General features: G+C 43.2%; 2 long non-coding RNA genes across 12 annotated transcripts; one reads left to right on the top strand and one right to left on the bottom strand.

Annotated features, from left to right (window-relative positions):
- Nucleotides 1-210: 210 nt before the first annotated feature.
- LOC111097082 lies at nt 211-29363 on the bottom strand. 2 transcript variants are annotated; one of them, XR_005354340.1, is made up of 4 exons: nt 29216-29363; nt 28256-28329; nt 2480-2608; nt 211-591 (listed from the first exon to the last, which is right to left on the bottom strand). It is a non-coding gene; the product is annotated as an uncharacterized LOC111097082 (long non-coding RNA). The 2 variants fall into 2 exon arrangements; XR_005354341.1 differs by lacking the exon at nt 2480-2608.
- Nucleotides 29364-29428: 65 nt separating this feature from the next.
- LOC111097080 lies at nt 29429-33686 on the top strand. 10 transcript variants are annotated; one of them, XR_005353209.1, is made up of 6 exons: nt 29429-29621; nt 30606-30748; nt 31406-31630; nt 31933-32072; nt 32217-32315; nt 32436-33686. It is a non-coding gene; the product is annotated as an uncharacterized LOC111097080 (long non-coding RNA). The 10 variants fall into 10 exon arrangements; XR_005353208.1 differs by having other exon boundaries at nt 29437-29597; nt 32436-33684; XR_005353211.1 differs by having other exon boundaries at nt 29444-29597; nt 31464-31630; nt 31928-32064; nt 32436-33624.
- Nucleotides 33687-60948: the final 27262 nt, after the last annotated feature.

The raw sequence follows: 60948 nt of genomic DNA, 5'->3' as shown, positions 1-60948 counted from the left end.
GGGGTGTAAGCAAACTGGTAGCACACGGATCCCTGAGTCCTGTTAGGGAAACCCATTTCAAAAGATGAGTGAGTTAAAATAATGAAAAATTCTTCTTTTCTTCATCTCTTTACAATATATTTTTAAAAGATTTTATATATTTATTTGAGAGAGAGAGAGAGATAGCAAGAGAGAGTATGAGCAGGGGGAGAGGGAGAAGCAGATACCCCGCTGAGCAGGGAGCCCGATGCAGGACTCGACCCCAGGACCCTGAGGTCATGACCTGAGCTGAAGGCAGACGCTTCACGAGTGAGCCACCCAGGTGTCCCTCTTTCAGTATTTTAGGCACTACAACTATTGGTTTTGTGCTCAACCTGTAATTATATTTCTGTGCACGGTAAGCGAGCATGCGTGTTATGCAAAGGGTGTTTATGTTGCTGGAGCAGGTTTCAAAAGCCAGGCATATACATTGTACCAGAGTGTTTACATAGATTCCTTTAAGTGGGGTTATAACAGAACAAAGCCTCTTTTCGAAGCCAGGAGCAGATCAGTGTATAATGTGATCCAGATAGTTCTCAGATAAGGCTTCCAAGGACCATGGGCCTCATACTCCTGCAACGAGAGAAAATAAATTATACACTTTTTATTGGAGGATTTGAATGTCAGTTAATAGAATCAAAGAAGGACCAGCAGATGTAACCAGAGTGGATGATTTTAAGAACTGGTTCTAAAGATTATGGCCTAGTTTCTTTTGATTCCACGGCTCTTCAAAATAGATATTTTGGAAGGAAGTTTCTTATGACAGTATTTTCTTACTTAATTTGGCTTTTTTTGTTGTTGGGAAAAAAATGTTTAAATAATTTTTTCTCTAGGTTTTTATTAGAATGTATTGACTGCTTTTCTTACTAAAGTCACTGGAACCAATTTTTAACCTCCCCAAAGACATATTTGGAAAGCTTCTGTATCAACTTTCCATCAACAAAGCAAATGAGGGGAACTTTAATAATATCATCTCATATAATTGCTGCGTTTAAAAATGATGTTTAGTAATTCATCAACAAATATGACAAATGCCATCATGTCATATCTAATCTTTTTAAAAAAGATTTTATTTATTTATTCATGAGAGACACAGGGAGGCAGAGACACAGGCAGAGGGAGAAGCAGGCTCCAAGCAGGGAGCCCAATGTGAGACTCAATCCCAGGACCCCAGGATCATGCCCTGGGCTGAAGGCAGACGCTCAACTGCTGAGCCACATGGTGTCCCATGTATCTAATCTTAACATAAATGCTATTTTTATTAAAATCAATGAGTTAGAAAGCTCCTGGTCACAGGTGACAGAAGTCTCAATCCAGAGCAGGGGTCTGTCCAGGGGGAGGTGGCGTCCCCCAGCCGGGCCCTGGCTCTCACTGCCAGACTGCAACTCTTCTGGGGTCCCAGGGAGGCGAGGACATCTTGTCAGGGCTCCTGCTGGACGGGGCAGGGGAGCCCCCTGGTCCTGGGGGTCTGCACTTGTCCCCGAGAGCTCCCATTGGGGATCAGCCTGGCCACGACCTGCACCAGGGGATTTAGTGGGGCCTGGGGCCAGACCCCGGGTTTCTACCATCCTGGGGGCCCCCTCAGCAATTCCTCCTGTCCCCTGGGGCCGCTTTGTCATGCCTGAGCTCTTGCTTATATTTTCTTTTTCTTCTTCTTCTTTTTAAAAAATTATTTACAGAATCAATTTTATTATTATTATTATTTTATTTGATTGTGGTGAAACGCTTAACACGAGGTTGGCCCTCCTGGTAGATTTCAAGGGCAGACACAGCATCGTTGGCATCGGAAACAGGGTGGATGTCAGGTCTCCGGACTTGTTCATCCTGCACTGGAACCTTCTCCCTTGAACGGAGCCCCCCGCCCCCACCCGGGTCCTCCTGCCGTGGATCCCACTCTCCCGCCCTGCTTCCCTGCCGAGGACTCCACGGCCATCCTGGCAGGGGAACCACGTGGCCTTCGTCCTGTGTCTGCCTCGCTGTACTGAGCCCGGCATCCGCTGGGTCATCCAGCTGCGGCAGACGGCAGCATCTTCTATTTTCAAGGCCCTGCACGTAGACATCACATCTTCTCTGTCCATTCCCCTGTCGCTCATCGGGCAAGACATGGTGTTCCCCGCCCCCACCCCTCTTTCTGGGGATGAATCTGCGTGCAGGCCAGTGTCACTGCTTCTCTGTGTCATCGTAGTGACAGGTGGGCGAGTGTGTGCAGCTTCAGTCTCAGGGTTCCTGACCCCTCCCAATCCTTCCAGGCCTTTCAGACGCATCCCAGATGCGCCCCAGATGACACGGCACCCGGACCTCTGCCCCATGTGGGCTGCCTCTCCTGGGGTCTCTAGAGGGCTCCTGAATGTGCACATCCACACTTTCCAGTTGGAAATCTGATGGTTTTGCTGCTTCCAGAAAAAGGGAATGAACATATTTCCTCTTGCCTCCTGGGAGCATAAGAAAATAGAGTCTTTACCATCATCGGAAAGAAAGGGACAGGATTCCACAGGTCACAGAAGAGGCTTGTACGATGATGGAGAATCAGAATTCAGATGGTGGGGTAGAGGAAGCTCCTGAGGGAACCAGGAGGCAAAGAAGCTTTTTCCTGAAACAGAGGCAGAGGGCAAGGCTTTGCTCAGGCATGACAACCTTGTGTGGTTTCCCATTTGCAAATGTCCCAGGACACCCACAAACCCAGGGAAAGAGAGGTGAGGATCTGGAGAGGCAGTGAGGGGATGACATGGAACCTCATGCTTCCCATCCCATCTAGAATAAAGCAGAGCCTCCCTTGAAGGGGCCTTGCTACCCCCGGACTCCTTCATCCAAGCCTCACTCACTCACAGTCATGGGCCTCTGCCTCAGGACCCTCGTACATGCTGTTCCCTCCGATCTGTCCCCACAGTCTCTCCATTTACTGATATCAACCAGACCCAAAATGTCTACACTGGCTTCAGAAATAAACTAACAGGGGGCACCTGGGTTGCTCAGTTAATTAAATTGCCAACTCTTGGTTTTGGCTCAGGTCATGATTTCAGGTCACGGGATCAAGCCCTGCATCAGGCTCTGTTCAACATGGACTCTGCTTGTTCTTCTCCCTCTGCTATTCCTCCCTTGCACACATTCTCTCTCAAATAAATAAATAAATACAATCTTAAAAAAAAACAACCCATGAACAAAGAAGGGCCCTTCGTGACTAGCTGAGCCCCTCCATCTCTCTCACTTTATTCTGCTCAATTTATCTTTGACATAGTTCCCAGTGTTATTTATTATATATTATTAAATGATAAATAGGGTAAAAATACTTTTCTGTTTAACTTTGCTATTTCTGCAGTGTCTTAAAAGGTGCCAGATGAAGAGTAGAGCTTGCTTTATGGCTAGAAGAGCTCCCCCCGCCCCGCCAGCCCTCCAGCACCCAGCCAGGGACCAAGCAAGTTAGGAAAGAACACAGTGCTTGGAGGCAGAAGCAGAGGGCGCTGTAAAGACAGGTTGTGCAAACCCAAAACTGCTCTAAAAATAATGATAAAGTTCATTAGTTAAAACAAAACCAAAAGCCAACTGGAAAGGACATTTGGACTACATTTTAGACATAAGTGAAAGTCTGTAGGAACTGCTAGTTCTGTAAAAGGCAAAGTGCCGCTTGCTGTGAAGCTGGCTACCACTGGCTGTCTGCCTCTGTGAGGACCTGCAGGGAGTCCTGGTGACCAGGGAGGCCCAGGGGCCCGATCCAGACCTGCGGAGGTGGGGGTGGCTGCCGCATCACTGCCTTCTGGCCTGTCTGCTCTCGGGAGAGATTCAGCAGGTCCAGCAGCCCTATGGGGGGGTGTCTCTCAGAGGTCTCCTCCCAGGCTGCAAAGCCCCTGGGACTCTGGGCGCTGACTCTGGGCACAAGCAGGGGGCACAAACAGGGGACAGTGTGAGGTGCAGGCACTCAGCTCGGTGCCTGAGAGTTCTCTCTCTCTCTCTCTCTCTTTTTTTAAGATTTTATTTATTTATTCATGAGAGACACAGAAAGAGAGGCAGAGACACAGGCAGAGGGAGAAGCAGTCTCCACGCAGGGGGCCCGACGTGGGCTGAAGACGGCACTAAACCACTGAGCCCCCCGGGCTTCCCTGGATATTTGTTCTTAACAAATAATTTGAGACAGGGGAGGCATATATATTTAACCTGATTCCTTCACCAATTAAGTGGTACTGGAAAAAAGTCAGTTTTCTTTATCATCAGCACAGAGGGTGTTTTAATGGTTATAATTATAATGCTTGTAATTTTATAATCATAAACCATCTGATTTTGGTTCATTTATTGATCAAAGTTAAACAAACATTTGTAATATCTGTGCCGTAGTTTTTAATCTGCATAATTGCATGACATTTCCCATATACTAACCTGTCTCAATTTATCTAATTTAGGTACATTTTGGAACTTTCCATATAAGGGGTCATCATTTCATTTATGATTGTGAATATAATGTTTAACTACATAATCTAGAGGGTAAAGACTGGGCAATAAGTCTATGCTCGTAAAAGTACAGCTATTCAGGGTCATTTTTAGAAAATATCCTGCATGGAAAACAAAACAGTAAAAGCCCAAACAAAATATACGTGTGCAAACACACAGGTCTGCTGCCTCTCATCTCTATACTCAGGAGTTAGCGGAGGCAGGACAGGCGATGCACCCTCAGATGCCTCTGGCATCCAGACAGACAACCAACTAGATCAAGCATCAGCAGGCAATGGCGAGGAGACTGCGGTGAGCTGCAGGACATGCGCTCACCCAAAAATCCTTGCCTTCTGCAGTGGGAAGAGGCCCCAGCAGGAACAGAACAGGGACACACAACATGTCTAAAATGGGATGACTCTGAGAGTTGGGAGGGGATTATGCAAAGTGTAAAGGATTTTAAAGACAAGCACTATCACGATTACACCAAACCACTTCACGTTAAGAGGCATCTGGTAGTCTCAGAAGATGTAGACATTCCATAGTCTAATCAACAATGAGTAGCAGATGAGTTAAAAACATGTCTGCATTAAGTCCTTCGCTATGAGGGAAAGCGAGGGTGTATCTATTATCTCCAGCGACGCTGGGAGAGGCCAAGCTTGGCAAATCCGCGTCTCTGGCTTTTTGCTCTAATCAAAGGTCAGCCTCTTTTTCCACCCCCCTCACCCTTTTCCCCAGAGCACCTGCCAGCAGATTTAGTATCTGTCATTCTGGCTTCCATTTCATTTATTTCCAGAAAAGTCCAGATGCGAGTGTATCTGCAAAATGGGGAGGAAAGGAGAAAGCATCGTATGTCTTACATTATTCACAGAAACTAGACAGGTTTTATTTTGGGCCATAAGTCATCTGACAACACAGAGACAACTCTGACCTTAATCCATTTGGTCTGGTTTTAAGAGGAGGAGAATCTCATGCTTACTTTGAAGGTGTTTTTAACTTCAGGCTTGGTCAAATGTGACATTTTGATCCAGAGAAAAATTCATTTTGGAAGGCAGAATATTTATTTTATTTGAAGTAGAGAATAAGACATCCCTGGCTTGAATCTCCATTTGGCCACTTACTACCTCTATCATCTTGAGCTACTGACTCCTCCCCAGGCTTCTGTGTCTCCGCCTATAAAATAAGTGTCTGGACACCCTGTTTTGGTTTCCTGAGCCTGCCTACATTTCCACAAGTAGTCTTTTCATTATTACACTAATTTTCAATCTTCACTGGCCATTGGAATCGCCTGTAAAGCCTGATCCCATCCCCAAGCACGGGAATATGAAAGCTCCCAGATGACTCTAATGGACAGCCATGGTCTAGAGCCACTGTGTTCAAGTCTCTGGATTTGAACCCTCTGATGTAAATTCTATTTTCTGCTAGGATGTTGGATATACAGTTACTAATTCTTTTAATTCCTTACATTCATTCCCACTAGACACTCATTGAGTGCTTACCATTAACAGACTGCATGATAGGCTGTAGGGTTATATAAATTCAAGGAAATTCCCAGCTTTTAAGAATTTTTTTTTTTTGGAAATTTTGTTTCTTTATTTTACCATAATTTTTTTTGTATATTTTCTTTATTGGAGTTTGATTTACCAACATATAGTAAAACACCCAGTGCTCATCCCATCAAGTGCTCTCCTCAGTGCCTGCCACCCAGTCACCCCAACTCCCCACCCACCTCCCTTCCACTACCCCTTGTTTGTTTCCCAGAGTTAGGAGTCTCTCATGCACTGTCACCCTCTCTGATTTTTCCCACTCATTTCCTCTCCTTTACCCTTTAATCCTTTTCACTATTTTTTATATTCTCCGTATGAGTGAAACCATACACTGTTTGTCCTTCTCCAACCGACTTACTTCACTCAGCATAATACCCTCCAGTTCCATCCACGTCAAAGCAAATGGTGGGTATATGTCATTTCTAATGGCTGAGTAATATTCCATTGTATACATAAACCACATCTTCTTTATCCATTCATCTTTCGATGGACACTGAGGCTCCTCCTACAGTTTGACCATTGTGGACGTTGCTGCTATAGATATTGGGGTGCAGGTGTCCTGCCATTTCACTGCATCTGTATCTTTGGGGTAAATCCCCAGTACTGCAATTGCTGGGTCATAGGGTAGCTCTATTTTTAACTCTTTGAGGCACCTCCACACAAGTTTTCCAGAGTGGTTATATAGTTCACATTCCCACCAACCGCGCAAGAGGGTTTCCTTTTCTTCACATCCTCTCCAAAATTTGTTGTTTCCCGTCCTGTTAATTTTCACCATTCTCACTGGTGTAAGGTGGTATCTCATTGTAGTTTTGATTTGTATTTCCCTGATGCCAAGGGATGCAGAGCATTTTCTCATGTGCTTGTTGGCCATGTGTATGTCTTCTTTGGTGAAATTTCTGTTCATGTCTTTTGCCCATTTCATGATTGGATTGTTTGTTTCTTTGCTGTTGAGTTTAATAAGTTCTTTATAGATCTTGGATACTAGCCCTTTATCTGATATGTCATCTGCAAATATCTTCTCCCATTCTGTAGATTATCTTGTAGTTTTCTTGACTGTGTCTTTTGCTGTGCAGAAACTTTTTATCTTGATTAAGTCCCATTTTTGCTTTTGTTTCCCTTGCCTTCATAGATGTAGCTTGCAAGAAGTTGCTGTGACCAAGTTCAAAAAGGGTATTGCCTGTATTCTCCTCTAGGATTTTGATGGATTCTTGTCTCACATTTAGATCTTTCATCCATTTTGAGTTTATCTTTGTGTATGGTATAAGAGAATGGTCCAGTTTCATTCTTCTGGACGTGGCTGTCCAATTTTCCTAGCACCATTTATTGAAGAGACTGTCCTTTTTCTAGTGGATAGTCTTTCCTACTTTGTCGAATATTAGTTGACCATAGAGTTGAGGGCCCATTTCTGGGTTCTCTATTCTGTCCCATTGATGTATGTGTCTGTTTTTTGTGCCACACTGTCTTGATGATCACAGCTTTGTAGTACAACTTGAAATCCAGCATTGTGATGCCCCCGGCTCTGGTTTTCTTTTTCAATATTCCCTTGGCTATTTGGGGTCTTTTCTGATTCCACACAAATCTTAAGATTATTTGTTCCAACTCTCTGAAGAAAGTCCATGGTATGTTGATAGGGATTGCATTGACCATGTAAATTGCCCTGGGTAGTATAGACATTTTCACAATATTAATTCATATCTTTCAATAGTTACTCTGAATGTGAATGGGCTAAATGATCCCATCAAAAGACGCAGGGTTTCAGACTGGATAAAAAAGCAAGGCCCATCTATTTGCTATTTATAAGAGACTCATTTTAGTCCTAAGGACACCTCCAGCCTGAAAACGAAATGTTGGAGAACCATTTACTACCATTCAAATGGTCCTCAAAAGAAAGCTGGGGTAGCAATCCTCATAACAGATAAAGTTTATCCCAAAGACTGTAGTAAGAGATGAAGAGGGACACTATATTATACTTCAAGAGTCTACCCAACAAGAAGACCTAACAATCATGAATATTTATGCCCCTAATGTGGGAGCTGCCAAGTATATCAATTAATAACCAAAGTAAAAAAAATTAAATAAAAAAATAGCCAAAGTAAAGACATACTTAGATAATAATACACTTATACTGGGAGGCTTTAACATGGCACTTTCTACAAATGACAGATATTCTAAGCACAACATCACCAAAGAAACAAGTCACTGGACCGATGGATTTCATAGATATATATAGAACTTTCCATCTGTACGCAAGCGAATACACATTCTTCTCAAGAGCACATGGAACTTTCTCCAGAATAAACCACATACTGGGTCACAAATCAGGTCTCAACCAATACCAAAAGATTGGGATTGTGCCCTACATATTTTCAAACCACAATGCTTTGAAACTAGAACTCAATTATAAGAAGAAATTTGGAAGATACTCAAACACATGGAGATTAAAGAGCATCTTATTAAAAGATGAATGGGTCAACTAGGAAATTAAAGAATAATTTAAAAAATTCATGGAAACTAATGAAAATGAAGATACAACTGTTCAAAATCTTTGGGATACAGCAAAAGCAGTCCTAAGAGGAAAATGCATTGCAATACAAGCATCCCTCAAAAAATGAGAAAAAACTCAAATACACAAGCTAACTTGGCACCTAAAGGAACTGGAGAAAGAACAGCAAATAAAACCTACAACAACAAGAAGAAGAGCAATAATAAAGATTCGAGCAGAACTCATTGAAATAGAGACCAGAGGAACTGTAGAACAGATCAACAAGACCAGGAGTTTGTTCTTTGAAAGAATTAATAAGATAGATAAACCATTAGCTAGCCTTATTAAAAAGAAAAAAGACTCAAATTAATAAAATCATGAGTGAAAGAGGAGAGATCACAAGCAATACCAAGGAAATACAAATGATTTTAAAAACATATTATGAGGGATCCCTGGGTGGCGCAGCGGTTTGGTGCCTGCCTTTGGCCCAGGGCGCGATCCTGGAGACCCAGGATCGAATCCCACGTCGGGCTCCCGGTGCATGGAGCCTGCTTCTCCCTCTGCCTGTGTCTCTGCCTCTCTCTCTCTCTCTCTCTCTCTCTGTGACTATCATAAATAAATTAAAAAAAATTAAAAAAAACATATTATGAGCAGCTATACACCAATAAATTAGGCAATCTAGAAGAAATGGATGCATTTCTGGAAAACCACAAATTACCAAAACTGGAACAGGAAGAAATAGAAAACCTGAACAGGCCAATAACCAGGAAGGAAATTGAAGCAGTCATCAAAAACCTCCCAAAACACAAAAGTCCAGGGCCAGATGGCTTCCCAGAGGAATTCTAGCAAATGTTTAAAGAGGAAACAATACCTATTCTACTGAAGCTGTTCTGAAGGATAGAAGGGGATGGAATACTTCCAAACTCATTTTATGAGGCCAGCATCACCTTAATTCCAAAACCAGACAAAGACCCCACCAAAAAGGAGAATTATAGATCAATATCCCTGATGAACACAGATGCAAAAATTCTCACCAAGATACTAGCCAATAGGATCCAAAAGTACATTAAGAAGATTATTCACCATGACCAAGTGGGATTTATCCCCAGGATGCAAAGTTGGTTCAATACTTGTAAAACAATTAACGTGATAGATCACATCAACAAGAGAAAAAACAAGAACCGTATGATCCTCTCAATAGATGCAGAAAAACCATTTGACAAAATACGGTATCCATTCCTGATCAAAACTCTTCAGAGTGTAGGGATAGAGGGAACATTCCTCAGCATCTTAAAAGCCATCTACAAAAAGCCCACAGCAAATATCATTCTCAACAGGGAAAAACTGTTGAGCCTTTCCCCTAAGATCAGGAAAAACGACAGGGATGTCTACTCTCACCACTGCTATTCAACACAGTACTACAAGTCCTAGCCTCAGCAATCAGACAAAAAAGGAAATAAAAGGCATTCAAATTGGCAAAGAAGAAGTCAAACTCTCCCCTTTTTGCAGATGACATGATACTGTACATAGAGAACCCAGGGATCCCTGCATGGCTCAGTGGTTTGGTGCCTGCCTTCGGAGGCACCCGAGATCAAGTCCCACATCAGGCTCCCTGCATGGAGCCTGCTTCTCCCTCTGCCTGCATCTCTGCCTCTCTCTCTCTCTCTCTCTGTGTGTCTCTCATGAATAAATAAATAAAAACTTAAAAAAAAAACCCAAAAGACTCCACCCCAAGACTGCTAGAACTCATACAGCAATTCAGCAATGTGGCAGGATACAAAATCAATGCCCAGAAATCAGTGGCATTTCTATACAATAACAATGAGACTGAAGAAAGAGAAATTAAGGAGTCAATCCCATTTATGATTGTACCCAAAAGCGTAAGATACTTAGAACTAAACCTAACCAAAGAAGTAAAGGATCTATACCCTAAAAACTACAGAACACTTCTAAAAGAAATTGACGAAGACACGAAAAGATGGAAAGATATTCCATGCTCATGGATTGGAAGCTTTTAAGAATTTTAACTCATGTGTAGAAGACACATGTAGAACTTATATTCAAACAGCACAGACTTTGCCATGAAGGATTCATATTGTTAGCTATAATCATATCTGTTGTTATATGCTGCTCTGGAAATATATTGTTGACAATAAGATAAGAAAAAAGGCACACATATTGGGAAGGAAGAAATAAAATTGTCTCTGTTCACAGATGACATGATTATATAGAAAATTCCAGAGAATTGACAAAAATGAAAACTTCTGGAACTAATGGATGATTAAACAAAGCTGCAAGGTTTCAGGATACAAGGATGATATATAAGAGTCAATAAAAAAAAAAAAGAGTCAATAGGTTTCCTATATACCAACAGGAAACAATTGGGATTTGAAATTAAGAACACAAAACCATTTTTAAAAAAGAAAAGGAAATGGTAATTATGTGAATTAGGATGCGTGATTTAGCTTGATCATGGTGATTATTTCATTATGCAAACATGTCAAAACATCATATTGTATACTTAAATGTATACAATTTTAATCTATTTACCTCAGTAGAGCTGGGGGTGGTGGTGGACCACTACACCATTAACACTAGCACCAAAAAAAAAAAAAAAAAAAAAAAAAAAGAGAGAGAGAGAGAGAGAAATACTTAGATATAAGTCTAACAAAGTTTGCACAAGATCTATGTGAGAAAAACTACAAATCTCTGGTGAAAGAAGTCAAAGGAGATCTAAATAAATGGAAAGGTAATTCATATTCATGGATAGGAAAATTCAATATTGACAAGATGTCAGTTCTTCTCAACTTAATCTACAGGTTCAGTGCATTTTCAATAAAATTCCAGCAAGCTACTTTGTAGTCATCTACAAACTGATTCTGAAGTTTATGTGAAAAGGCAAAAAGACCCAGAAAAACAAGGTCAGAGGACTGACTTCACTCCAAAGTCTTACCGTAAAGCTGTGGTAATCAAGACAGTGTGGTGTTTGTGACAAGAGAGACACACAGATCAATGAAACAGAACAGAGAGCCCAGAAATGGACCCACACAGGCCTACTCAGCCAACCTTGGGCAAAGGAGCAAAGGCAACTCACTGGAGAAAAGGGAAGAACAGCATTATTAACAAATGCTGGGCATCCACATGCAATACAATAAATCTAGACAAAAGTCTTACTGCCCTCACCATAACTAACTCAATGTGGCTTGTAAACCTAAATGTAACACAGAATTATAAGACTTGAAAAACAAACCATGGGAGAAGATCTAGGGGAACGTGGATTTGGCCATATGTTTTAGGACATCGAACGCATGATCCGTGAAGGAAAATATTGGTAAGAGGGACTTCATCATGACAAAAAGAAAAATCATCCCCTCTGTGAAAGACCCAGTTAAGAGGACATGAAGGAACCTTAAATGGACATCACTAAGTGGAACAAGCCACTCTTAAAAAGCAACCTATAGTAGGACTCCAGGTCTGTGATGTTCTGGAAGAGGCAAAACTACAGGGATGGTAAAGGGATCCGTGGTTGCTGAGGGCTAGGGGTGGGGGTGAGTAGGTGGAGCACAGGGATTTTTAGGACAGTGACACATATTCTGTGATACATAATAGTGACATTATGCATTTGGTAAAACCTAAAGAACTGTACCATATAAAGAGCAAACCCTAATGTAAACTATAGACTTTAGCTAATAATAATGATCAATATCAGCTCATCAGCTGTAACAAGTGCAAGATATTAACTACAGGGACATGAAGGCAGGGAATAAAAGGAATATATGTGAACTCTCTGTTCAATTTTTTCAGTAAACCTAAAACTGCACTAAAAAATAATGTCCATTAATTTAAATATGTGTGTGTGTGTGTGTGCACGTGACAAAAATATCTCAGGCTCCACTTAAATAAATTATTTCTCATGAGCATTTAAAATTTTGAAAAAAATTAATAACATCTGATTGATTAGAAATAATAAGATGGGGTTGTCTGGGGGCTCAGGGGTTGAGCGTCTACCTTTGTCTCAGGTTGTGACCCCAGGGTCCTAGGATCCAGTCCCACGTCGAGCTCCCTGCAGGGAGCCTGCTTCTCCCTCTGCTTGTGTCTCTGCCTCTCTCTGTGTCTCTCATGAATAAATAAATAAAATAGAAATAAAATATGCAAATGAAGGTAGGGGTGAGGGGGCATTGGTGGTCATTGTGTCTCTGGAGCAGGAAGCCACTGCCTGCCACAGTGCATGGGACGCTCCTAGGGCAGAGTCCTGCTACATTGGGATGTATCTTTTTTTTTTTTTTTTTAAGATTTTATTTATTTATAGAGATGCAGAGAGAGAGAGAGGGGCAGAAACACATGCAGAGGGAGAAGCAGGCTCCACGCAGAGAGCCTGACATGGGACTCGATCCAGGGTCTCCAGGATCACACCCTTGGATGCAGGCGGTGCTAAACCGCTGTGCCACCAGGGCTGCCCTACATTGGGATGTATCTTAACTCTCCCACTAATGACATGTGTCCAGTCCTAAGGCATTGGTGGAAATGCTATCTGAAATTTCACTGGACAGGCTAAGTCTTGCAGGTTTAAAGCTGCATAAGAAGAAGGTAAAATCATTTTGGCGGGGACCTCATAAAGTCTCTTCAAACTTTAGCTTCTTTAATTGCAAACAAGGGTAAGAAAATTCAAACGAGATGAATCTTTGATATTTTGAGCACCTTAGGAAAAATAATTTAAAGGTTTTTAAAAATTTATTCATTTCAGAGAGAGAGAGAGAGAGCACGAGTAGGGAGAAGGTCAGAAGTAGAAGCAGAGTCGGAGCTGAGCAGGGACCCCGACATGGGACTCGATCCCACAGGATCGAGGGACTCAGGGATCATGACCTGAGCCGAAGGCAGATGCTCACTGACTGAGCCACCCAGGCACCCCAGAAAAGCTGATTGAGATATGTTTAGGAGATAATGGGTCTTGGACTTGGAGTTATCACTCAGCAATGGAGTTTTCACTCTCTCAGCCAATCCCTTAGAGACAGTAGCTGCAAACTTGTCCCAGAAGCGGTTAAACAGGATTTGCCTTAGGCTGTGCGGCCTCGAGGGTCAGGACAGGTGCGCTCTAGGGGAAGGCAGCCGCGGCCGCCACGGTCAAGGGCAGAGCGCGAGCTGGGCAGCTGGCCACTGGGAGACCCCAGCCTGGAATCACCCCGAGCCGGGGAGCACCCAGACTTCTCATGCCTATGGCCAGACATGTGAATGGCTCGGGCCCTTTCTTGGAATATAAATGGAAGTTTATCAGTTGTGCTTTATTACAAGATCGCAGAAAGATGGTGCCTTAGAACACTTGTTTTGAATCCGTGTAGCTGAAAGGAAGAAGAAACCCATAGTTCCTTGGGTGAGCTTGACACAAGCCCCCCTCAGCCGAATGACCCAGATGGACGGTCTCCCATGTGGGACCAGAAGTGCTGGTAACCACTGAACTCCCCACCCGCCCCCCCAACACCTCTTTTGGCTTTGACTTAGTGTTTTTAGCTTCAAAGTCTCCCTCTGAGGAGAATAATAGGGCATCGGGAGATGAAAAGGAAGGGATAAATGCCCGTGATTTAAGACCTGTTCTCCGAAGATGAACGGGCTGAGTCCCGCTCGCCGGGGAGCACGGGCAAGGACACCCACCTCGGCGTGTCTCTGCACACACGCTCTCGCGCCACGCAGGGGGAAGCTGGGCCTACGCCGGCATGGTTCTCCTTCCATCCCTGCCTCCTCCCGGGGAGACGGAGCGGGACGGAGTGATGCTGCAAAATGCGACGGGGAAAAGCCTTGGCCCCATGCCAGAGCAGAGAAACCAACACGGAGGGGAAGAAAATCCGAAAACAGGCTGAGGCACATAGACACCCCCCACACGATCTCGGAGCCAAACACGGAAATACGGCGACGTGGTAAGAACATTATGATCACATTAACACATAATGAGAAAATTATGGAAAAGATACTCCTCTGCTTGGAACATGGGACCAAGAAAAGCCAAGGTGAAATTTAGGATTGTGTGTGCATCTGGGCGGGCGGGGGGGTGGGGGGGACAAGTGAGTCACAACAGATGGTCCTTGGTCCTCTAGTTAATTGCTGTACATGAATATGAGTGTTTTGTCCTTTAAAATGTTAAATTCTGTCTTGTAACCACCATATGGTCCCCTGTCATTTGCATACTTATCTGTCAGTTGAGCGCTGACTTATTTATTATACTCCAAAAAATATTTGCAGAGCGACTGATAAATTGGTACTAGTAAAAACAGTCATTAGAATCTTGTTTCTGAAAGTCATTGCCGAGTGTCTTAGAGCGTCACCTCACATTCTTGAATCCCCCCAAATTCACAAAATGCAGATGTGCCACGGAGCAGACCTGCTCTTACTTTGCAGCATCACATCGTGATGACACTCTGTGCTTATTCAGGAACATCTTGTTCTACTGCTTTGCTTTCCTGCGCTTTGCAGAGGGTGTGCTTTTTACAAATGGAAAGTCTGTGGCAACCCTGCATCAAGCAAGTCAGTCGGCACCATTTTTTCCAACAGCATCTGCTGGCCTCATGTCCCTGTGTCACATTTTGGCAATTCTCACAAGATTTCAGAGTTTTTCGTTGTTCTTGTATTTGTTATGATGACCTGCGACCAGTGATCTTTGACGTTAACATTGTAATTGTTTTGGGGGCATCACAAGCTGCGCGTGTAGGATGGCAAGCCTAATCCGTAAATGTTGAATGTGTCCTGACTGCAGATGTAGGAACAACAGCAAGAGAATCGAGATGAGAAGTATGGTCTGAAGATGCGACTGAACTGCCCCCAATCTCGGGATAAAACTTAAACAGACGAGGAGCTGCTTCTTACAGATGAGCAAAGAAAGTGGGTTCTCGGGATGGAAACTACTCCTGGTGAAGATGCCATGAAGACTGTTGAAATGACAAAAAAGGACTTACAATATCACATGAACGTAGCTGTAAAGCAGCTGCAGGGTTTGAGAGGAGGGACTCCAGTTTTGAAAGAAGTCCTATTGTGGGTAAAATGCTACCAAACAGCATCACAGGCTACGGAGAAATCATTCACGAAAGGAAGAGTTGATCCATGCAGCAAACGTCGGCGTTGTCTTATTTTCAGAAATGGCCACAGTCACCCAGCCTTTGGCCACCAGCACCCTCTGGGGTCAGCAGATCAACATGAGGCAAGACCCTCCACCAAGCAAAAAGATCATGGTTCGCTGAAAGCTCAGATGAGGGTTGGCATTTTATAACACAGAGTATTTTTAGTTAAGGCATGAGCGTTGTTTCTTTAGACACATACCACCACACACTTCATAGGCTACAGGACCCTGTAAACACAACTTCACATGCACCTGGAAACCAAAAAGTTCACTTGACTCACTTGATTGCAATGTTTGCTTTACTGCCCTGGTCTGGAAGCAAATCCACAATATCTCCATGGTCTGCCTGTAATTTTTCCTAATTTTGCACACACTGAAAAAAAACTTAGCATAATTATTAAAGCTTACGTAATGTCCTCGCCATCAGCAGCCCTGCACACTTGTTCCTGCTGGTGAATGTTCGGTTGTTCAGCTCTTCAACTCGGCCCCGTGGAGGCATGCGGGGCTCGGCTCCAGAGAAACCATTTATCTGTGCACTTGTCACTCCGTTATCACAGGGCTACACCCACAGACTTGTTTCTGTTTTATGTTTTTTTCTTTGGAAAGGTAGTTTGTGAGCATCGGGGTCTTCCCTGATCCGACCTGCAGCAGGGCTGTGCCTGTCCCCATGGGTCATCACATTGTGATTTTAGAGTGAGCCCTGAGTCACCTGAAGATGCAAATAAAACCTGTTGACACCATGTTGACAAGCAAGATGCAGAGACAGCTGCTCCCAAAAGTGACCCAGGCAATTCCTCCGCTTCTGCGTCAAGGGGAGGGGTGACCAAAGAGGGTTCTCCTCCCAGAGGGTCTTACCCACCATTGTTTTTTTTTTTTTTTTTTTTTTTTATTGGTGTTCAATTTACTAACATACAGAATAACACCCAGTGCCCGTCACCCATTCACTCCCACCCCCCGCCCTCCTCCCCTTCTACCACCCCTAGTTCGTTTCCCAGAGTTAGCAGTCTTTACGTTCTGTCTCCCTTTCTGATATTTCCCACACATTTCTTCTCCCTTCCCTTGTTTTCCCTTTCACTATTATTTATATTCCCCAAATGAATGAGAACATATAATGTTTGTCCTTCTCCGACTGACTTACTTCACTCAGCATAATACCCTCCAGTTCCATCCACGTTGAAGCAAATGGTGGGTATTTGTCATTTCTAATAGCTGAGTAATATTCCATTGTATACATAAACCACATCTTCTTTATCCATTCATCTTTCGTTGGACACCGAGGCTCCTTCCACAGTTTGGCTATCGTGGCCATTGCTGCTAGAAACATCGGGGTGCAGGTGTCCCGGCGTTTCATTGCATTTGTATCTTTGGGGTAAATCCCCAACAGTGCAATTGCTGGGTCGTAGGGCAGATTCCATCAAAATCCTAGAGAAGAACACAGGCAACACCCTTTTTGAACTCGGCCATAGTAACTTCTTGCAAGATACATCCACAAAGGCAAAAGAAACAAAAGCAAAAATGAACTATTGGGACTTCATCAAGATAAGAAGCTTTTGCACAGCAAAGGATACAGTCAACAATACTCAAAGACAACCTACAGAATGGGAGAAGATATTTGCAAATGACATATCAGATAAAGGGCTAGTTTCCAAGATCTATAAAGAACTTATTAAACTCAACACCAAAGAAACAAACAATCCAATCATGAAATGGGCAAAAGACATGAACAGAAATCTCACAGAGGAAGACATAGACATGGCCAACATGCATATGAGAAAATGCTCTGCATCACTTGCCATCAGGGAAATACAAATCAAAACTACAATGAGATACCACCTCACACCAGTGAGAATGGGGAAAATTAACAAGGCAGGAAACAACAAATGTTGGAGAGGATGCGGAGAAAAGGGAACCCTCCTACACTGTTGGTGGGAATGTGAACTGGTGCAGCCACTCTGGAAAACTGTGTGGAGGTTCCTCAAACAGTTAAAAATATACCTACCCACCATTGTTTTATCCCCCAAGGCAAGGCCAGCCAACTTGCCTACGGTCCCCTTCTGTGTTGCATTTCTTTGCATAATGGAGCTTCTTTATTTTCCTTTGAGGAAGGGTAAGGAAGATGGGACAACGGGAGGAGAGGAGAAGGAGAAGGAATCACACCATGTTGCATCTTTCTCAAGTTGGGCACGAGAGACAGTCCTTCCCAGGACACGGCTGGTTTTAAGTTGTGGGTGTGGGTGGTACACTGAGCCTCCCCCATGGGCTAGAATGCTATCCTGGCCCTTCTGGAAAAGAGAAAAACCTCTTGGAAATATTGTCTGGAAAATCATCTTTAGAACTTGCAGGGGAAGAGTCTATGTTGCCTACGACAGCAAGAGAGTGAGAAACATAAGGGCAGAAGTAGTCATCAGGCTCAGACAGACAGCGGGACAAAGGGACACTGAAAGCCATTGTTTCTGAAAAGTGATGGCCAGAGAAAGAAACAGAAGCCAGGCTTGGTTTGGCGGGGTGTCTACACTCAGAACGCTCCCTCGAATGAGGCGGAGGCAGCAGTGGGTGAACAAATCCTGAGCGTCCTCTCAGGACCCCTCTGCTCATCACATGCTGGTGAGAGTGGGGGTGAGTGGGGAAAGATACAAAGAAGGGGGAGGGCGGGAAGGGGCTCCTGGGGCCCCCAGGTCATCGTGTGATTCTTCAAGCTGGGAAGAAAGTGGAGAAAAGGCAAAAATGTCTGAATTCTTATGAATAAAGACACTAAATGGAAAGAAAAGAGAAACAAAAACCATCTGTGCTCCCTGGAGGAAGGAGAGATGGGAGGGAAGAGACCCTCACCAGGAGGGATGAGGTTCAGCCCCAGCCCAGGAGGGAGTGAGGCCCAGAAGACAAGGCAGGTGGAAGTGAGCGCTCCCCAAGCAGGAAGGGGCACCACCCCCCAAACCTGGCACCCAGCATCCAGTGTTGCCTGAGGAGTCTCAGCCCAGCTTGAGCTGCTCCATCTTCAAGGGGCCACAACTCCGGAAGGCAAGGACACACGGGTGGCCATGCCCCATGTGAGGGGGACACTGGGACGCATTTCAGAGATCAGGGCTGCCTCGGGAAGCGAGATTTTAAGATGGCAAAGGAGACGCTTCGCAGACCTCTCTTTTCTCATAACCCTTAAGAAAATAGTGGGGAGATCAGGAATGTGACATATAACACAGGAGACCTCTAATGTTGAACCTTCATATACGCGAAGCAGGGCAGCCGGTGGCAGGGGGAGCTCAGACACCATGAGAACACCTCCCCCCTTCCCCCCCGCAGACCTCACACGCAGCCTGGAGAGCAGGAAAACAGGTCAGAACAAGTGCGCACTCCCCACAGCCTTGCCAACCAGCAAAGCTTGTTGAGTTTCAGACTATTGGATGAAAAAATCTTGGAGGAAATGGTTAGATTGATGTAAGTTCTTTGAAAATACAAGTGCTGTGGTGGCTACCATGCGCAAGAGCAGAAATGAAGAAGAGTGGTTGCCATGGGAGCGCACTGAGCGGAGAACAAGCCGCGGGGGCCTGGGCTCACGTACAGTTTAATTACAGTCTTCTCTTCAGGGTCTGCAGGAAGATCTCCCAGGTCAGTGGCTTTCAAGCTGTTTGTTCTGGACCAACAATAAGAAATACATTTCTATTGCACGTCCGCATGCGGATATGTTTGTATTCCTAGCAAGACTCTCATTTAAAAATACATCTTCTGATTACATAGGATGCATTCTGATGTTTTCTACTTTACAGTAGTTCTGTTCTTTATTTTCAAATGCAGCTGTGGCGATAAGATGATCTCCAATAATCCTCCACACCTTTGTACAATCCCCTCTCCCTGACTGAGGGCAGGACCTGCAACTCAATATCACTGATCATTAGATTTCAAACCAAAAGCACAATGAGATGCCACCTTCTACCCACTAAGATGACTACCATTGACAAACCATAAGGTACCAGGTATTGGTGAGGATATGGAGAATCAGGACCATTTGCACTGCTCATGGGAATAAAAACGGTGCAGCTCATGTGGAAACCAGTATGGCGGTTCCCCAAAATATTAAACATGGAATCTCTATATGATCCAACAATTCCATTTTGGGGTATACACCCAGAAGAATTAGAAGCAAATACTTGAAGGGATGTTTGGACACCCCTGAGGATGGCAGCCAAAGTTGGAAGCACTCCAAGTGTCCATTAGTGGATGAATGGATAAATACAATGACCTCTGTACATACAATGGAATATTATTCAGTCTTAAAAAGGGACAAAATTCTGACTCATGCTACAAATGGATGAAACTTGAAAACATTCTGTTACATGAAATAAGACCAGTCACAAAAAGAAAAATACTAAATTACTTCATCTAGATGAGGTACTCAAAACAGTCAAATTCATAAAAAGTAAAGGGATGGGTTCTAGGAGCTCAGGGAAGGGAGTGGGGAGTTAGTGTTTAGTGGGGACAGAGTTTCAGCTCTATAGGATGAAGAGTTCTGGAGATAAATGGCACAATGCCATAAATGTAGTTAACACTACCACACTGTGCTCTTAAAAATGGTCAAGATCTGGGTTCATTTCTGGGTTTTCTATTCTATTCTATTGATCTCTGGGTCTATATTTGTTCCAGGATCATACTGTTTTGATCACTACAGCTTTATAATCAAATAATCTTTGACAAAACAGGAAAGTTTCCCCAACAAATGATGCTGGGAAAACAGGACAGAGGCACACAGAAGAATAAAACTGGACCACTTTCTTACATCATATACAAAAATAAATTCAAAATGGATTAAAGACTTACACGTGAGACAGGAAACCATCAAAATCCTAGAGGAGAACACAGGAAGCAACCTCTTTGACATCAGCGGTAGCAACTTCTTACAAGACACGTCTCCAAAGGCAAGAGAAATAGAAGCAAAAAGGAACTACTGGGACTTCATCAAGATAAAAAGCTTCTTCACAGCAAAGGGAGCAGTTGACAAAACCAAAAGGCAACCTACAGAATGGGAGAAGATATTTGCAAACGACATATCTGATAAAGGGTTAGCATCCAAAATCTATAAAGAACGGATACAACTCAACACTCAAAAGATAAATAATGCAGTCAAGAAATGGGCTGAAGACATGAACAGACATTTCTCCAAAGATGACCTCGACTTGGCCAACAGACACATGACAAGATGCTCAACATTGCTCATCATCAGGGAAATACAAATCAAAACTACAATGACATATCATCTCACGTCTGTCATAGTAGCTAAAATTATCAACATAAGAAACAACAGATGATGGCAAAGATGTGGGGAAAGGGGAACCCTCTATACTGTTGGTGGGAATGCAAACTGGTGCAGCCACTGTGGGAAACAGTATGGAAGTTCTATCAAAAAATTAAGAATAGAATTACCCTATGATCCAGTAACTGTACTACTTGGTGTTTACCCAAAGAATATAAAAATGCTAATTCAAAGGGATGCATGCACCCCAGTGTTTATAGCATCATTATCTACAACAGCCAAATTATGGAAAGAGCCCAGATGTCTATAGACAGATGAATGGATAAAGAAGATGTGGTGTGTGTACACAATGGAATATTACTCAGCCATAAAAAAGAATGAGTCAATCAGACAAAAACAAATACCATATGAGTTCACTCATGTGTGGGATTTAAGAAACAAAACAAATGAGCAAAAGGGAAAAAAGAGGGAGAGAGAGAAACCAACATGTGGTGGGGAGGAAGGAATGACCCTGTGATGAGCACTGGCTGTTATATGGAGGTATTGAGTCACTATACTGTACACATGGAACTAATATTACACTGTGTGTTAACTAACTGGAATTTAAATAAAAACTTAAAATATATACGTATTAAAAATGATTGAGATGATAAAATTTATGTTTTATGTATTTAACCATTTCTTTCTTTTTTAAAAAAGATTTTATTTATTTGAGAGAGAGCAAGCAAGAGAGAGCACAAGTAGGAGCAGCAGAGGGAGAGGGAGAAGCAGACTCCTCACTGAGCAGGGAGCCTGATGCGGGACTCCATCCCAGGATCCTCAATCACAATCTGAGCCAAAGGCAGAAGCTTAGCTGGCTGAGCCACCCAGGGGCCCCTGTATTTAACCATCATTTAAAACAATTTTTAAAAACTCAGATGGGCCCACAGGGCAAAACCCAATGTATGTGTCACATAAAAGACAGATCTAAAATAAAATTAGTTAGATACTGCAGTGAAAGATGAGCACAGACATGCCAGGCAAATGAAAACAATGAGAAAGCAGAGGTTACGATGTCACCATCAGAAGAGATTGCATTTAGGACAGAGTATTCAGCATGAGGAAGGAAGGCCATTTGTACATGACAAGAGGTACAGCCTAACAAACCGAGTAGCCCAGCATCAGAAAATGTTATTCAGGTGCTCCAAGGAATACAAGAAGCCATTGACAGAAACATTTTGGAATTAGGAGGCTTTCATTCACTCTTATTGTTTCATGGGAAATCAGATAGAGAAAAATAATTAAATCTGAAAGAACCCGAAGGATATAAAAAATAAGGTAGACCTAATTGATTCGTGTAACCTCTATTCACTCTTAACAAAGAATACATCTTCTTTATTTAGGACTGTAGGACAGTCAAGCACATTAACCTTATATTCAGCTAGTCCATCAGTTAGAAACCTTTACTTGCAATTTATAGCTACTTATTCATAAATGAACTAATTGTCCTATTGACAATTCTTAATTGTTAAAGTAAATACAATTAAATGAGCACCTCGCTGGCTCATTTGGTGAATGAAGCCTGTGGCTTTTGGTCTCAGGGTACTGAGCTGGGTACATTGGGTGTAGAGATTGTTTAAATAAATAAACTTGAAAAAAATTAAAGTGGGGGTCCTGGGTGGCTCAGTCAGTCAAGCATCTGACTCTGGATCTCAGGTTTGTGAGTTCAAGGCCCATGGTGGGTTCCATGCTGGGTGTGGAGCCAGGGTGGCTCAGTCGGTGATGCATCCGCCTTTGGTCATGATCCCAGGATCCTGGGCTCGAGTCCTGCAGTGGGCTCCCTGCTCAGTGGGGAAACTGCTTCCCCTCTTCTGTCCCCCTCATGCTCATGCTCACTCTCTCAAATGAATAAAATCTTAAAAAAATTTTTTTAAAGTAAAAACAAAAAGTTTTGGTACTTTCTTTTTAGTTCCTGAGAACACATCTTTTGCATCCTTCTGAGAACAGCTCTGTTTTGAACACAAAGATCACCGCAGGGAAAAGACAAAAGCTACACAGGGCTTTTTCTGATCTCACATCATTACAATTAGAATTAATTTTAAAAATTAGGAAGAAAACCTGTTACCCATATAATTTTCTAAAATCTCTTACTACATTTGGGTCAAAGAAAAAATTATAATAGCTGATAGCAATAGCACCAATACCAAAGCTAACGTATTGCTTAGAAAGATTCATAGTCAAGTATTAATGTTAATAAGCAAAAAATAATGAAAACCAGTTTTAAGTATTCAACTCTAGTTGTTAGAAAAAGAACTATATATATATATTTTAAGAACAGTATTTTTAAACTAAAGAAACTAGGTGGTGCCTGGCTGGCTTAGTTGGTAGACTGTGCGACTTTTGATCTCAGGGTTGTGAATTTGAGCCCTACATTGGAGGTAGAGATTACTTAAAAATAAAACCTTTAAAAAAATTTAAATGAACAAAAAAACCCTATGGAAACTAGAATGGATAAATTTATACATATAGAAAAAAGAAAAATGGTAAAACTAATAAATCTATTATCAGCCAAGATACATAAAAGAATACTAATCAATAAAATCGATTATTTGTTTTTAAAGATTGTAATTAATTAATTTATTTATTAATTAATTAATTTATTTTTATGATAGTCACAGAGAGAGAGAGAGAGGCAGAGACATAGGCAGAGGGAGAAGCAGGCTCCATGTACCAGGAACCCAATGTGGGATTCGATCCCGGGTCTCCAGGATCGCACCCTGGGCCAAAGGCAGGCGCCAAACTGCTGCGCCACCCAGGGATCCCCTTTATTCATTTATTTATTTATTTATTTATTTATTTATTTATTTATTTATTTAAATATTTTATTTATTTATTCATGAGAGACATAGAGAGAGACGCAGAGACATCGGCAGAGGGAGAAGCAGGCTCCCTGCAGAGAACCTGATGCAGAACTTGATCCCAGGACCCCAGGATCGTGACCTGAGCTGAAGGTGGATGCATCACCGACTGAGCCACCCAGGAATCCCCAAATTGATTATTTTTAAAAATGAAAAGCCCTGTCTTTCCCTCCTGCTATGAGGAAAATCCTGAGTGCTGGATCTTGGGGGTGTTTGTGCCCTGGGGACCTCCTGACTCTCAATTACACTGCCAGTCACCAGATGTGTGGAGGTTTCCCCACACCAACAAGCAATTCTCAGATGCCAGCGGGCTGTCCTGCCAACTCAACTCAGTTCTGTCCTGAGGTGGTGTCAGATCCTGCAGGCTGAGGGCTCGGTCCCACCAGACACCCCTCCTCCACCTCAGAGGCCAGAGCAGGTTCAGGGTGTCACCTGAGCTTCTGACCAAGAGGATATAAATCAGAGGTTCCCACAACTCCCTCCTCGGGTTCCATTAATTTGCTAGAGCAGTTCACAAGCTCAGGGAGACACCTCCATTCACCGGCTTATTAAAGGCTATGATGAAGGATACAGATGAACAGCCAGATGAAGAGAGGCACAAGTCAAGGTCTGGGAGGCCCCTGAGCATGGGAGCCTCAGTGTCATGCTCACCAGCCTGGAAGACCTCCAAACCCTGCTTCACTGGGATATTATGGAGGCTTTCTGATGCAGGTGTGATGGATCATGACTCCACTTTCATCTCTTTCCCTTCTCAAGAGAATGGAGGGCAGGGCTGAAAATCCCAAGGCTCTGATCACACTGATCAACCCAGGAGACACTCAGAAGTTCACCCAAAGTCAGCTCATTAGAACAGAAGATGCTCCTACTATTCTCATCACTTAGGAAGTTTTAAGAGTTTAGGAACTTTGGGCCAGGAACCAGGGGCAGAGGCCAGTATATATTTTCCATTATCTTTAGGTTTCCTAAGGAAAAAAATAATAAATGGAAACTATTTAGAAAATATGAACTATTTGTGTCAAGAAATAATGAGAGAATGGTTTCAAAGTGCTCTCCTATGGGGAGGAAAGGGCACAGACAGTTCACAAGTGGAGGCTGCTGACCTAAGAACAGATAAACCAAAGCTATGTAAGTGGTTCCCCAAGAAGAGAGGCAAGAAGGAAACATTTAATGTTTTTTTTTTTGTTGTCAGCTTACTGCAGACACAGAAACCTGAGGTGGATGGCACCAGTCACTATCCCAGGCGATCTCACATGCAATTACTAATGCAGAAATCCAAAGTACAATATTAGCAAATGGAACCAAGCAGCACTTGGTATCATAATTGACTCTTTTCATAACTGAAATGCAAGGATGACTCAATATTGGAAAACCTATTCACAAAATTAATTGAATGTAAGGATAAAATTGGAAAAACATGATCATCTTCATAGTTGTTGGAATGAGATTTGATGAAATTTCAAAATCTATCCCTTAAAAGTCCTTAATAAAAAATGGAAAGAAGAATTGACCTAAAATTCAATGCCATAGTCAATGGAGAAATACTGACAGCTTGTTAATAAGGCAGAAATAAGATAAGGATGTCCACCATATTTCAGCATTGTTCTGGAGTATTCCGAGATGAAAGAATTTTCAGCTTGGAGGATAGGAGATACAAATTTAAGATAGCAGTTAAATGAGAACCTTAAGGCCCCAAATTCAAATTATAAGTAGAATCTTGTGATTTATATTTTCTTAAGAAACAGGAATAACTAAACTTATCTCCCAGTTCTGTCCATTGATAAATGTGGGAGCAAAGACCAACCCAGAAGCAAGGAGTTTCCCTAACCCCCAGGCTGTGTCTCTATCACTATTTTTCACTTCAATGAACCAGGGCTCCTTGCAGAGGGCACGTTCCTGGTTAGGGGCTGGATGACCTGAAACATCTTGTCACACCAGATAGCAAAGAAATGAAGATGTGTCAAAAGTACTTGAGGCCAACCTGAGGAAGCTCTCACTGGCCAACAAGAGGGCCATCTGATAATCACAGTGGATCGAGGCACACAAAATCTCTTTAAACACATTGGTTCATTACAATATTAAATAATTCTAAACATACCCAATACAACCCCACACCCCCAAAAGAGAGAAGAAATACAGAAATCACATTGGTTACTTTTGGAAGAGGCTGAAGGGGAAAAAAATCAGGCTTTTGAGCTTTTTTCTCACCTTTTCTTTATAAACTGTAGTAGAGAGAGGCTGGTATTCCAGCTAATAAATGAAGATAAAGGCTGATAGAATACCACTATTCTGCAATCCCTAATGGATTAAAAGAGCTAAGCAATGGGCATCAGTGGCTGTTGACACCACAGAAGAGAGATAACCAGACACAATGGGCCTTCCAATAGAGCACAGCCCCCGTGAGATATGCCTGCCCAAATAATCAAGCCAGAATCCGATTAAGTCCCTAAATCCTACTAATCGTCTATCAGAAATACAGAATAGAGGAAAGTGTTGAACATGATCAAAAGAACTACAGACTGATCCCACTTACAAATATTAATGCAAGTCATAGTAAGTAAGGTATTACTTAACAGAGTTCATCCACGCATTATAAAATCATAAACCATAGCCAAGTAAAGGATCAACTCATTCATTCAAGGATGGCCCAATATCAGGAAATCATAGTAAAATAATCATATTAAAAGTCAAAGAGAAAAACTATATGATCATTCAAAATTCATTCTTGATTGAAGTCATAAGTGCAATAAGAATGGAAGAATATATCTATTACTCAATAAGATAAATGTACAAATATATGGCACTCAATGGTGAAATATGACATTAAAATTAGGCACATGTGGCATGCACTATCTCCATTAATTAATATTATTTTTATTATTAAATTATTATTAATAATTATTAGATGAAATAAAATATAATTATAGGAAAGAAGAAGGAAAAATATTACTATTTGTAGGTGGTACAAATTGTATCATAAGGAAAAAGTCAGCAAGATGGCTGGATCATCACTGTCATCATAACAGTTACCGTGATCTAGGCTCTGTGCTGAGTATTTCTTATACAGGAACTTGTTTCATTGTCATAACAATTCTATGAGGTAGACATAGGTATTCACCCCAGCTTTACAAAAGAGGAAACTGAGGCAGAAACAAGTTAATAATTTGCCCAGAGCTGGGAAGTGAGGGAGCCAAAATATAGAATTGTTGATGTCCAAATTTGCCAGCGATACCCACTTTTGAAAATACCCCGTTGATCATAAAAACCTACTTAGAAATATCTAGTAATGTGTTTGTCGAGACATGAAGACCTGTATGAATAAAAATTTAAAAGAAAAAGAGAAAAGATGATGAAGAGCAGAGTAGCTGAGTTTTTGGGAACCTCTAACCTAACTGGTTGTCTAGACCATGGGTCTCTGAAGCCACGTGTGTACACCAGGCCTCCCCATTGGATGAGTATTGGTGTGCATCTCTGTCACGATAAGGCAGCAGGTGTGTCCAAAAAATAAGCAGAAGCTCCATAATGAGAGCATCGCCCCTGCTCCACTCACTCACTTACTTTCAGCTATTGTAGCACATTAAAGTTTGCCTGCATCCAAGTGAGTGATTATATGGGATCTATTATTTAATTGAGAGCCTATTTTATTGTAATGATATGGAGAACAACCAGGATGTTCTTATGGCATTCATGGTAATTTTCAGATTATTTCATACTAAAATATTTTATTTCTTTTTTTAAAGTTTATTTATTTGAGAGAGAAAGAGAGAGCAAGTGAGAGAGCAAGCAGGAGTGGGGGAGGGGTAGAGGGAGAGAGTCTCCAAGCAGATTGTGGAGCCCAAGGGAGGGGGCGGCTAGATCTCAGGACCCTGAGGTCATGACGTGAGCTGAAACCAAGAAGTGGGTGCTCTAATCAACTGAGCCACTCAGACGCCCCCTCCACATTTTTAAAAAAATATTTATTTATTTATTTTAGAGATAGAATCATTATAAAATATTTAAATGAGGTTTTTAGCTTAGTCATTACTAGAGAAAGTTAAAAATGTTGCTAAATTTTTCAATGCCTGCAAGTGTCTCTGAGCAGTTTGTCACCTAGAAGACACTTCCAAAAATGATTGGGCATCAGCCACTCCTTTCTGGTAAATTTCAGGATTTAATACTAAGCTAAAGATAACCTCCTTTTCCAAAGAAAAGTGTTGGGATGAGAGCACTTTTTGCTACTATGATTTTGTGGCGTTGTGAGAATTCTTACAGCATACTCAAAACTTGGGGAATGGAGTGTTTTTTTTTTGTTTTGTTTTTGTTTTTAACTTGTTTTGAAAGCTTCCAAAAGAAGAACCCACTTGAAAAAAAATATAAAAAGTAAAATATCTTCTAATTAGTATGTAAAACCTCTTGACCCACATCTGGAAAGATGAAACCAACTCCTTTAAAATCTTTCTAGGATGAGTGTAAATGTTTGAATTATTGAATTACTGGAGGCACAACCCAGGGAGGGCAGCCAGGGCCCCACATCCTCTACCTGGATTCACGTGTATTCCCAAGAGTACTCACCAATGATAGGTCTGAAAACCAAGCGTCAAAATAAATGAAATCTGAAGCCAGACCTCTCATGTCTGCATCAAAAGCTGCAAACCAAATTAAAAAAAATGATGCACATTTGATCACACTGCTCTATTACTATTTTTCTGGTAAAAGTAAGATTTTTTTGTATCATTAAATAAGGTGAAAATCGTTTAAAATAGTGCTTATTTCATCTTCCATTGATCCTCTCACTTCTATTTTTGTAGATTTGTTATAATATACATAATATATTAATGCAATTCTAAATACTTTAAAGATAAATATATACAAAACTTTAATTAAGAGAAGTGAATATATTGGGGCACATGCTGGCTCTCTTTCTTAAGTGCCTCAGGTACATGTTGCAACTTGGAGACTCCTATATTGACTTTCCAAAATTATAATTATTTGATCATCGAATCATCGCCTTTTTGGGCTACTTAGCAGCCATGTGATTGATTGTTCTTCAAAGTCTGCCCCGCTCAGTTGATAAGAGCAAAGTGACATCTTAAACACACACAACACAGGCTTTGCTGAGACATTTCCATTTGATATCAGGAAAAAGATCTTACTGATCTAATTAATGTCAGTTTTTCCAACTAAGATTCTTTTAGATTCGCATTTAATGGTTTAAAAAAATCAATTTCGTAATAGTTATTTTTTAACTGAAAATAACTGGCCCCTTCCTATGTGACTCCATCTGACATTACTGTTATTATTACTATTTTAAAGATTTATTTATTTTAGAGAGAGAGAGCACACAAGTGGGCCGGAGGGAGGGGCAGAGAGAATCTCAAGCAGACATCCCGCTGAGCGCAGAGCCCAACAAGGGGCCCAATCTCAGGCCCTGAGATCACAATCAGAGCCGAAACCATGAGTTGGACACTCCACCAACCGAGCCCCAGGGGCCCTCCCGGCATTACTGTTGTTGCTATTGTCATTTACACTCACCTCTTTGCCTTTGCAGTAGGGCAATAAAGCGGCAGCTCCCGAAAACACCACGTTTCCAATCTCTGTCAGAAGAGATTATTCGCCAGTAGAAGAGCAGGAACAGGCCAGTCACATAATGAGCAATAACCACTCTCTGTGAAGGGACAGTTGAAACCATGGTGCTCTGCACCTCCCCTGTAGGTCACCATTATGGGCGGGGGTGGGGGGGTCGCCCCACCCCTAGGGCTCTGAGGTCACTGGTCTGGGAATTAGCCTCTCAGAGCCCCTCAGCTTAGGAGACTGGAGCCCGAGGCCTAGAAACACAGGTTGCAAGGGCCGAAGGCCAAAGCATGTCTGTGTATGTGGAACTGAGGCCCCACCCTCGCCGTTGGCTTGGCACCAGGTGACACTTCTACCACCATTTTTGGTATTTTTGAAAAAAGATTTTATTTATTTACTCATAAGAGAAACACAGAGAGAGGTAGACACAGAGGCAGAGGGAGAAGCAGGAAGCAGGCTCCCTGTGGGGAGCCTGATGTGGGACTGGATCCTAGGACCCTGGGATCACGACCTGAGTCAAAGGCAGACACTCATTCCCTGAGCCACCCAGGTGTCCCTCACTTGTTGCTATTTTTTATCTTGATGCTAAACTCTTCTCAGAGTTTAAAACAGTTGTGCAGAGTGTTAGGTTTTTCCCAAATGAACGGCGGAGAAATTAAAAACAGTAGAGCCAGGCAGTACGTTCAAACGTGCTTTAATGGGGAGCACTCGCAGGCGAGGTTCCATGACTCGGAGGGGCTTGAGTCAGGGAAGGCGAACCCTGGCAAACCGCAGGGGGCTCTATAAAGAGTTTTCGGCGGGAAGATGGGGGCAGGGCGGCATTCCGATTAGGGCAAAGGTTACAGGTCTTTGTGAGCTAAGTTAGGGTAGGGCAGCAAGGCTGCCTTATTGGGAGGTTGCTGGCCTGGGGTTGGCCGTTTTAAGGTCCCCAATCTCGCCAGCCCAACACAGAGTTTTTGCCTTAAAAAAAAAAAAAAAAAGTAAAAATATCATGAGATGCCTCCAGAAGGCAGCAGAAATTGTAAAAACTGAATTGCACATGAGACACATGGAGATCCTTGTCAATGGAAAAAGAACAAAAGATCTATTGCCTCTGTCTCCCTAAAAATAGTAAGCAATGAAGACCCTGGAAATGCAGATAGAAGCAAAAAGGGAGCCCTGGCCAAGGGGCACAGGTGCCTTGAATCCTTTTAATTTAAGGACAGAAATGAGCAGGATTGCAGGGAGGAAGACGCAAAAGGGATCCAGAGGGTGACAGCTGGAATTTACCATTTTTATGTTTTTAGCTAATAAAGCAAACGCTTTACAAGATAGTCACGTCTTGAAGTCTCATAACTGGACATTCTTCTAGGTTGGTCTGAAGCACAGTGGGTGCTGATGCTGTGGGTCCAGGTGGTACACATGTGGAACCACTGACCTAGAGATTCTTGCAACAGCCCTGGTGGTGAGAGGAGACAAGTGGGAGGGACCGAGATGGTGACAGCACAGACACAGGTGAGAGCTATGTAGAGTCCAAGGTAACGGGACCACGTGATGAAGCTGAGACTGGGAAGCTGGCTCCCAGGGTTGCACCTTGAGGGACAGGGCACTAAACAGCCAGAGCAGAGACCCCATGTTGTGTGGCAGAGGCCTGGGGAGAAGACAGAGGTCGTGCTCCGGGCATATGGAGCGGCTGTCCAGGAGGCTGTCTGCAGGATGGGGCTAGGGTTCCGGAGAGATCTGTGTGGGGAGAGGCCTGCGGCCCAGGGAGAGCCCGGTGGCAGGTAATGAGCATCGTCAGGTGAAGGCGGGAAATCGAGGCGTTCAGGGCAGAGCAGGGGGGCCGCAGCCGCGGGGAATGCAGGCCCTGCATGTGGGGGGATAGGACAAGGGCCGGGGTGGCTGCACTGCACCTGCCGGAAGATATGACAAGGCCAGGATGTGTCCAGGGATTGAGCACTGCAGGTAAACATAGGGTCCGGGGCTCAGGGGTCTCCACCAAGGAAAGAGCGTGGAAGCCCGTTTCCCAGGGGGTTTGAGCCCCAGAAGGAGGACAGGGAGACAGGAGTGGGGAGGACACTCAGAAGTGTGCCTGTGAGGAGACGGTGACAGGGACAGGTTTCCCTGTAATTCTTCAGGGAACGGGATGCATGTGTGCTTAAAACCTGCCAGGAGGAAGCTGCTGAGGACAGGTGCAGCTACAGAGAGGAGTGTCCTCCTCCCTCTGCAGGGATGAGCCTCTTGCCTGTCCCTGAGCTGGGGCCTTGGAAACTTGGGACAGGGAGGAGCCCCAGGCTGAGCGGGAGCACCTCCAGGAGCAGCTGGGGAGGACGACGTAAGCATGCCAGCCAGGGGAGCAGAGGGACACGAGGGAACCAATGTAAGGGGGTGGACCAGGTGAGTGAGGGCCCTGAGACTGCAGACAGTGAGTGACTTACCTTGTCCTCCAGGAGGGCGGGGATGTCAGAGAGCTGGGGGTGACAGAGAGTGGGAGGCAGTGGTGGGCAGCCAGCACGCTGCCCCCAGAGCCAACTCACTGCCAGCCCCCACTCCACATGCTACCACCCCTCGGCTCCCTCCCCCACTATCCCCCCTTGCCCCCCATATCCCCCCACTCCCTTTGGCTCCCTCCACCGCACCCACCCACCCCGTCCCCCAGGCTTCGTGGGACCCTCAGCAGCTTGTGTGTCCCAGTCTAGTGTCCTTTCGTTGGAATCGGTGCCGTGAGACACGTCTGCCCCTCTGCCCTCGATATGTGCGGCCCGGGGACCGGAAGACAGCAGCGGGAGGCAGAGACCCGCAAACTCTGCTGCCCAGACGAGCCCCGCACGGTATGGAAGTGAGAGCAGAGGCAGGAGGGGCAGGAGGGCAGGGGGCAGGGGGCAAGTGGGAGGCCCAGCACCCGAGTCCCCGCCGAGGCCTGCAGGAGCGACCAGGAAACAAGCGCACTGCCCGCCTGGCCGTCACTGCCCTGTGATCACAGGACACACTGGCCCTTGAAGAAAAGCCCTGAAGGATGTGAGCAGCAGTCCTGGCTCAAAGCAGCAGCACGGCACCAGAATTGGAGGGTCACACGCTCCAGGTGAGTTCTCCATGAAGACAGCAGTGACAGCCCTCCAGGACCCCCATTTGGCCCTGCTTGCCCTACAGCCTTGGTCAATCTCCTCCCCCTTCTCACCTGCATGTAATAAACACACCTCAGCCTTGGGTGTCGCGGGACGGCTCCTCAGCTAGGGGACACATGGCCCTGCAGCCCTGTAACGAGCAACACCCCACTGGGCACCACCCCTGACTGATCCCATGGAACTTGGGTTGCTCCCCAAGGAAAGGCCTGGAAGGTGGAAAGCTGGAGTAGGGTGTAGACAAGCAAGCAGGTGAGTCCATGGGGACAAGTGCCAGGATCCCCAGACCCACATTTACACCAACAGGGAAGCCCCACAACTTCCCTTTGGTGGTAGGTCCTTTCCTGAAAGGCTGAAGTCATTTCCCAAGCCCGGCCTGGCCTGGACACTTGGTTTAACTGACGGAACGTGCGAGAGAGGACGAGGTGCCAAGTCTGGGCCTGGGGCCTGATGCCTCCTTCATTGCCCGCTCACTCACCCTCTGGGAGCCCCCGGGCTGCCCCCTGCATAAGGGAGACAGAGGGTGCCCATACCCCACTGCAGCCCACCAGCTCAGGGCAAGCCAGCTCCAGGCACTGATCCGTGGAGCAGCCGGACAGTCGGCCCAGCAGAGCCTAGACCGCCCATCTGCGGCGTCTTTGGCTAAATTGATGGTTGTATTTCTTTAATACCACTGTTTGGGGGTGGCCTCTTGCCTTCCTGCCTTCCTTCCTTTTCTTTCTTTCTCTCTCTCTTTTCTTTCTTTCCTTCTCTTTTCTTTCTTCCTTCTATTTCTCTCTTTCTTTTTTAATGAAGCAGAAGTTGACAGATTTATCTCCGTGGGAAACTAGAAGTTGGCCCAGAAAGTCTCCTGATGCAGGGTCATCAGGTCAAGAAGTGGGTAGGGCCGAGGCTGCCCCTGGCAAGAGGGGATTAATGAGAGGTGCACGTGTCTACCTGGTTCTCAGCCGTTACCCAAATGGAAAGCCCCTGCATCTGGGCGCTTCTCTGCCAAGAAGGGGAACAGAACAGCATCTCTGTGGGAACCCAGGGAGCCCAGAGGACCCCGAGCAGGGACATGAAGTGGGAGAACCATGTCAGTCTGCTCCCAGCAGGACAGCGCATTATAGGACCTTAGGTCATCTTCCACTTACAGCAGGAAAAGTCACAGATAGTAGAAAAGTCCGGCTTTCTGTCCAGTCACATATCACTTTCCCATCACCATGCAAAAAGTCAAGCAGCTTTTAGGTGCATTACTCCTAAATATTAAAGAGGATCCAAATGTAGGAGGAAATTTTTTTGTTTGTTTGTTTGTTTTTAGGAGGAAATATTTTTTCTCTGCTTTCTTGAAGTCAGTGGTTCAGGCTTGTATATCAAATTGGTAAAAGATGGATTCACAGGAGAAAAAAACCCCGAGTTTATTTACATGTACAAGGTTACATGCATACACACGGCGGAGCTCAGAGGTGAGTTTAAGGCTCGTATTCCATCTTAGCGGAGGGCGATACATTGTGGAGAAGTGGAAGGTGTGTGGGCTTCTAGAGGAGGTAATGGTGGGCTGGTAAATATCTGGGGAAATTAATGGAAGACGAGGGATGTTTTAGTAAGTTTTGTTTGTGCAGCACCCACTGATGCTGACTTTGTCTTCAGTGGTAACAGTTATTTAGTTGTGATAATGGTATTTTCTGGTGCTGGAGAGGAGTGAGGGCCATCCTCACAAGGAAAGTATAGACACTGCAATTAGGCAGAAAGAGGAGGATAGAGAGCTTCCCTTGACTCTGCTGTTTCTCAAATGCTTTCCATTCAAAATAATTCTTATGCCAAAGTGGCCTATTTCGAGATGGCCTATTCTGATCCCCTTCACAAGGATAACCAGATATTTGAAAAGAGCTATAACATGAAAAGCAAAGGATAAAACCATCACACATGACAAAGAAAACACAAAATAAACATCAGCAATGTGGACAGTAAAGTGAATCTCAAAGAAACCCCTGTAATTAATATGTTCAGGGATATAAGAGAAAATATTGAACCTATAAAGGACTAGATGCTATGAAAAGAAAAATCAAAGGCTAGGTTAAAAGCTAGTAAATTAAAGCATCGTAGTGAAAATTTAAATTTCAGTAGAAGCATTGGGAAATAATGTTAAATCAGTCTTTGAGAAGGTAAAACAGAAGCTGGTGGATGGAAGCTTGGGAAGAAAATAAAATGAGGGGTTCAGCCTGAGATTGAGTGGTGGGCATGTGGAGAATAAGAGAGCAGGGAACGCAGCTGGGGAGGCTGGTGGCGGCTCATCATCTCCCATGTGACTTTCCCCAGGAGGGAAACTGAGAGGGCCACTGAGTCCCAACAAAATGAATGAAAAAAGCCAAGTCAAACCACTGTAAACATGAGCGGTAAAGCAGATCACCAAACACTCTGAGGGAGGGGGATTACTTTACACCAGAGAGGGGATAAAATGTTAGCAGATTCCTCAACATTATTAAAAATAGAAGAACTGGGGTATGCCCTCAAAATTCTGAAGAAAAATTATATTCAACCCGGATTTCATACTGAGTCAAATTATAGTAAAAGAAGGTTATTTCTAGAGATGTAAAGGCTTAAAAATTTATCACCCAGACCTGCTAGATGAGGTCTTCTGTACAAATAAGAGAGGAAGCCAAGGAAGAATGACATGAGGTTCAAAACCAGGGTCCTCACCCAGAGGGGGGTGAAGAGCAGCCCCAGGACCACAGCTGGGCGGTGGCTGCGGGGAGAGCAGGTGCAGATGCCGGGAAGCTGGAGAGCGAGGGGAGAGAGGGAACAGCGGAGCCCCCGTGTAATCCGGTAACTGGGCAGAGTAGACAACTGTGCTGAAGACCTTGAGGGGGAAGTAGAGCTACAGATAAAGAAAAGCTAGAAAATGACAAGGATGAGGCAATTATGAGCTACAACCAGAAGTGTATATAACAAAGGGCCTGAATGCCTGGTCCGTAACCTGACGTATGGAGAATAGTGCTTACTTATATGGCTAGAGCACCAAGATGTGAGGATGTTTATCTTACGGCGGGAGGGAAGAGCAGGGGCAGCTGGAGACCTGCGTCCTCATCTCCTAGCAGGAGGGCAGTAGAGGGCGGGGGACTGATGAGTAGAGACTTTCTACTCATCCACTAGAGACCTTCTCTAGTGGGCCCATTAGAGAGCCTGCCACTGCTGAGAGTGTGAAGAATTGCTCGATGGAAATTCCTGAAGATAGAGCATACAGATTGACAACACATGAGGGTCGGAATATCCCACCTAAAAATAGACGGAGGAACACCCCCAACACACACACACTCCCCATAAGGTCAGATGCACTGGGACTGTGGGAACTGAGTGAGCTGCAAGCTGCCTGAAGGGTCACCCAAGAAAACACTTGGGCAGCACAGAGACTGTACACAGAACAAAACTAGTGCGTTTCCCTCGTTTGTCAGAGACCAAAACACAAAACAAAACACAGACATACAAATAAACAAACATACAAAGGTTTGGGGGTCATTCTCTCAAAACTAACTTAAGCTGCATCTTCCCTTTGTATCCCAGAGGGCTCCCAGGCACACGCACCTGTGCGAGCTGTGAAGCTCTGCATCAGGGGAGGCGGGAGATTGGATTAGGGTTCTCAGTTCTTTAGTCCCTCCCTCTGCAATGCGACCTTGCAGTGCAGGTGTGCTTCCCTGCCCCTACTGATCTCCGGCTTTGCCAGGCGGCCTGCTTTGGTGAGTGGAATGAGTAGTAGCAGAGGTTATAATACACGCAGAGGCCTCCAGCACTCTTGTGCAGATTGGTTGGTGCTCCAGTGACCTCCCAGGAGAGAAATATTGCCCAGGTAGCTATTGAACCAAGGTTAACTAAAGACACATGGAGGGAAACTGAAGCCAACCCAACAGTGGAGGTCAAGACCACTTGACCTGAAGCTGGAAGAAGAGCACACCTATAAGAATCATAATCAAGAAAAAAAAATACATGTATCTGTAAACCATTATGACTCAGGGTAGTTATTACCCAGCATTGTAGAGGGAATAGCTGACTGGTACATACAGAAAATGTGCGGACTTTGGAGTCCTAGATATCTGGGATCTATTCTTGAGTCTATCACTTGTCACTGGATAACATTTGGAGACAATCTTACTCCTCCTATGTCTCATTTTTTTTTTTTTAATTGAGGTATAAGTCCCAGATCATACAATTTATCCTTTTAAAGTATATAATTCAGTGGTTTTAGTATATTCCCAAAGTTGTTCAGTCTGTGATGATTCACAGTACGATTTCAGAATATTTTCATCAACCCAGAAAGAAACCCCATACATGAGCATCTGCTCCTCATACACCCACACCCTGACCCTTAGAATTCACTATGTTTGTTTGTTTGTTTGCTTGTTTTGGTTTTTATGGATTTGCCTTTTCCGGATGTTCTATATAAATAGAATCCTACAACATGCAACATTTGTGTCTGGCTTCTTAACCTAGTGTAGTGTTTACAAGATTCATCCATGCATCTTGTACCAGTATTTCATTGTTTTCCAAGGTTATATGGTTATATCACATTTTGTTAATCTATTCATCACTTCTTGAAAATTTGAATTGTTACCACTTTTACAGCTACTATGAGTAATCCTGTTTTCAACATTTGTGTTTACTTTTTGTGTGGACATATATTTTCAGTTTTCTTGGGTGTTTACCTAAGAGTAGAATTGCTGGGTGGAGTTAGGTAAAGACTATGTCTTTCTTTAGCATAATGTTGGCTATTCTAGGTCTTTTTCTTTATATCTAATTGATCTTTCATATTGAACCAACCATATATTCCTTGGATAAATCCCATTTAATCATGGCAGATAATTCTTTTTAAAAATTGCTGGATTCAGGTTGCTAGTATTTTACTGAGGCTTTTTGCACCTGTCTTCACAAGGGATATTGGGTTATAGTTCTCTTTCCTTGTGACATCTGTGTCTAGCTTTGAGACCAGAGTACTACTGGGTTATAGAAGGAATTGAGAAGTGTTCCCCCAACCTGCTATTTTTGGAAGAGCTTATGAAGGAGTCATACTAATTCTTCTTTAGACCTTTGATAGAATTCACTAGTGAAGCCCCTCCTGGGCCTGGGCTTTACTTTTTTTATGGGAAAGTTTTTACTACTAATTCAATCTCTTTACTTGTTATGGGTCTATTCAAGTTTTCGTTTCTTCTTGAGTTTTAGTAGTTGGTGCCTCTCTAGGAATTTGTCCATTTCATCCAGGTTATCCAATTTGTTAGTGTGTTAGTTTGCTATTGCTGTCAAGACATGTTACCACTAATTTGTGACTTAAAAAATAGAAGTATATTAAATATGTCATCTTATAGTTTTGTAGGTTAGAAGTCTGAGATGGAACTCTCTAGGCTAAAATCAAGGAGTTGGCAGGGCTGTTCCTTTCAGGGCACTCGGGGCAGCGTCTGGCTTGCTCTCCTAGATTCCAGAGGTCTACTGCTTTCTTAACTCAAATTCCTCTTCCTTCATCTTCAAAGCCAACAACGGCTCAGGTCCTTCTCATTGTGTCTTATCTGGTCCTGGAAGGATTTTCTACCTTTAAAGACTGTTATGATTAGATTGGCCCACCAACATCACCCAGAATAATCTCCCCACTTCCAAGTCCTTACCCTTCATCACATGTGAAAATTCATTTTTGCCATAGACGGTCACATATTCATAGATTCTGAGGATTGAGGATAAACTCTTTCCTCTCTTGGGGAACCATTGTTCCCAGAGAGGGAGACCATTGTTCTTGTAACTGGCATGTGGTGTTCATACAAGACCTTTATAATTCTTTTTATTTCTGTAATATCAGTACCAATGTCTTCTCATTCTTTCCTAATATATATATATTTTTAAGATTTTATTTATTTATTCATGAGAGACACACACACACACAGAGGCAGAGGCACAGGCAGAGGGAGAAGAAGCAGGCTCCCTGCAGGGAGCCCGATGTGGGACTCGATCCCCGGTCTCCAGGATCACGCCCTGGGCTAAAGGTGGCACTAAACCGCTGAGACACCCAGGCTGCCCCTCTTTCCTGATATTAAGTTAAATCTATTCTTTTTTTTCTTTGTAAGTTTTTATCAATTTTGTTAAACTTTTCAAACAACCAATTTCAGTTTCCTTGATTTTCTCTATCATTTTTCTCTTCTTTGTTTCATTTATTTCTGCTTTTAGTATTTATCATTTCTTTTCTTGTGCTTGACTTGGGTTTAGTTTGTTGTTCTTTTGTTAGTTTCTTAAGCCGAGAGGCTACCTTACTGATTTAAAATTTATGGCTATAAATTTAACTCTAATTACATTAGCTGTATCTCATCCGTGTTTGTGTTTTACTGTCTTTTTTTTTAAATTCATCTCAAAGTATTTTCTAATTTCCCTTGTGGTTTCTCTTCCAACTCATTGGCTATTTAAGAGTGTGTTGCTTAATTTCCACACGCCTGTTGATCTCAGCCCATCTAGAGTGCTGCTCTCAGCTGGGAATGCCTGGGGCACTCACCTGGGCTGTGTCAGTACTAGGGAGCCCCATAGACATTTCCCAGACCACAGCCAATGTTGTGGTTGGACCAGCCTTTGTTACTGTGATAGCAGGATGCATATCAGGAGTACCATCAGGGAGCTCGAGAGAACAAGATCTATTGGAGGGTGCATGGCATACTCAGGGGTCACACAGAAAACTCTTGGGGAGAAAAAGAGGGGGACAGCATGGAGCTCAGGCTCTGCTTTTATTAGGGTCCAAGGGTGGGATGCCTTGGGTCTTGTGGGGTCATCTTTTTTGGTGAATTTAAAGCATAAAAACAGGAATTAGAATGATGGAACAGAAAAGTAGGGCCAGTCAAATGGTCAGTTAACAAGGTTACCCAGGGTTTTCTGAAAGGGGAACTTCATGGGTGGGGTAGCCCAGTTCCTTATTGGGTTTCCTTCCTAACAGCTGCATCATATAGCTGGTTACAAGTTTATTTGAAATAGATGTCTTTGATGTGGATGTCTCTGCAATCAAGCTCTGAATGTCAGGTACTCACACTGTACACACACTGTATTTCAAATCTCCTGTCATTGGTTTCTAACTAATTCCACTAAATGGTGACCAGACAACATCAATCTGTTTACATGTATTGACACTTGTTTTATGGTAACAGATCAGACTGTGGAGACTTTTCTATGTTACGTGAGAAAAAATATGTGTTCTTTTGTCATTGGGTGGGATGTCCTATAGAGATCTGTTAAGTCTTGTTGATTTATAATACTAGGTCTTCCGTTTCCTGGTTGATCTGTGTAGTTGTTCCGTCTGCTATTGAAAGTGGGATATTGACATCTCCAACTATTTTATTGTTGAACTGTTTTTTCATTCAATTCTGTTAGTTTTGATTCATTTGAGGCTCTGTTACTGGGCACATATATATTTATAATTATTATGTCTTTTTCATGGACTGACCCTTTTATCATCATAGAATGATCTTCGTCTCTACAACTACTCTTTCCTTAAAGTTTAATTCATCCCATATTAGTATAATCACTTCAGCCCTTTTCGATTATTGTTTGCAAGAAAATATACCTTTTTCCATCCTTTTACTTTTAACCTGTGTCTTTGAATCTAAATTGTGTCTCTTGTAGGTAGCATATAGTTGGACAATTTTTAAAAAAATATATTTTTTTAAAGTAGGCTTCATGCCCAGCATAGGACTTGAACTCAGACCCTGAGATTAAGACCTGAGATTAAAATGTTCCATCCAACTAAGGCACCCAGCGCCCTTGAAATCTTTTCTGTTAACCTCTGCCTTTTGATTGGAGTGTTTAACCCATTTAATATAATAATATAATCCATTTAATGTAACTGAAAAGGTAGAATTCAGAGCTGCCACTTTACTATTAGTTCTCTGTATGTCTCATGTCTTCTTTCGTTCCCATAGTCCCATTAATGCCTTACTTTGGGTTAACCAGATAGTTTCTAATGTGTTTTTTATTTCCTATGCTATTTTAAAAAAAAAGTGTACTCAAGTTATTTTCTAAATGTTCCCCTGGGGATTATAGTTAACACTTCAACTTATGACAATCTGGTGTTTATTAATACCACCTTAATTTAAATATTGTACAAAAGCTTTGCTCCTATATGTCTGTTTCATGGCCCCCATTTTTGTGCTATTATTGCCATATAAATGACATATTTATGCATCATATACCCATCAACATGGTATCATTGTTGCTTTATGTAGGTGTCTTAAATCATATGGGAGAAAAAAATACAAACAAAAAACACCTTCACGATATTTTATATTTATCCATGTCATTATCTTTACCAGTGCTTCTTATTTCTTAATATGGATTTGCATGACTGTCTAGTGTCCTTTACTTCAGTCCAATGGACCCCCGTTAGCATTTCTTGCAGGGTAGTTCTGCTGCCAAAGAGTTCTTTCAGTTTTATCTGGGAATGCTTTAGTTGCTCCTTCATTAAAAGAAAATATTTTATTTATTTATTCAGGAGAGATACAGAGGGAGAGGCAGAGACATAGGCAGAGGGAGAAGCAGGATGATGCAGGACTTGATCCCAAAGGTAGACACTCAACCATTGAGCCACAGTGTCCCAGCTCCTTCATTTTTTAAGGGATCATTTTATTGAGTGCAGAATTCTTGGTTGGCAGTGTTTCTCTTGTAGCATTTTGAATATACCATGCTTTTACCCTCTGGCTTCTTAGGAGAAATCAGTTCATCTCATTGAGGACAACTTGCACACAATGAGTGCTTCTTTTGATGTTTTGAAGATTCTCTGTCTTTTGACAATTTTTTCGTGATGTTTCTAAATATGGATCTCTAAGTTTACCTTATGTGGAGTTTCTCAGTTTCTTAAATACATTGATCAATATGTTTTTCACCCAGTTTAGGAAGCTTTGGCCATTTTTCTTCAAATATCCTTTCTTTCTCCCCCATTCCTTCCCTCTTCTTCTTCTGGGGCTCCCCATTATGTTTATGTTGGTACAGCTGATGGTGTTCCCCAGGTTTCTGGTTTCTGACACTTTTTTTTCCCCCTCACCCTACATAATCTCAATTGACCTATTTTTAAGTTCACTGATTCTTCTAGCTGCTCAAATCAGGTATTGGGCTGTTGTGGCCACAGTTTTCCTTTCAGTTATTATACTCTTCAGCTTTGGAAATTTTATTTTATTTTTCTCAGCATTTTAAACTATTTATTTATATTCTTTAATTGGTTACACACTATTCTCAATCTGTTATTTTGGTTTCCTTTAGTCTTTGAATGTATTTATAATAGCTGATTTAAAGTTTCTGTCTAGTAAGTCCAACATCTGGGCTGCTTTATTTCCTGTGTGTGGGCCATACTCACCTATTTCTTTTTTTTTTTTTTAAGATTTTATTTATTTATTCATGAGAGAGAGAGAAAGAAGCAGATACATAGGCAAAGGGAAAAGCAGGCTCCATGCAGGGAGCCTGATGTGGGACTCGATCCTGGGACTCCAGGATCAGGTCCTGGGCCAAAGGCAGCCACTATACCACTAAGCCACCCAGGGATCCCCCTCACCTATTTCTTTGTGTGTCACTTAATTTCAATGTGCATCAAATCACCTAAAAAACTTGTTAAGACAGATGCTGGGCCTTACCACCAGATTTCTGGGGTCTAAGAACTGGTGTGTTCCTAGTTGATTCTGGGTGGCTGGCCCAGGGAAAACACTTTGAGAACCACCAGACCAGGCTAGACCCACCATCTCAGCCTCCTGAAGGCGAGGTCCATGTCTTATGGATCTCTTAGTCCACAGACTATCCAAACAGTGACTCATCAAAGTTGTTCTATTGAGCTTTATCGGTGTTGAATTACTGAATTTCAAAGATGTGTCATAGAAAATGTCATACCCATCAGTGTTCTAAGGAAGAATCACAGAGGTGCCTGGGTGGCTCAGTAGGTTAAGCATCTGCCTTTGATTCAGGTCATGATCCGAAGGTCCTGGGATTAAGCCCCACATCAGGCTTCCTGCTCATCAGGGAGTCTGCTTCTCCCTCTCCCTCTGCCCCCTCCTCTGCTCGTATTCTCTCTCTCTCTCTCAAAAAAAAAAAAATAAAAATAAAAAAAAAAACTTTAAAGGAGAATCACAGTTACAGTAAAGAACCCAAAAAGAATGAAGAAGGACATCTGGTCCATTCATAAGTCAGGCTGCTTCATCAGTGAATAATGCAATGAAGGTGTAAAGTTTGGGGATTTTCAATGTCATTATAGGCATCAAGTTGTTCAATAGATTATTTCAGTTATTACAGAAGGGAGAAATATTTAATTTTTAATCATAACATCATTCTAGTGATTAATAGGTTCATTGTGAGTGTTTTGTTAATTACTAATAGGAGAATTATTAGAATTAGTGCCTGGCTAAAAAATGCCAGACACAGAAATTAAAACAACAGGCAGAAACTGGAGTGTGAAAGGCAGTGTGCAAGGAGCTACCTGGCTTTGAGTCCCAGCTGTGCCCACAATGCCCATATGCCCTCAGGGACTCAGTTTCCCACTCTGTAGAATGGGCACCAAAATAATCACATCTGTTTTGGAAGGCCAAGTCCTCAAAACAATGCCTGGTGCAAAATAAGCATTTGTTAAAAATGCTCCTAGTGCAGCCACTATGGAAAACAGTGTGGAGGCTCCTCAAAAAATAAAAAAAAGAACTACCCTGTGACCCAGGAATTCCACTACTGGGTATTTCCTGAAAGTAAATGGAAACACTAACTCAGAAAGATACCTGTGCTCCCATGTTCACGGACGCATTATTCACGATAACCAAGATATGGACACTACCTCAATGACCTCGGTGGATGAAGATGCATCCAGCAGAATATACAGCCATCAACAACAAAGAAACTTGTCATTTGTGACAACACGGAGGCACCATGAGGCATCACGCTAATGAGATAAGTCAGACAAAGACAAATGCATATGCTCTCACATGTGGAACCAAGAACATCAGCAAGAACAAAACAAAAATCAAATCCTTGACACAGAGAAGTGAGGGTGGATGGAATGGGGGAAAGAGTCAAAAGGTACAAACTTCCAGTTATAAAATAAATAAGTCCTGGGCTCATAATGTATAACATGGCAATGGCAGTTAATACACTGTATTGTATATTTGAAAGTTGCCAAGAGAGTAGATCTTAAAAGTTCTCATAAAAAATAATAATAATAAAAGTAAACTAGGGGAGAATCTTCTCGGGCTAGTGTAGGCCCTCAGGACCACATGTTTCCCATTGAAATTTATAACAGGAGAGATGCTGGGACCACGACTAGGGATAAAAGGCTCTCCAGAAGTCCCATGGGTCCCAGGGGTCTCTGGGGTTATAGCATGCCATGTAGATGGACACTGCAGGCTGTCCAGCTCTCCATCTGTATATTCCCAGCCACCCCCCCCTCCCCAAATATCCTGCATCTCCAGGAAAGGAGAGGACACAAGAGCACGCAAGGCAAACTCAGGTCTTCAGCAGCTTCTTCAGTCACGCTGGGGATGGGTTGTTCTGGAATGGAAGTGACTTCATGTTAATGACCCTCCCAGAACCTGTGAGAGTTCACATCCCATCCCTGAGGTTCTAGGCTGGTGGCTCGTGTGTCTACACGGGATCACCCCAAGGAAACCTGGCAAACAGCCAGCGATCTCACGACGACGTCCTTCCTCTTATAACAGGTTGTTGTTCCCACACAGAGCCAGGGGTTGACCGTGGTCTATGCCAAGGGCGTCACTCACCAGTGAGGGGTCATAAGGTGCACAAATCTCTCAAGGACAGTGTTTGTCCAGCTGGACCAGTGAGAAACACGCCTCCCTCACGCAGCCGGAGGCAAGGAGCCAGGCCCCTGATGGGGCGACTGGACACAGGGCCGGGAGGGGAAAGACTGTGAGACCCACTAGCCCCCCACGGCCTCTCCCTTGGTGGTGGCGGTGGCGGTGTTGGTGGCAGTCCCACAGGTGCTGCTCTCTGACCTCCCCTGTAAACACTCAGGCACTCTCCCCTCCTTCCCCTTCTTTGCTTCTCTTCTTTCTGCCTTCCTTTCTTTTGGGCTGAGAGGGTCAGAGTCAATGGTATGCTCTTTCTCCAAACTTTCCAAACACACACAAAGATAATGACAAGCTTGTCACAAGTCCCCAAGTGCCATGTCCTCAGGCATGACATTGAGCCAGTTTGGTTTCCCCTGTTTCCCACTTCCACTCCTCCTGCCCCCCAGTGTTTTCCTGGAGCATTTTAAAGCAGACCCCAGAGTTTCACTCTTCAGTGTGGCATTTTGTCTCCTGAAATCTTAGCCCTTTAAAACCCCTACCCAGAATACATCATCACACCTCTCCAAGTCCACAACAATCCCTTGATACCATCTCATACATCTTTGTTCTACATTTTCTCAGAAAATACCTTCTTCCAGTTGTTTTGTTCAGACAGGCTCCCCCGAGGTCTCCGTGGTGCACTTGGTTGACACGTCTCCTAAGCCCTTTGGACCTGTGACGTTTCCCTCCGTATTTCCCTCCTGGTGCCGAGCGTCGGGCCTGCCGAGGTTCCCACAGTCTAGATCTTGCTGAATTGCATCCTTACAAGTGTCAAAGATTTAGAAATAACAGAAGTAAAGCCAGCGAGTCACCAAAGTAGCAATCAGTAAAAGTTTAGTGTGCCCACGCCCAACAGACAGTCTGCAAACTGGGAGGCCTCCTACGAGAGCATGGCGGGAGCACTGTCCAGCAGGCGGCCCTGTGCGCTCCCCCCAGGGACTAGTTATGATGCGAGAATGTTCTTGAGTGAAAGGGAATGGGTCAGTACTTGCCTCTTGTCAGTTTGGGGGACAATTTAAGTTTTACTTAGGATATTCAGGAGCATCAGCAAGAAGTGACCTGGGCACATTAGCCTCCCTTGTCTCGCAAAATAAGCCAAATTGAGTTTTGCTTGTAGACTAAGCTGGTTTCCATTTGTGTTTGATTTGAACCGTGCAACTAACACATTCCTTTGCTCCCCGAGTTCCCATAAGCTGACGTTTGGATCCAGAGGCTTGTTTAGACTTGGGTCTGAACCCCTCAGCGTGAATTTTCTGTAAGTGGCGCTGGCGGTCCCTCCGGCACCCCTGATGTCTGGTCACCCCAAGTCTCTTGGATCTGATACTGATCAGGGGCCAGGCGAGGGGTGGTCAGCCTGACCCAACCCACCAGTGTCCCCCCCACCCCTCGGCCCTTGGTTTCAGCATTCATTCCTGTCCACGCTCATGCTTGCACTAGGGAACGTGTAACAGGATTTCTACTCCATCGGCGGCGCTGAGGTTCTTGGGCACACCGCTCCCAAGAATGAGGAGCTGGACCCGACCGAGAGTGGTGGGCGGGCAGCAAAGCGAAGTCTGTGGAGCTCTCAAGGAGAGAGGGGAGCCGAGAGGCTGGCCGACTCCGTGTCCAAACCCAGGGGGTTTACGAGCTCTTCTGCGGACTGTCTTAAGCAGTCAGGGCTTGCTGAGCCATGCCAGCCAGGGCTCTGGTCACATCTCTGTCCACCTAGTAGGCTGATGTCCACCCGCTGATGATCTTTTTTGCTGACATCGGGGGTTTTGGCCTTCACTGCCCTCGGCCTGTGATATCCACAGATGCTTTGTGGTTAGTTGCCTTATTTTAGGATGTTTTGTAGAAGTCATTTCTGCAAAGGCTGCAAAGCAGAATGTCAGTGGGGTCCTGTCTAAGCTGCGAAAAGGATGTCAGTGCTGCTATTTTATTTCACCTGTCCTGACTCCATGTTTTCTTGCTGGGGACCCTGGCCCTGACACCCTAACTCCTGACAATTGCAAATGGTGGTTTTCTATTTTGATTGTCCTGCGTTGGTTAGCTAGAATTCCTCTGTCACTATTTACTAACGTGTAAAACAGTCTGCAGAGGAAAGTATACTTGAGAACTGGATATGTGAAATGATGCCTTCTTTTTATAAATTTTCAGAATAATTGTGAACCTACAAGGAGATCAGTCAGACCTTCTTCTGTTTTACTGCCATTACACACTCACAGCTTCGCGCACTTGCTTTGTTCCAAATACAGCCATTTTTTTGGTGGTCGTGCATCAGTCCTGTCTTCCCTGTGCGGCTCCTCCAGGCTGGCTCCTGGACACAGCCCCTTGGTCTTGGCGATGTCCCTATTTTTGGCCATGACATGGGTGTCTCAGGATCACCTTGTACCGTGTCTGCCCCCAGAGCAGCCATTCCTCCAAGAGCCCTGGTTCCTTTCAGTAAAAAGTTGCTTCTGGAGACCACAGTCTGGGGACTGGGAGTGGGGAGTGGTGTGTGTGCTCATCACGACTGCTTTGTCTTTGATCCTAGGCTCCTTCTCTGTTTGTTTGTTTTTTTCTAAAAGATCATGTTATGAGCTTATACTTATTTTTCCAAACCAAATGCAAATTTTTATGTTTTTTTTTAATTTTTATTTATTTATGATAGTCACACAGAGAGAGAGAGAGGCAGAGACACAGGCAGAGGGAGAAGCAGGCTCCATGCACCGGGAGCCCGACGTGGGATTTGATCCCGGGTCTCCAGGATCGCGCCCTGGGCCAAAGGCAGGCGCCAAACCGCTGCGCCACCCAGGGATCCCCAATTTTTATGGTTTTTATTTGAGTCTGATTATAAAGCTGTACTCCTTTCCTTAACGTTGAAAATCTTTATTCCTAAGGAATTTTATGTAATTATTTATCTGATCTCTCTGTCTTTTCCTCTACGTGTTTCACTATGTGGATAATTCAGATAACAGTATCAGTATTAGCATCAAAAGTAAGAACTGGGACACCTGGCTGGCTCAGTGGTTGAGCATCTGCCTTCAGCTCAGGGCACGATCCCGGAGTCCTGGGGTTGAGTCCCACATCAAATCCCTGCAGGGAGCCTGCTTCTCCCTCTGCCTGTGTCTCTGCCTCTCTCTGTGTGTCTCCATAAATAAATAAATAAATATTTTAAAAAATACAAGAAACTACGATGAAGGAAAAGTTTGCCACTTGCAGTGTATGAAGAGGTATCACGAAGAGTGTGAACCACAGCGACAAAATCAAGAGGAAGTAGTTTAAGGGGCATTTGTCTGCCATGAGATTGCTCTGAAACGGAAGGTCTGAGATAGGATCTCTGAGGGGTGTTGCCAGTGAGAACCCCACAGGAGACAGCTGTGGGCATCAGAGTTGTGGGTAGTAAGGGATGGATGGATCTTTCCATGTAGCCTTCAGGAGTTTTTACACATCGTTTGTTTGAGCCCCTGGATTCTGGCGACTTCTTGTAGGTCTCTGGCACCTGCCAGAGACAGACTTGGACCCCTGGGCGGCAGGAGACAGTGGAGGTGGAAGGTGGTGTAACTTTTTCCAATTTCCCTTACTTTTTTTCTGAGCTTCTCCACTGCTCTCAAACTCAACTTATCAGGAGAGATATCATCCTACCAAGCATGTCAAAAAGACCATTTGTCTTCTTCCTTCTTGGAAACTCTCTGGAAAGTTCTGTGTATTTACCTTCCCACTCACTGGTGTTTGCCCCTGTGGGGATGCTGTTCACTGAGTTCACTTGTGCGGGGGGACAGGGACTCATGGTCCTAGTCACCTTTAGATTGAACAAACCTCAACTTGTTTAGCAGTTAAGTTGCAAGTGACATATTTTACTAAGTGTGTTACTTCATCAATGTGATGATTAGCACTTAACTATAAGCATTGCCAACGACTATGCCAAGATATTAATTCAATATTCTAAAAAGCTGTTTTGGAGCATGGGTATGGCATCAATCCCCAAGTTTTCCCAAAGATCAAGGTGCAGCTCCCTCAGCCGGCCTGGCTGCGGCTGGTTCAGGAAAACATGGAGAAGACACAGCATAATAAACTCACTTTTCAGATTTACTGATATACCCTGCCTGCAACCTGAAACAAGTGTATTCTGGTCTTGTTAACCCACATAGCACCCCTGCCCCTTTAGGATTATATCCTGAAGCGGGGAATTGAAAAGGTTGAACTATCGATCAGCTCACAGTCACTGCTAATGGGGGACATGCAAGTTCTATTCCTGCATTTGTCATGCACATACTCCTCTGTCACCAGCCCCCCTTCCCTGAGCAGCCAACCTGAGCTCAGTCTCAAAACCAGAGGAACCAAGGGGGAGGTGCAAGGATGTGGCGGCAAGGAGCCGGGGTGGGGTCTGGGAGGGGCACCTCAGGGCAGGGGCAAGTGGCAGATGTTTCTGTACCCCCATTTCACACAGTACCTGAACTAGAGTCAGACTCCAAACATGGTTTCTGAACTGAGGCTGCTGGTGAGAGCCAGACTCTCAGGATCAGGTGCACATCTGTTCATCTCCACCGAGAGGCCCCAGAGCTCAGGAGCACATATCTGTGTTCTAAGTTTTCTCCCACGACATTTGCCAATTTTGGTCAGCCAATCGAGCTCTACTCCTTTGTGTTTCATCTTTTTCTCATAAATAGAAATTAAAGACAGAAAAGATGTTAAAGATTTTAACATTTCTTAGGTTGTGAAAATATTAAATATATGAAAAAGTAATTTAAACAGTGTAGACATTTATTTGGAAACTGGTATCTTCAATGCTTGTCATCCTCCTGTGACAATCACTCTTTGTTCTCTTTCAAAACTCAACAATCTGCCAAAGCTTCATTTGCTGGAAGCATGTCTGGGAATGGAGCATTTTTTTGATTTAGTGATGTGTAAGTATTTTTTAAATGGGATGCACATTTTTTTAAAGATTTTATTTATTTATTCATGAGAAACACAGAAGGGAGGCAGAGACACAGGCAAAGGGAGAAGCAGGCTCCCTGTGGGGAGCCTGATGTGGGACTTGATCCCAGGACCCCGGGATCACGACCTGAGCCCAAGGCAGATGATGCTCAACCGCTGAGCCACTCAGGCATCCCAGGCATCCCAGCCATGAATATTTTGAAGGAAATGTGGGACTTCTGTGTATTGTGATGCTAAAATATCAACAATAATTGGAGTAAAAAACTATATTAGTATTTCTTAAGCAGACTTTATTTTTTGGAGCTATCTCTGTCCCCTCCCACTACCCCCCACCATCAACATTGCCAGAAGATGGTGCATTTGTTACGGGGGATATTTCCTGCACGGACCTGTCATATCACCTAGGTGCATGGCTCACCTCAGGGTCACGCTGGGTGCTGTATATTCCATGGGTTTGGGCAAATGAGTAATGACGCATATCCACCGTTACAGTGTCACAGTAGTTTTACTCCCTAAAAAGCCTCTGTGCTCCACCCCTCATCTCCCCCACCCCCAGCCTCTAATCTCTTTACTGTCTCCACAGTTTTGCCTTTTCCAAAGCATCTTGAGCTGAAATCATAAAGTACACATCCTGTTCAGACTAGCTTCTTTCACTTAGTATATACATTGGAGTTTCCTTATGTCTTTTCATGGCTTGATCACCCATTTCTCATAGCGCTGAGTAACATTCCCTTGTCTGGATGGACCATGGTTCATTAATCCATCCACCTCCCGAAGGATGTCTTGGTCGCTTCCAAAACTTGGCAATTATGAACAAAGCTGCTATAAACACTCATGTGCAGGCTTCTGCATTGATGTAAATTTTCAGCTAGTTCACTAACTACCAAGGAGCATGATTGCTGGATCCTGTAGTAAGTGGATGTTTACTTTTATAAGAAACACACTCTCTTCCAATGTGGCTGCCACCAGTCTGCATTCCCACCAGCAACAAATGAAAGTTCCTGTTGTCAGTATTCTGGATTTTGGCCATTCTGACAGGTGTGAAAAGCTAGATTATTTTTAGCAACAGGATCAGAGCATCCCAAATGTGGGCACGATAGTAATTGTTTTAATCTCAAATACAGTCTTTATAATTAACTACCTAGAAACATCTAGTTTAGTGGAAGCACTTGTCATCAAGAAACCAAGGCTGACTTGTGCAGATCTGAGAGAGAAAATCATCCTTCCACTGTAGAGCAATCAGCACTCTTATCACATGGAAATGAAACATTACAAGAAAAGATGTTATCTTCCATTAAAAAAAAACCTCCAAATGCAATTTTAGGTTTCTTCTTAGTGCCATCTTTCCTTTAATGCATGTATCACCATGCCCCAGAAAGCAATAGAAAAAAATAAAATTTAAATTGATATGAACAGTTTCTATATTTGACCTTAGCCAAAAGGCCAAGAAGAAGCAGCACATACAACTCAGAGTAATGATTTTCAGTGATGTTTTAGGGAGGGAGTTACAAATACAGGAAAACAGGATGTTGTAATAGATTCATCAAGAGGTGCTAGATATTCCTTTGATTCAGGAGGAAGGAGAAAGTACCAGTGATTCCAGGATCAATGGAAGAGGTCTTCACCAATCCACAAATGGGGACAAGATGAGCTTCATGTTGGAAAAGAGGCTCTGGTGGGAAGCCCCTGCAGCCCTCTGGGCTCCAGTTTCTTTTTCTGGGACAACAAAGAGAGAATCAAAATTGAAGTGGTAGTCATTAACTTTGCTCCCCTGCTAGATAAATATTTAATAACTTCTTACCTAAAACCAGGTAGGACATTATTAAGATGCTTGAGACAATGTGAAATGGTCAGTCCAGCCTCAAGCCCTGGTAGAGGATATAGTAGTGCTGCCAAGGAGAAGGAGGACACAGCAGCACCATGTTACCCACACAGCATCCAGAGGAAGATAACTAGAGGTCCCTTGAGACGCCCACATGGGCTCCTGGGGTGCTTGCTCCAGCCTTTGGGCTTGCTTCTTAGCCTGGCATTCCTACTGTTTAGAAAGTTCCTTGAAAAAAATAGTCCAGTATTTTGATAAGATTATTTCAGAGATAGCCCAGATGCTAACAATTAAAAAAACAAACAAACCCCAAAACACTTATTTTCATATAATCAGAACTCCATCTGATCATTTTGGAGAAATTGTGGCAAATTTAGTGTTCTTCTTACAAAACAGTGCAAGCTTTGTGAAAACTTTCCTTCCATCATGATCTGCTTAGAGGGTGTTGTGAGGTCACTTCAACACAAGGAATGTAAAAAAAGAAAAAAAATTTAATGAATCATGTTATTGTCCTCCATAACCCCGAGTCCTATTAAAAATAATTGGAAATTTTCTGAAATGTTTCCTCTCCCACATAATGATTTTTTGACAAAGTAATTTTATGGTGCTTACACTTGATCAATAAATTCTGATCAATACCATCGAAGTGAGTTTGCCCAATATGGCAGCCATGTCACAGGACACCAAATGTCATTGGATCAGTGGGAGTTGCTCACAGCTCATCTTTGTGACTATAACTGATTCCTCTGAGAAGTAAATCAGGGCAAAATCACTTGCCAAAAACACATAGAGGATTTTTTTTTTTTGCTTGTTTTGGTTTTTATCTAGTAGTTTTCTGATCCTGAAGCTTCAATTTCTGAAGACACGAATTTTGTCTATTAAAAACACCCATAAATTTTAGAGCTTAAGGTAAACGTTCTTACATCACAACAAGTAACTGGGTCTAATCTATTTCATTACTTTTTTTACTCAAGGGAAAAGCTGGGGGATTTATGAGATCTACCTAAGATGGTTAACCAGACACCCCCTGTTCAGTCTCTGATGTGTACAAGAGAGATCTATAAATCCCATCTGGTTGTAATAAAAATAAAAATTTAAAACCTGAAGTTTTATTGTTACTTTAAAGAATCAAATCTTTTATTTGAAATAAGAAAACTGAAAACCAATTTAGGGAGGAAGTCTGACGTCCCCTGGAGCAAATATGGGTTTCTTCCAGTTTGGGAATAATAATAAGCTGTGATATCTGGAAGAAAAATGCTTTCTTCTTTTAGAGAGAGCGTGACCGTGACCATGACAGAGCTCCTCTCATTTCAGGCCTGCCACCCTGCCCCATCATCTAGAAGTTATGTCTCAGGTGGCCATCACTGATTTTCTTTAAGCTTTGACTCTGAAATTGCCTTGGAAGCCTACATGTGAGCACATGTATGTTTTGCTTTTTTAAGAGGAATTCCCATGATCTGAGGATAATGGCTTTGCAGGAGTCTGTGTCCTTGGCCAGATTCCCATTTCACAAATTTCCTTATGCTAAGATGCTTAGTCCAGTCTCATTAACTACTTTATTTGCCCTGGAGTATAAGTGACCAAAGCTAGGTTAAAGTATTACCTCTCTCAAAGAGGTTCACAAATCAATGAGGGGGAAATCATTTGTTCTTTAGAAGTATTTGAGAACTGATCATAAATGTTAGACTGGGCCAATTCAAAAAATATATATACATAGACTATGAGTTCTGTTATATGATATGCAAAATATTAGAAGAAAATTTAAAATTCTCACATGGTCAAACAAATCGGGAAACTGGGGTTATGAGGAGAATAAAAGACTTTTTATCTCAGGACTTCTCAGACTCCTCCTTGACCTGCTCCCCAACCTAACTTCCTCAGTCTCAGCCATCAGGTATGTGGGTGGGAACTTGGACGTTCAACCGAAGAACAGAAGATGAAAATGTAATGGCCAAAAATCACCAAAGCTATGGCAGAGCTTCCCGAAACCATGTAGGAATGGTTCTGTAATAAAAAACATTAACAATAGAGGGCACTGCCCTCGACACAAGGGTTTGTAATGAAAAAAAAAAAAAAAAAGAGGGCACAAAATAATGAATTAAGAAAAGGAAAATGATATATGTCTTCAGAATGAAACAGCTATGCCCTTAGCCACTTCATGATGAGATTTCCAAATATGAAGATTGAAGGGTGGTGTGCAGAGCCCTCCTTGGTCAGGAGACATTGCATGAAGGCTTCAAGGAAGAGAGAAAGTACACTGGGCAGACATTTGGGAACAGAACGCTCCAAACCATGGGGCCAGCTGTGGGGTAGCCACATGTGGGACCCCACTTGGCACACTTGAGGAATTATGAAAATTCTCCAAGTATAATGTAGGTAATGTTTCAAATCAGTGCAGAGAGAATGAACAATCCAAAAATGGTTTTGGAACAAATGAATATCTCTTTGGAAAATATACATAATCTTATATTCTTAGTGTACCCCACACACACAAATTCTGGATAAATTAGAGAACTAAATGTAGTGAATCCCAATTAAAAATAGTGACTCAAGCACCTCCATTTATACTTGTTCCTTCCACCAACCTCAGGAAAACCACGTGAAGGGATTTTTGAAAACATAAACCTGCAAAGAGAAGAGGAAAAGAGACAATAACAAATTTCAGAAGCCAGAAAGTAGTGATAAGTAGACTCTGAACTTAGCAAACATGGAAAGCCAAATCATAAGCCAGCAGTGAGGAAGTCCAAGAGAAAAGACAGTAAAAAGTCCCAAAGGTTTAGAAACTGGGATGATTCTGGCCCTCAGCAGGAAAGGAGAGTGGGCTATGAATTAGAAGGTGATTTAAAATCAGTTTAAAAAGCAGTGGACACTCATCCTATCCACTGTTCCTTACAGATGGGGATTCCTCCGCTCCCCCATCTAATGGAAAGCTAGAGATTTATTCTCTGGAGGGGCCAAGGAAAACATGTCCATGTGGGGGGACCCCAACGGGTTGACTCAGGACTCTTGCTCTTCTTCCTCAATATGGCTCCAGGACTCAGTCTCTAGGAATAAGTCTGGAAGTGTGTCTTTGGTGAATTGGAACCAAGCCAAGAGGAAGGGCCTACTAAATACATTAGAAACAGGACCTCCCCACCCCAGACAGCTCATCCCCCTAAAACCCCCCCACACAGTGAAACCCACTGAGCTCAAAGGACTCATACATCAGCAGAGAGCTGAGAGTCACAGATGCTTAAACAAACTCACCAGGTGAATGACAGGGATGGGAGCATACAGAAAGGAGCACCTGGAAGGTGCAGAGGCTACACGCAGAAAGAAAACTAAAAAATCATTAATATCTTCAGAGGGCTGAGAGGAAATATTATACCTTGGGGGAAAGTACTATCAAAAGAATAGCTGGAGAACCATAAATTTAAAATAGGTTATCAGGAAAGTCACACTGGATGGATGTATTTGACAATGCTGACCTTAGGGACTTGTGTTCATGAAAACCCATCATCATAGGAGCAAAAGGCAAGTGATCTTATCTCTAATGAAATACTTGTATCCAAAACATATAGAGAATATCTATAAATAAGAAAAAAGGAAAAAAATAAGAAAAAAAATAAGAAAAAAGGTAGAAAACCAATAGAAAATTGGGGGAAAAGGTCTGAACAGTCACTCTATAAAAGAGAACATTAAAATAGGAATGAAAAGGTGCTCAGGGGACACCTAGGTGGCTCAGTGGTTGAGCATCTGCCTTTGGCTCAGGTCTGATCCCAGGGTCCCAGGATAGAGTTCCACATCGGGCTCCCCACAGGGAGCCTGCTTCTCCCTCTGCCAGCATCTCTGCCTTTCTCTGTGTCTCTCATGAATGAATAAATAAAATATTTTAAAAAAAGAAAAGGTGCTCAACTTCAGGAAGAAGCAACTTGAGATCAACATGATACACCATCTACCAGAGTAGCTAAAGTGAGAAACAAACATACTAACATCCCAAGGATTGGTGAGAAGGAAAAGTGATCAGGATGCTCATACACCGCTGCAGGAAGTGTTAGTTGTTAAAACTGCTTTGGGAAAACTGATTTGCAACATCTACTAATGTTGAACATATTAAATAATTCTACTCTGAGGCATATACCCAACAGAAATACACACATATGTTTACCAAAAGATACCTGCAAGAATTATCACATTTATCTATCAATAGCAGAATGGACAAAGAAACTGTGGTATATTCATACAATAAAATACCATATAGAAAGGAGAATGTACACAAGATAAATGAACTTCATAAACATAAAGTTGAGTGAAAAAAAAACAGACACAAAGGAATATAATTCTGTGTGATTCCATGTGATGAAGTTCAAAACCAGGTAAAATTAACTTATAATGTTAGAAAAAGGGATAGTTGCTTCTCTTAGGAATTGTAGAGCCTGAGCAAGGCACAGGGATGGGATTCAGTACTGTTCTCTTTCTAGACCTGAATGCTGGCCACATAAGGGTTTTCACTTTGTGAAAATTCACACAGTTGAACACTTTTGATTTGTGCACTTTGCTATATTTAATAGAAAGTTACTTTATAAATACATGCTAGAAATGTGGAAGCTAAAGATATGGCATGCTCTCAGAAAGTACAAAACAAGGACTATGATTGCAAATGGGAAGAAAGATAAAAACCAAAACCCAAACCAAAAAAATCCTAGAAGACCAACTTCAGAAGGGCCAACTTCAAATAAAATGAGTTTCTGAGAGAGTGAATTGAGAAATGGTGGTGGGAGTAGGAATTACAGAAATATTTCAAGAAAATATCTCATAACTGAAGATTTGAGTTGTCAAATTGAAAGGATGCACCAAGTTTGGGCCATATTAAATGATAACCATCCCCCATCCAAAGCACATCATTACTGATTTTCAGAACCCTGAGAACAGATAGATGATTTTATAAGTTTCCATAGAGAAAAAGTAGGTCAAATACCAAGAATAGAAGTCAGAATAGCTTTTGAATTCTCAGCAGCAACAGTGGAAGCTGAAAGACAATGGATTAATGTCGTCAATATTCAGATTGCCATCTTATTATTTTATACCCAGCAAGTGTATGAAATATGGAGATGGACAGACATATTTAGATGCAAAGGGCTCAAATATTTTACTTCCCATTTCCTCATCTCAGGAAGCTGAGAGGATGTTCTTGACCAAAATGAGGAAATAAAATTAGAAAGAATATGCTCTAACATTCTGGAAACAGTAGAGGTGAAGAGAACCCTGGGATGATACAGAAGGAGATTGCAGGATGCCAACTGGAAGCATATCTGCAGAACAACCAGCCCAGCAAGAGATCAGAGCTCAGGACATATTTTCAAGAAGATGATATTGTGCTGATGTATTTGAACACATCAAGAGAAGCGCTTCGCAAATGGAGTAGAACTTAAAATTAATAAGCGGTAAATATATTTTAAAAATAAACAATGAGACTGTTGGTAACTCAAAAAAATACAAAGTTGATAGGGTTTGTAAGATAGTGGTCGAGAGTGCAAAATATATAACTTCAGAATGTCTAGGGTTCAAATTCTGCCGCATAAAGGCTGAACCTTGAGCAAGTCACTTGACCTCTCTGGGCCTCAAGTGTAAAATCAGGGTTGTTATCACAGTCTTGGAAGAGATTTGTGAAAACTAATATCCTCCAATGTCTGCCCAGCTCAGAGAAAGCATGGTGTGAATGGGAACGATCACCCCTGTTACCACCAGCACTATCACAATCATCATGGTCCAGCTGGTGGCTCAGCTGTGAGGGGTGTGACAGTAATAGAAGCATTGAGTGCTGAGATTTTTTATTTTATTTTATTTTTGAATGCTGAGATTTTTACTAAATTCTATAAAACTAGGGGCATCTGGGTGGCTCAGTAGTTGAGTGTTTGCTTTTGGCTCAGAGCATGATCCCAGGGTCCTGGGATTGAGTCCCACATCGGGCTCCCCTCTGCCTCTCTCTGTGTGTCTCTCATGAGTAAATAAAGTATTTTTTCTTATATAGAATTAAGAAATTAATTAATTAATAATTAATTCTACATAACTAGATTGGAAGAAAGAGAAGACAGACATTGCTGTAGGTCAGGGAAGAGGAAGAAGGAAATCACCATCTTCCACTTGGGAAAGTCTTAGTTAGATACTTTTTAAAACTAAAAAATAGGGAAGTAGCAACACACACATGTCTGAAATATGGAGCTGGGCATCAAAAGAATTAGCTAAGAGAGTGGCCGAGAGTTGTTTTGTGAGAGCAGAAAATGGGGGAACTGTTATTCTTAGTAGCAAACTTTGTAAAGTATGTGCAGATACACTTTCATTAAAAAAACAAACAAACAACTAAGTTTTTCTTTAAAAAAGAAGTCTCCAGGACAGATGGTTTCACTAGAGAATTCTACCCAATGTTTAAAAAGGAATCAATGCCAATAATGTACGATCTCTTCCAGAAAATACAAGAGAACTTTTTCCCATCTCATTTTATGACACCAGTATGACACTGACACCAAAATCAAAGGTAGAACGAAAAAGAGAAACTGCAAACCAATATCCCCCCTGAATAGAAATGTAAAAATCCCCTGACAGTATTAGCAAATAGGATTGAGGAATATGTAAAAAAATTATACACCATGACTGGACAAGGTTTATGTGAGGGATGCAAATTAATTCAATATTCGAAAGTCAATGTAATCCACTGTATCAACAGGCTAAAGAAGAACTTTCACATGATCCTATCAATCGATGCAGAAAAAGCATTTGAAAATTTCAGTATCGATTCATGATATTTTTCTCCCCCCAGCAACCAAGGAATAATAAGGAGGACCTTCCTCAACTCGGTAAAGAACCCACCTGCCAAAAGCCCACAGTAATCATCTACTAATGGTAAAGACGGGATGGCCTCCTCTAGGAGTGGGTGTGAGACCAGGGCGTCTACACTCAACGCTAGTGCTCCACACAGTTCTGGAAGTTGTAGCCAGAACACAAGGCAGGAAGGGAAATGAAAGGCAAGCAGAGTGGAGTCTCGGATTCGCAGGAGTTGTGTTCTCTCAGGCTGCCGTGAGCACTGAGTTTGCAAACGCTGCCCCACTTCTTGGGGGGTGGGTAGGGTTAGGTTCTTGTGAGCCTTCGCTCACGACACTGTCATCAAACAGATGCTACTTGCATCATGTGGATTCGTTCGCTGGTGTCCTGGCGAAGCAAGCCTGTGTCTTCAGGTTGAAACCCTGCTCTTCCACGTAACCCTTTTCTTACCACTTAGCGGGTGTTTTTAAACTTCTTCCTCAGCATCCTATCTCCACAACTTGTCCACCTGCAAGTTTAACATTTTTACTCTGTCTCACTTTTTAACATGTGCAAGCCAGTGGGGCCGAGAAGAGTTTAACGTTTTCCTGACCGTGGGGGACGTGACTGTCAACGGCATTGGCTTTCTTCACAGCCATGCCGTCCACCTCACGCTCTTCTATTGGAGGTCATCTCACGAATCAACAAATTTAGCTACTTTTCCACCTTTTGCGTAGTTTCTTTGTGCTGTAGAGGGGTTACGTCAGCACTTTCCAGAGCAGCGTCATGAACGGTTTGGGGGACTTTCCTCCTCCTGTGTTGGGATATCCTGTGCTCTTGATTCACTAACATCGAACTCATGGCCAGGGGCAGCACAACAGTGTCTGAGTGAACCTTGTCGCCTTCGTGGACTCCCTTCTGAGGCCCATCACCTCTTGTGCTAGAAACACTGGACAACACATCAGCACTACCCCGGGGACCATTTTAATAGCCAAACAACCAATGAAAGCACAAAAATGCGGACAGCTTGGCACTGCATGGAACGTCAAAGACACATTTGTTTACAAGAAGGCAGAGCGTTACTCTGCGGAACCCCGGCTGGGAGTATGGGCATTCAGCAACGGAAAGTTTCCACCACTCAGGGCGCGATTGCAAACGACCATGAAAGCACTGCATGCATTGTTTTGGGGTTACAAATAAATTTTCAGTGTGTAAGTGAATTTGCAAATACAGAATTCATGAATCATGAAGGTCAAGTGTATTTGCAAAACATTAGTGCCAAAGGACTCCTATCTAGAATACACAAAGAACCCTTAAAGCCAATGGTAAAAACATAAAGGATCTAATTAGAAAATGGGCAAAATTTGTGAAGTGACATCTCATTGGAGAGGATGTGGGTGATGAACTAGGTTTGTGAAAAGGAGTTCGGCATCACTAGCCATCAGGGAAATTAAAACCACAGACAGCTATCACTAGATGTCATGAGACAGACACCTGCCAGAGCAGCTAACATTAAAAAAATACCAAAAGGGGGGCACCTGGAGGGCTCAGTGGTTGAGCATCTGCCTTTGGCTCACGGCGTGACCCGGGGTCCTGGGATCGAGTCCCACATCAGGCTCTCTGCCTGGAGCCTGCTTCTCCCTCTGCCTGTGTCTCTGCCTCTCTCTCCGTGTCTCTCATGAATAAAGAAGTAAAATCTTTTTTAAAAAAATACTGCCAGGACCTCAGGCTAGAGAGGATGAGGACAGGCCCTTGCCCACAGCTGGTAGAAGACACAGTGATCTCGCCATTCTCAAGAGCAGCATGGCCGTCTCTGAAAAGACCAAATATCCACTTACAATGTGACCCAGTGCTGACGGTCCTGATCATTTATCACAGAGAAATGAAAATCTATGTCTATGCAAAAACTTGCATGTGACTGTCCTAGTAGCTTTACTTATGACAGCTTGAAATGAGACAACAGGAATGCCCCTCGGTAGGTAGACCGTTCACCAGCTGTGGCTCATGCAGACCACGCAGCATGGCTCAGCCAGATGAGGAATCCACGGTGGGTGCACCCAACCGCTTGGACGGATCTCAGGACCTTATGTGAGTGGAAAAGCCGATCTCAACAGGTCACATATTGTATAATTCCACTACAGAACATTCCCGAACGGACCCCTTCAGAGCTGGTGGACACATTGATGGTGCAGGCAAGAGCTGGCAGGGGATTTGTGGGGAAGACATGGTCAGACGTCTTGCTCGTGGGGCTCCGGGAACCCGCATGTGGTAAGGTGACACAGAACTACGCACATGCATTCCACCAGTGCCAACCTCCTCATCTGGATGGTGTAACATAGTTTTGTCAAATGTCACCATCAGGGAAAACTAGGTAAAGCGTGCACGAACCTCTCTGGTGTGATTTTTGCAACATCCTGTGTGTCTATCCTTATTTCAAAACAAAACCTTTTTACAAATTTTGGGAGGCATGTCAAAGAATTTGCAGACGTGTCTTCAAGCCACCGCAGGTGCTGCAGATGCCAGACCCATTCAATGAAAGGTTATGAGTATCAGGCAGGGCCTTGCAAGTGGGGCTGGGAAGAGTGTGGCACTGGGGTGGTGATTTGGGGAGTCCGTGGGGAGCAGAGAGGACTGTGGGCAGCTGGGGGCACCCACCTGATGCAGGTGCTCTGGACAGCGAACCAACTGCTCTAGAACAAGCGTGGGTTTATCTTAGCACAGTTTTATGGGGCAGGCACTGGGCAGGACTCAGCACTGCAACCCACCTTGCAGTGTGGACGGGCCACGCGGTGCAGTCCTGCTGCTGGACAGGCTGGTCCGGAGGGAGTGGATGGGCCTTCCTTACGCACCTCCTGTGGGAAGGTGGGGCCTGCAGGACCCTTGTCCTCTACCCCACATGGCCTCCCAAACAGTGTGGTGCAGTTTCCACAGGGCAGCTCAGGGCTTTTTCTGATTGCATAATTAATGCATTTTCAAACAATTTTTTAAAGCATAAGAAGAAACCCCAAATCCCACCAAACTGAAATAACCACATGGGCATTTGTTTCCAGCCTTGCAGGTAGCTCTCCGCATGACACACATAAAGTGGGGTCATATCCCAGTCACTATTCATCTTACTTGCCCCCTAACTGCCCTTTCTTGAGCCCCCCCTCTAGCTCACCCTACTCCTCACCAGGTAAGCCCATGTCTCTCTCTATATACATGTAATTATATGCTTACATGTAAAAATATTTAAACTTTTTTTTACTTAAACATTGTTATGTGTTCCTTTTTTAAAAACATTTCTCCAGAAAGAATTAATAT

Source organism: Canis lupus, chromosome 1, assembly GCF_011100685.1.
Source record: "Canis lupus familiaris isolate Mischka breed German Shepherd chromosome 1, alternate assembly UU_Cfam_GSD_1.0, whole genome shotgun sequence".
Classification (NCBI taxonomy): Eukaryota; Metazoa; Chordata; class Mammalia; order Carnivora; family Canidae; genus Canis; species Canis lupus.
This window is presented reverse-complemented; position numbering and strand designations above follow the sequence as displayed.